Consider the following 71,775-nt stretch of genomic DNA (forward strand, 5'->3'; position numbering starts at 1 on the left):
TGCCATGGAGGTATAAAACAATTTGGTATAGTGCAAGCATTTGAGAACATGAGGAAAATTGGCAATAGATCTAAATAAAATAAATAGAACAAACAGGAAAGTGTGCTGAGAATAACTGATGTATATTTTTGTGTTGAAATATTTCTGTGTTAACAATTGATTATCGCTTTCCTCACAAGCAACATATATCCTATAGCCTCATTATAAGACGCTTCAATTCAGACTGTTTATGAGTTATGGCTAAATCTGCAACTGCATGGATCCAGTTTGGATAAAAGTCATTTCAGAACCACTGCCCCATGCTCCTGGCTGCAAATGAAAGCGGGGCCCATCACAACAAACACAAACCCCAATAATGGGACCAATGACATGCTTCTTTTAACTTCTTCTTCCCAATAACAACCACTCATCAGGCAGAACCGTCCCGTTGGATGTGTGATTGGAAATCAGGGAACCTTAAGTCTCTATTGCGGACACTCCATCCATTCTCAACACGTCAGTGATCTGGACTCTCCAAGAGGAACCTTTTCCATTCAAACGGGCTCAACCTGTTTTTGAAAAATAATAATAGTAATAAATACTGGCAAATGCACGGAAGTCAAAATCAGGCAGCCGCATCAGGACACTGAGGCATCTCCAACCTGCATCCAATTTAGATGGGTGCGGGAGCGCAAGAAGCAGAAGGGCCCATATGCACTCCCCAAAAACAAATTCAGTATTTAGTATGTCAATACAGTGATGTTGGGACAGAGGTTACAGACTAACCTTTGTAAGGCAAACAATCTACTTCTGTGATGGCCTTTCCTGCACTGACACGCATGAAGAAACACCTGGAATCAGATGGTATTCAACCCCCGATTCCATATCACAATGCCATTCACTCACTATTATTATAATGCCCATAGTTAGATATACTGACTCCACAATTATGGTTCATGATATGGGATATGCAGGGGAGGGAATGGTTGAGGTTAATGCATAGCCTGAATCAAAGACCAAAAAGTAAAATGTTGCTATATTCTGCATGTAATAAATATGACTGATGGTGATAGCAGTCTTTTGAATTACATTTACATATAGATTTACATTCCCATCAACATGTAATAATAGCATAGGGCTGCAGGCCCCCACTCAAATATGCACGCACATCTCATTCACGACACTTAGCTAATATTTGTGACTTATTGAGAAAAGGTGAAAACAACCACCATCCACGAGCATCATCACAGTAGACTAGTGGTGCAGAGGTATGAAGACAGCTGGATCTTGTGTTTGTGAATAAGTAATTGCATTTCTAATCAAACTGCCTTCATATAGTAAAGAAATATGAGTAGACACAAGTAAGGGAATTGCAATGTGCTAGTGAATTATTGAATACAAAAATGTGGCAGGTGTTTTTCATTGTGGGTTGTACTGGAATAGCCAGAATGTGAATGTGTTTTTGGAGTCTCCAAGCTTTCATTCATGACAGGCAGACAAGAAACAAGATCAGAAAGCAGAGGGGACTTAAACAAGCAGTAGTGCCTCAACATTCAGCCAGCATTCCCATGCCTCTAGTTCTTTTTTTTTTTTTGGCCGTAGGCTTTATTAGACAGGAGAGGACAGGGTGAAATGTGGGATGAGAGAGAGGGGAGGACATGCAGTAAATCGTCAGAGTCGAACTCACAACACTGCGCCTGGCTGCACTTAGAGCCTGGCATACGTTTGCTGTGCCTTAACCACTCGACCACCGAGCAGCACAGGGCAGTAGTTCTACACAGCTTGTGATAGATATTTGTTATGGAGCTGGCCCTATAGGTATTTGGTTGCCCCATACCAAGCAGATTTTGGTTGTCACCCACCAAATGTCAAAGCCAAAAGCTGCCAACAAATTAATTAGCATTTAGATGTTTTAAATTATTAGAGGGGGTTTTGTGGGTTCTCCCTCAAGACATTTTCAACAAATCATATAATATCCTGCATTCTGGTGCATTTTAGATAAAATATTTTTTACTCATTGTTTTGTTATTATTATACACAAATGTTGACAGTACATGATAGTTTTGATCATGATTTTTTTGAAGTCCCCCAGAGAGAGTTAGTTTCTGTTGATTGGCTCTGCAATCACTCTTGTCAACGTGACAGATGACATCCACCTGAACACTGATTCTGTTAGATCTGAGTGCTGCTTTTGACACTGTCAATCACGAGATCCTCTTACAGAGACTAGAGGACTGGGTGGGCATTACTGGCACTGCCCTAAATTGGTTAAGGTCCTATCTGGAAAACAGGAAGTACTTTGTTGAGATTGGTAACCGTGTCTCAAACCACATGCCCCTGACCAGTGGGGTGCCCCAAGAGTCAATCCTGGCACCCCTTCTGTTCAACCTCTACATTCTGCCGTTAGGTCAGTGGATGCGCAGTGCAAATGTGTCCTATCACAATTATGCAGACGACACTCAGAACTATGTTTCACTGACAGCAGGTGAATATCTGTCACTGCAGCCAACAGATCAGTGTGTGGATAAAAAACAACTTTCTCCAGGTGAACTCAGACAAGACTGAAATCATTGTCTTTGGCCCACACAAACAAAGAGGAAGTGTTAGATAACTACAAATCAAGTTAGAAATTTGTGGGTAATAATGGACTCAGACTTGAATTTTAACAGCCACTTTTAACAACCATGTCAAATCAAAAACATCAGCAGCTTTTTACCATCCAAAAAATATTGCCAAAATCAAAAGTATAGTGTCTGCACCAGATTTAGAGAGACTTATCCATGCATTTGTCTCCAGTAGATTAGACTACTGTAACGGCCTGCTCACTGGCCTCTCCAAACGAGCTGTAAAACAGCTGCAGAACATCCAGAACGCTGCTGCTCGGGTCCTGACTAGAACCAGGAAGTACCATCACATTAGTCCTGTTCTCAGGTCTCTGCACTGGCTCCTGTGGCTCAGAGAAGAGACTTTAAAGCAGCTCTGCTTGTGTACAAGTCTCTCCATGGCCTAGCACCAAAGTACATCTTGGACATGTTAGTGCCATATGAACTGTCTCGGACTCTGAGGACTTCAGGGACCGGCCTCCTGCAGGTGCCCACAGTCAGGACTAAACATGGACCGGCCTCCTGCAGGTGCCCAGAGTCAGGACTAAACATGGACCGGCCTCCTGCTGGTGCCAGAGTCAGGACTAAACATGGACCGGCCTCCTGCTGGTGCCAGAGTCAGGACTAAACATGGACCGGCCTCCTGCTGGTGCCAGAGTCAGGACTAAACATGGGGAATCTGTTGCTGGGAATTTTATGCTGCTAAAATCTGGAACAATCTTCCGGAAGAATTGAGACAGGCCTCTACTCTGACAATGTTCAAATCTAAGCTAAAAACTGTTTTGTTTAGCTGTGCATATAACTGAAATAATTTTATTTGCACTCTTCTCTTTTATGTCTTAAACTGTTTTGTGATTTCTGCCATGTCTTTGTGATTTGAATGCATTTTTTTCCTGTTGTGTGAAGCACTTAGAATTGCCTTATGTACGAATTGCCTTGCCTGCCCTGGAAAGTTTTTGTTTTGGGCTGTCTCTAATGGGGCCTGTCACAATAAAACATTTTTTGATGTGTAATATATTGCTTTAAAGTAAATATCTCGGTAAACTATACTGAAACTATGTCATGGGCGCAGTACCTCAGGAATGATAATCCCAGTAAACCCTTTTTCTGAATGAACAATATCATAATAAATAAATTAAATAAATAAATAGTACAATGACAGTTAGGTTTACAACTAATCACATTATGTTAATTAGTTAACCTTCTACAGCTCAGATAATACACAAGTTAGCATGCACGTGATACATTTTGAGCCCAACTACTAAATATTGTTAATTTCTTAATTTATTGAAGGGTGTTATGGTATGGTATTCTAACAGGCCTATGGAAACCTACATAAAAACATTTACCTACGCTCTTTAAGAACTGGGAGGCTGACAGATCATAATGTCATCACAATCAACACATCTGCAGAACAAAAACTACTCCTCATCCATTTTCATTTGGCTTGAGGTAGCTGTTGGAAAAGTTCACCTGAGTATTTCAACTCCAGATAGAGTGTACACTACAAGGCAGTGTACTGAGCCCGCTGCTATATTACCTGAACGCACAGGCAGATTTAACAAATTTAACTTTAACTTACCATACAAGCAAATTAACCTCTCTGTCACTGGTCGCTGCTCAGGCTGACAAGTAACAATAATCTATGTAGCGTGGTCCAAATCACACGCTACATAAATGGGTGGAGAAACATGTGAGACTCACCACTGCTCTCACCACATTCTATCATCTAAAGCGTCCTGGTCATCCACTTGCACACTAACCTCGTGGTTTAGAAGTCCTCTGACAGGATTGTGATAACTACTCCAATGTGATCTCTTTTATTTACCCTATTCACCTCCACAAAGATACAAGACAAAAACACATTATATAATTCAATCAGCATATAGCTTTGCTTTTGGTCAAGAAAGAATGCACAAAGGTGCAAGACTGGCAAAGCCACAGGTCAGCTCTTTGCAGGCGACCTCACTAACTAAGAATGTGTTTTTTAAATGTATTTTAGCAATGAAATGTAATTAAATAAAAGCAAGCTATACATCTAGTAACATTTGGTGGATCATTTCAGACAAAGCAATACGTCCACAAACATGCAATATTAATCTCAAGGTTTAAAGCCCTTTCAACTGACAACAATCACGCTTTTGGTGTTAAATAATGGCACCATTTTCAGAGGCTATGGTGAACTTTTGTTCATCACTTTTGTTTTGGCTACTAATGCTAACAGAAAAGACGTTGAACTTAATACCCATTTTAATTTTTTTGTGGTTTGGCCCAGTACATAGTTATTAACCATAAACCAGGTGAGATAAAACAGAAAACTTCAATCTGAATTTTAAACCATGGGGATTCTATGAAGGTTATTTTGTGTTTTTATTACGAATGTTTTTTTTTATTTTTATATCAGATACAGACACCCCGTGATGTCACGTGAACGCAACCTATGAAGTCTATGCGCATGGATCTATTAGAATATAGTGCGCCTTTAAATTGTAACTGTTGGACTATTGAGACACACAGCTGTGTTTCTTCTTAGACATGGACTTACAACTTTCTCTCGCTCCCTCTCTGGCAAATACACGTGTCCTTAACCTACTTAGAGGTACTTTGCTTTTATTGAGTAGCCCTGGCCAGTTTTATTGTCTATCTCTAACTATCTGATTTGGCCCGGCAGAGAAACATTAGTGACGAATGGGACGTCTACGTTGAACAGACCCGGAAGTGATTTGCCCTTCTCTCTTGGGCTGCTGCAAAGAGTCGTCGTCCTTTCCACTGATTTATCCTGTTTTTTTTTCCCGGGGAGGTAAGTTTATAGTCACAGTAGATTAAACCATGAAGGACAGTCCATTTGGCTTTATGTGTGATACTTTAATAACCGGAGTTCTCGTTATTTTAGTTCGTTGAGCGCTAAATGTTTCATTGTTTACATCCTCCACCCGGCTGCTGCTCACAAACACGTGGATACAGTAGTGACCCACACTTCCATTGTATTGTTAGCTTTAGCACTATTTACCAGTATTGGTACACTTCTCAAATGTGATACCTTCAGCAGGTAAAGGCTCGTTTGCTTATGTAATCGCACATTTTATATTATAAGCGGAAATCCTATGCTACCGATGTTGAGCTAGTTAGCCTAAGCTAACAAGAGTTGGCTAACAGCCTGCCCTACCACTTTGTCAATAGTTATTAACCACACACAAACGTATACGCTATGGCTCTGTTACGGCTGTACAAAGTGTGGAAAAAGTGTGAAAGGACCCACTTGTTTAGTTACTGTATATGGGCTAGTCGCTGTATCTGACTGTAGAAGTCATTAGCAGGCTTCCTGTCTCTGCACTGCTGATTTTTGACTCCCTCCATCGCAGGCCGGTGAGGCTCTCTGTGCTATAATCCCTGGCGGGAGGTTTGTGACTGTCCACCGTGGCCTTACTGCCGTGTGTGTGGTCTGAGAGCCAATCATCTCCAGCCATCATGGCAGAGACACGCAGGGCTGACCAGAGCAATGGACCAGTGTCCCTTCTATGTCCACTGAAGCCACAGTGTGCTCAAGAAAGGAACGGATCTACATATTTCATATTTATATCAACTAGAGACGTGTAGGAAGCAAATATTGTACAGTATTGATAATGCACAATGTTTTAAATAATGGTTTCAGTTATGTAATCCTCTAGAAATCTCATTAGTGCTGGCTACAAAACGAATTCTACTAAATATATCAGTACAAGTCAACCGTGATCTTTCTTTAACAAGCCCTTATAGCTATGAAAAGTCTGTCCCTTTTGTTTTGTGGATAGAAGTTTTATATACGATAAAAGATACTTTAAATTTCACTGAATTGGAATATAGTTTAGTAGGCTATTTCATTTCTTTTATTCCTTTCATCTTTAGGAAAGCATGAGGAAACGTTCTTATATAATAAATGTCAGTTTTATTTAAATTGCAATAAACCAATTATTACTTTGCTTTCTCAGTTTCTTTGGTTTGACAAAATATTTAACTGTTTATGTATTAGAGCATACGTAACTGTCATTGCGATTGGATCTGATAAATGTTTGTTTTCTCTGATAGGTGTGATTGAAGCTCACCACAGAAGTGTGTGGTGATGTACAGTATCTATCAGTATCATGAGCAGTTGGAGGATGAGCTCTACAGAGAGGAAGAGGATGACTCGGAGCGGTCCGAGGCTGAAAGTGAACTTGAATTTCACCTATATAGCCAACTTCACTATTCTTCTAATGCTGGAGAGGTCAGTGAGCTGGAAGATAAGAGGAAAGAAATGGATGAAATCAGCACCCAAGATGACAATAACGCAACAGGTACAGAAGAACTGGGATATGTGTCAGAAAACCACTCTACAGCGGAGGAAAAAGAAACAATGCCAGGAAAGAAGGAAAAGAAAAAGACCAAAAGCGTGAAGGATAAACCCAAAAGTCAGAGGGCATCATCAACATTTTTCGAAGAAGTAATAGTGATTGACTCCAGCCCGGATGTCATCACAGTCTCTGAGGATGACAGTAGTGATGAGGAAGAAGGAGTTTGTGCATCAAAGGGCCGAAGGTTACCTAAGCTTTGTACCTCCACTCCTGCACAGCAGGTAAGTAACATAAACAACTGTCAACAGAGTTCCACTAATAATTCACCACTGATCCTCAATTTTACTTCCAAGTTACTCAAGTTTTAGGTAATAATTATCATAGATATCAGTGTCTTTGTTAATGACACATTTGGCTTTAGATCACTTTGTTGAGGGTAGCTGCACATGGGGTATGGCGTTGGGAGAGAGAAGTAAAGCTAGAGATGATCCAAAATAATTGTTTTCTGAGCCGATACGATACCCATTTGTCTTGCTGTTGTGGCTTATATCCTGTATTTCATAATCCATAGCAGGGCACACAAATTTAATTTGAACTTTACTATACCATAATATAACTTTTGGATTTGGTCAAAATAATAACAAATGTATTTATCTGGGATATTTCTAGTTTGTGGCATGTGTTAAGCCATATTTTTAGCCTAATTACTTGAATTTAAAAATAAATATGAGATGCATTGAGGACATACTGGCAACGACACATGGCACAAATAGACTGGGGCAGTGCAGAAAAAAATATTGGTAATTTTTCAACATTGTCCCAGTATTGATTTCTGGGGAACCCTGCCAGTAACAATAAAGTGGTCCTTTTCTTTTATTATTGATTATCGATGTACGTGTTCTATTGGAAGGTATCGATGTACGTGTTCTATTGGAAGGTATTTTTTGTGCAAGCAAAACAACTTGTACTTGTGGCGTCATCTGCTTGTCTCCATGGAGATGGGGAGGTTTCATGCCATCCTGTGGAACTGATATTATTACATAAAATATTGACAAGAAGAGTAGTCTGCGCCAACAGCGCAAATTTTTCTAAACATCCAAGAATGCCAACGATGGCTTGAGAGCTGCAGGCTAAATGCTACGCGATGCTAGCGTCACCAGCTACATCTACAGAACACTCTGTTTGCATTTCTGGGGTAACGTTATGTCAACACCGTCTGTTAAGACTCAGTTGTGACCCGATTTGAATTAATCGTCCTTTTAAAATACTCATAATTTGCCAGGAAACACCTAAAAGAGGGAAAAAAATTACATTTTCACCTGTTTTTTACATGTGCCAGACCAAGCCCCTAAGCAATGACGTGTCGCTGACTGTATCTATTCCAAGTACAATGATAACTTCTCAGAAGACGAGAAGGTTTTGTTTCCGCCACAAAAAAAACCTTCATAGTGCACATTAAACAGTTAACAGCTGTTATTAAACTGAAATTCCCTTAAATGTATATATTAAAGCATATTATTAATACAACAATATTTTTCATGTTTAATTGTACTAAAATATGTATTTGATATTAACACAGGTAAAAAAGAGCGTGATTGATGCAGCAGTTCCTGTTAATGTAAGCAGCACCGACTCTGAATCTGAGTCAGAGTCCCAGTGTGTGTTGGACTCGAGCAGCTCATCGGACTCTGACGACCTGGAGAACTGGATGATTCTTGGCCCTGATCAGCAGGAGGGAGACAAGTCCATCTCACTCAACCTGGATGGAGTGGAGTGTGAGACAGGTTTGTCTTAAAACACTTAAAAAAAAAAAATTAACACATAAAGACAAAATTTCACATATGAATACAAAATATTCAACTGGCTGTCCAAACATTTTTGGAGTGGTGTGCTGGATTGGAAAAATGGGCAAAAACGGTTAGGGGTACATGCATAGAACACAATTGTCCTTTTCCCCCAAAAATCCAAAGAATGGAATGCCCTCTGGCAAAAAAGAGAGCAGAATAATCCCTGGTGATAACTGTTAGACAGCTCACCTTCCTTTTGTATTCATCTGGACAATGTTTTCCACTTCCATCAGAAAGTTATTTTCAATCTGCAGAAGATGGTCCGAGAAGCTTCTATACACAGACTTATCTCACCACCCCGTACGCATACACCCACACACTGCTGTCACTTATACATTAAAATGTCGTAGTTAGAGTTTAAATGTAGAAGACATAGCAGACCTTTACTAAATGTGTTGCTGATGCTCTGTGCACGGTTGCATAAGTGATGTGATCTGAACCCTTCAATGCCAAACACATCTATTACTAGGGCCTGGGGGTGCTCTATAATAGTTGTATTGTGTATATGCTTGGATTCAAGAATTCATCTTGTGTCAGACTTAGGTTTACCTGCTGTGCAAACAGAAAGTTGTTTTCTGTGTGTCTGTGCGTATGCAGACAGTGGGGCTGCGTGTTGACACATTTGTACGCTTTTGGCATTCCGGGCATACTATCATTGTCTACCCAGCCCTTTGCTCTCTGATGCATCTTTAAGTGTGTCTATGCTTATTGATATGTGATGCAGGTTTGAGCAAGTACGGACATTTGTGTTTGTAAAATATTTGACTTCTAATCAGCATGCATATGTACATACACATGCATTCTGTCGGTGCAAACGCTAATGCCAAAAACAAACAGAGACAACCGGAGGAGTGAAAAAAGGTAATCAAAAAATGAATAAAAATGTTTCCCGCAAATCTCTTCAGATCTACACATTATCTAAACTTGCAGCCTCAGCAACCTCTGGCGCTCCAGTGCCGTTCCCCCATTTCCCCCCTCCAAAGCGGCCCAACGGTCTCCCATCTCATTCTTTTGATCCTATTTTCTCACTATTGTGCCCTCGCCCTCTTTCCACTCTCTGTGTGTCTCTCTCTCAACGTTTCCGTCTCATTTGAATTTCCCTGGGCTGATGTTTCTGCAAGAGTGCCCACTGCCTCCGCTGAACACAACTGGGCGTGTGGGAGGGGTGCTGGGAAGGGGCTATATGTGAAGGCTTGAGGTATTTTTTATTTTTATTTTTTTTTTTTGGGAGAGGGGAGGAGGAAAGAAAGATTTTAGGTTCCTGTTCTCCTTGCCTTGCCCCGCCCCACGCTCTTTCGTCTGGCCTCTCCCTCTGATCTTTGGAGCTTGACCTCATGTCTGCACATGGGGGGTCATGGGTGTGCCGTGGAAGGAAGTTTTGTCAAAGAAGGACGAATAATGGAAAGGAAACTTGAGGGAGATATGCCTTAATAGTCAGGAGCTATGCACAGGTCCCCCCCCCTCTGATTTTAAAACGGGCTTTGAGTTGTGTTTCTATTCTTGCTATGTGACCCAAATATTGAATAGATTTTTTTTCTTCCCAGAACGGTTATAGAACTTAGAACGTATTTATTTTTATTTTATTTGTCCTAAGGTCAATTGTGAGGGTTTCTTCTAATGGTTTGCATAAGTTATTTTTAAAGCGTCAAGTATAAGGACATTTTCAAACTATCTTTTTATGTATTATTATTTTAATAAAATATATATATATATAATGCTGAGTATTTTTCTTTTTTTACCATTTGGCAATTACAATGCTACACAGCTGCTCTTTACATTGAAATAGTAGGATAAATAAGATCATTATTTTTAGATTCTTCAGACACATTAATAATAATGTGATAATAATCATTTGTACATTACTTTTCAAAACAATGTTAAAAGTGCTTAGTGTGAGGATCTGTAGTACTATACTTGGTACTTTTATTGTAATTCGTTTCACCTACCCTTTCTTTCTGATGGATTGAAGACAAAAGGCCATTTTTGGTCACAGAGATGCGGCTGGTTGAATTTCTATTACACTTCTTTGTGTTCCGGCCCCGTATGAACTATACCGTGCTGTGTATATCATTGTAGCTGTGTGAGGGTTGTGTCTGGTAACTGTGTGTATGTAACAGGTTTGCACAGCAGTGACTAATACTATTTGTACGCCTAAAGCCCATCTCAGCGTCGCCATCAAATCACATTCACTACACTTTGTGTCTCCCTGTCGCTGACTCAAATTGAATCCATTCATCCCTTTTCTCTTTTGCTTGTCCAGAGTCTCTACTACACAATATTACTTGTTCACATACTTTTATAATCTCATCTGTTGTCGATCCATGGCGTATTGCTTTTATCAGGTGCAGTGACACACACAGGGTCACAAGCTGTATCTATCTGTCACCTGGCCCTGGGGCTTCTGCAGTCGGAGGGTTTGTTTGACCCTGGATAAGCACAGGAGAACAGATAGGGCAAAAAGGGAAGAGTGAGGAGCATCTGTATGTCGGACAGCCATGCAAGCAGCAGCCAGATGGAACACGAGAGGAAAAGTAGTGCTTCCCAAAATCCAATTGAGTGCCTCTCCCACCCACAGAGGTGTGCGCGTACATGGGCTGAATGAATCCGGGCGGAGGCGGGGAGTGTTGAAGCTAAACTTGAATCGTAAGTGGTTAAACTTCCCTCACTGGTCACACTTTTTCCTTTCTTTCGCTCCACTCCCTTGCTTTGTGTCCTCCTTGGTCTTGGTCAGTGCACACCAAACGTAGTTTAAAGCTTAGAGAGTGCACTGTGGTTCAGTATCAGGGTGGCCGATCACATCACACTCCGTATATCTGTGTGAGTGTTTGACCAAAGTACGCCTGAAGTAGTGTGAGAGTTTGTGTATACCTAGATAGCTCTTAAGGCTCACAAAGAAGAAAGGTAAGATCATCTTGTTCATTCTTCATTTTACTCTGAGTCGTGCTATTGATAACTACAACAATGTTGTCATCTGTAAAAACTCTGTTCATACTTGATTCATAGAGATTTGTTGAATGAAAGAAATTTATTCAGGAACCAGGTGCCTCTTGTTTAACTTGTGTGAGAATTGTTCATATTCATACAACAAATTGGAAGGAATTGACAGAATATGGATTTAAGGTTGTCCATATATAAATATGATTTCTTCTGTTTGTGCTGTGTGTGTTCATGATCATAAGGGGGATTGTAAAAGGAGAATACAGTGGCTGCTTGTGTAGCTGTAGATTGTGTGTCTGAGTGTTTTTTTGTGTTTGGGGTGTGTGGGTGGGCGGGCGGGCAGGCGCTGCAGAAGGGAAGCATGGATAGGATCAGCTCTTATCTGGGCTGCCCAGTGCCACACGAGGTGTAACGCCACACCCACGCTACCCCACAGTGTGTTTGCACAGGCATACACCCCATCAAATCACACCACCATAGTTTGACTTGTATTATCCAATTTTAACACTATGTAAATGAGACTTGAATCCTGCTGTTCTAATATTTAGTGCATTCAATAGAAGTTTTTGTCTCTGTGTATGTGTAAGGACCAGAGCTTCTATCCCCGCACATTTTTAGCACAAAATTTACAATTTAGTTATAGCAAGATAACTACGTTTTTGCACGATTCCAGTATAGGCTGATATTTGGTTTGGGCTAAAACACCTGCCGAAAGAAAATACGTGAAGTATTATTTGAACACCGGCGCAAAAAGGCCACGGCAAAAAAGTGACCATACTGCTCTTAAAACAGTTTGTCGTGAAACACAAGCAACAGTGCTATTGGAATTTGTTTTATTATTGTACATTTATCGGCCATCTGTTGCTCTGGATTCTTAAAAGTAAAATCTGTATTGGACATTAAAAATGGTATCTTTGAATATTTTCTGTCTAGTATACAAGACTACAATGGCACTGCACTGTTTGAGTATAATTATGCCCGGGCAGTCACGTGAAAGTATACATTTAGACATTTTATGAAAGTATTTGGTTTCGTCTACCATTGTTCACTGATATTGCATACCAAACGCATAAATATGCTTTTGTGTTGCGCATAAAGATGCGGCTATTGTAATCAGAAGATTGAATTTTGAACGTATCCGATGGTGTTGAAGACTGTAAATAAGATGGAGTTTCGTGTTTACTTAATGGATGAGACAGGCCTTGAACAGGATCAGCCACGCCGCCGCTGCTGTCGGCCAGAGCCGCCTGCCTCCAAGGCTGAGAGGGGCCTGAAGGTGGTTATTTCTCAGTGTGTTATGGTGAACACACGTTCATATCCATAGAATCTTTAGTCACTTATCATTATTAAAACTAGAGCATTTGTTGGAAATATCTAACGCGGTTTATACAATTGATTGAAATTGGTTTTGAAAGGCATTCGTTTTCTTTTGTATTGTTCAAGCTGTTATATTACATATATTTAGAACTATCACAGCCTCTAAAAACAGTGTGGCATCCTGTCTGAAAGTGAATTTGGTCAGAATTAATCTATGAAAATGTCTTTATTCAGGGAAACTGTTCTGAAACAACACCCACACACATCTGCGTCTGTGGCAACAGGTGCTCATTTGTATCGATTTGTTGTGATGAGTGGCATTTAAATATAGTCTTTAGTATTCAGTCTATTACTGTGAATAACACGCACAAGTCTCTTTGATGTGTTGAATTGTCTAAATCTTCATAAAGCAAAATATTGATTATGGATGTATCAGTGGAAATGAAAGGGAGTTGATGAAAGTGAATGTGTGATGCCCGGATGCGATGAGTGTGAAGTTTGTCCCAGTGTCAAATCAAATCAAATCAAATCAATTTATTTTTGTAAGGCCCAAAATCACAACAACAGTTGCCTCTGTGTCGGCCTCACCACGTCTGAAGTGAGCCCAAGAGCCCTGTCTTAACCCACTAGAGCCAACTTTCACTATCTTCAGTCCTGTACAGAAGCTACCAAATGACAAAATGCATTTTTTTGCGATTTCAGACCGCTTTTCCGACCTTTTACATTTTAGCGTGTTTAAGACCCACACTGGCCCTTGTTCAGTGCCTCTAGCCTGGAGGTAGGGGTAATAAACTGGAGACTGGTGGGTCCCAAATGTAGTTTATTTTGTGTGTGTGTGTGTGGGGAAGCACACTGTTATCCTTCAACCTTTATTTAACCAATATATCCCATTGAGAGCACGAGTCTTTTCTACAATGGCCTACATCACATTGTGCCCGAAGCTACTGTATCAAGAACCATTGATACATTTATGTATGATTAAATAAAGAGTTTCTATCCTCTGTACATGGCATGTCCTAAAAATGATGATGCCGAACAGACTAAAGAAGCAGTCATGTCCTGGAGGGTTAAATGTCATTTACAATCACCAAAAATCACAATAATGAAGCAATCACTTTACAAGAAAACAAATTATTATGGGTGTGACAGGGGGTCCGATGGGGCTCTCGTGGGAGTGTATTAATTTTGCTTCTTTTATTTGGCCCAAGAACTTCCCCTTATTGTCATAGTATGGTTTTGCTGTGCTGGGAGGGGTTGCTGAGAGGGCTTTATTAACTGGTAGCCTAAGGTGCTGATATTTTGGAGGGATATTGAGTGAATGGGAAGGGGATGGAGGGATTTTTGTATTAATATTAATAATACAATTTTGGTTCAAGGAGCAGAGACTATGATGAAAAGTTTTTTTTTTTTTTTTTTTAAAGCAGGTCTTCGATTGATTAAATATCACCCCAATTAGAGCTGCAAGATTTATCGCTATAGACTTAAAATCGCAATTTAAATTGTTGCAGATTATAAATTGTTGCAGATTATAAATTGCAAACACTGAAATTATTTAAAGAAAATTCCCTCCGCAAACCTGTATAAAACCTGCTAACCCTGTAGTTCAATTATTTTTAAATACATGGGATTTAGCCGTTTATTTTTCAGTCTTCTCTAAATGTTTTATGCTCTTGACGTGTTTAACATGTGCACTGTGAACTGAGTATACAATTATAACAGGAATTGCAAATCTAATTGCTATGGCATTGCTTCTCAAAATAATTGCAATTTCATATATTTCACAAATCTTTTAGCCTAACCCCAATCTCTGCAAAATACACTTTGTGCTATCCTTCCCCCCCCCGTTTTCAAAACATTAATATTGGAATGGCCACAAAAGGGGAACGACTACAGCTCTGAAATACAGTCTAAACTCCTTTTTAAAATACCATGTAAGTGATGATTATTGTGCAACCTCCGACATTTCACCACATGGTCAGTCCTGTCGATGCTAATTCTGTTGTCAGTGACGAGATCATGGAAATTGATTGCTGTCAAAGTGAATGTTAATTAGTTAGTTTTATGACGGCTTGCAACAAAATGGACACCATAAGCCAGCTCTTGCTGTGGTATGCAAAGGGATGCCTAATAATAGTGTGGAGATGTTTTTCACATGGTCCCAGAGGATGGCACAGTGGACTTGGCAGTGTACCCTCAGATCCACAGTGGTGCCTGTTTAACAGCTCCCCTCTGGAGGCCTCCTCCAGTGTGTACAGTGTGTATGTGGTCATTCCCAGGCCTCACCACATGTCTCTTAATTAAGGCACTCGTCAGACAGAGACCAGCTGGGCCTGGTCTGTCTGAGCTGGCACTCATCAGAATTCCCCTCAATCCAGGGCTTCACGTCTCTGACTCGCATCTCTCTTCTTTCCAGGCGACCGATGACTTGTTCCTTTTGCTGATGAATGTGTGAGTTGTGATTTGCCTCCTGGTGCTAATTGTGGCTGGTTGACCTTTTCATCCCACCTGCTTTCAATAAAGTACTAATTAGAAGTCCCATTAGGACTCGCAGGATTAATGGGCTCTTAAATGTAAGGATTCGGGTGTTCGATGGTAAATGTTTGTGCGTGCCAGAGGCTCTGGGAAAACAACGCACCATAGATGGAAAATTCAGCCACAGTTAAGTCAGTTATTTTCATGACTAGAAGAAAAAAATAAAATTCTGTTGCCAGCCAGTGGCTACTGGTTGGTGGTTGCATCTGGTTTTTAGCCATGTAACTTTAAATATCCTTGTCTGATTTGGCTTGTAAATTAGGACAGCAAATGTTGATCAGTAATGAAAGAGTGTAGCAATCGAAGACAATCTAATTTCTTTCACTCTTGTACAAAATCAAGCGTCTATGTATCCGGACCCAACATTTTGGGGGCTGCGTACCTATATTCCCAGGTACCTATGTTCCCCAGTACCTATGTACCCCTTTTCTATGAACGGGCAGCAAATAACCCTAACCCGTGTCTCGGGGAACATAGGACTATCTTCCCTTTTGGGCGCACAGCCGGTTGCTTAGCCGCCATCAATTCAATCTCTCGATTTCTCCTATCCTTTTTTTCCATCAGCTCTTACAGACTAAGACCAAAGCCTGGTTACGTGGCCGTTGCTATGACAGCCTGCTTACTCCAGGAGGATGCTATAGGCATGTGTTGTAATCCAGCTTGTATCTGAGATGTGCTTGGGAGGTGACACCGCTGAAAGTCTTGGCCCATTTGTAGCACTTATTGGTCCTCTCACTTCTGGCCTTCTAACATTGTGTGTCTGTGAATGCAGGTTAATTCTTTTCTCGAGCACTGCTACACCGTACACACATGCCTGTGCATTAGCACACATAGGTGGGCCCTTTATCGGGGGATTATGGTTAAATGGAATAGTGAGATTCTGGCAGAGAGGGGCTGATAAAAATGAAGTCTGCCTTGGGAGAGAAAATTAATTATTGCAGATAAAATCAGAGTAAAATAGATAGTTACTAAGTCATTTGTGAGTTTAGTCATTGATATTTCAGCCCAGGCTTCGGAAAACACACAGTTCATCCCGACCTTTACCGGTAGTTGTTTATTCTGCTAGGATGATTGTTCACCGTGAAGATAAACCTGAATAGAGAAGTCCTACTGCCCTCCATTAGCAGCATGCAAGTTTTACTATCTTCAGCTTGATTTAAACACTGCATCGTGAAATGTTGAGGCATTCATATATTTAACCCCAGATTCAAACCTCCTGACCTAATCTGGTAGATTGTATGACAAAATGAGCTAATCCAAGTTTCACCGGCTCAATATTTAAAAGTGCACAGAAAAGAAAAAAATGCATTTGAATTGATTAACCTCTGCTGACATGTTTTCTTATTCTAATTTATTTATCTTTTATTTCCTTTTTCATTTTGGAGAATTATTTTATTATTATTTTAATGATATCCTCAAATTCATGCATAAAATTAACCCTGACCTTAGCAGACTTTTGTGACCAATAGTGCCGTTGTGCGTGTGTGTTAGTGCATGCATGCGTGCAGGTGAGCGCGCTGCTGTCCTCGAGCGCAGACTGATCAATAGTAATTGGGTTGAGTGTCTCAGGCCTGTTAGCCTCCTTTGTGTCATGGGCCTTTTGTAGGTTGACACAGATCTAGAAGAGAAAAGGGGAGAAAGGACAGAGAAAGGAGGGAAAATGGAGGATGTTTGCACGTCGATGAGCATGACCGACTCTCAACCAAATCTCCGGATATTTATTCTGCTTTACTCACTAATCTAAAAAAAAAAATCGCACTGCTCTTCAGTCCGTTCCCATGCCACATTCTTGGAAACATAAGTAGCAAAAAGATTCTTTAATGATCTCACAAGTGTGATTAAATGCATATCTTGTGTATATTACATTGCACTCTCTTGGTATTTGCATTGTCTTTAAGGGACTCTTTTTATCATCACTATCAAAGCAGAGTGCGTTGAGTGATGGGAGTGTGCTCCAGTGGTATTAGCGGCAAGGCATTAGGCAGAAACTCTAAGGTATATTAAAGCAACGGCCCTGTTGTTCATATAAACACGCCAATTCAATTTAGCCTGCCCCACGGGGAATGGGATTTCAGTAGCTGCCGAGAGATGGGTTAGGAAGGGAGAGGAGAAAGGATGAGGTAAGGCAAAGAGAGGAGGCGGGATCCAGGGGCCTTGTGCAAAAGAAGAGCAGGAGCTGGATATTTTTAATATTGAGAATATTAAGTATATTGTCTATGATAATCAACACAGTGTTAAAAGATCTGATATGAAGGAAAATTAGCTTGAAAAAAAGAATCAACAATAAACACGTAATAATGACCTTGTGTGAATCTCGTCGATCATTTGAGTCCACTGGGAGTTATTTGTACTTCCCAATGGCCAGTGATCGTTAATGCATTTATTTTATTTTAAAGGGGACATATCATGCAAGAATTTGGGGCTTTTAACCATGCAACACTGTCCCAACGTCAAAAACATACCCAGAGTTTTATTCTGCCACATTCATTCATATTCTTGTTCTCTGAGAAAAAAAATGATATTCTGCAGATTGTCTGGCTTACTAAGTCTACAAGTTTTTCTTATACTATACAAAGACACGTAGTCTGAGCCCTGGTGTTCTCTCCCAGTGTTCAGATGGACGTTATGATAGTTAACCAGATCAGAACAAACATGGCTTCTTACAACAAACCTGATTGCATCCCAGGTTAGAAAATGATTACCTAAACAGTCCCAAACTCAGAAGTTTTCGGTGAAGATTTTAACATCATTGGGAGACTTCTGAGCATCCGTACACTGAAATTCCGTTCCAGTACAACAAAACAATTTACGTATTAGCATGACAATCCTCCCTAAATGGCAGCTTTGAGTATTTTTGTTCATTCTTTATTCCCACTCCTGCCAGCAGAGGGTGCGCTAAATTCCAATTGGATCCCTCCGAAACATAACTTGTGCAAATAACGTGTATTTTCCAAGCATAGGCATTAACACGCTGAAATAGTGAGGAGTTTGTATAATGCATTGACTCCTTAGCTTACTAAAATATACCTTGTCTATATCTTTCATCTATCAGTGACAAACTGGCACATTCGACTATGCACTACTATGAATGAAGGGCTAATGAAGACTGAAAACTGTACACCAGTATTGGGAGTGAGCATATGGTGACTGCAGTTATATTCTTCGTAGGGGCTTCATTTGCCCTTTTCAGCCAGCCATAACTTTCACCATCTGTTTACAATCCTCTTTTTCATTATCTTAATCTTCACTTCATTATGCTTCAGCCTCAGACTTTTATTTTTCTCAATTCACTGATTTGAGGAATCTCGATAAAGAAATCTTATGTCCAGAAGTAATATTTTCCTTTTGATAAAGAAAACATATATACTTTTTTCTATTACCTACCGGTAGATCAGGATTTTACATTTTGTTAATTGTAAACTGCAGCATTTTTCTATAATGATGTATACATGCTGATGGAGTGGACAGATAAACAGGGAAGATTCTATATTGGGATAAATGGCTATGCACGATAAAAAAAAATGTAATTTGTGTATCCGGAGTCTCAATTATTCTATTATCTCTTTTTTTTTCGACCCGATGCCTTTATCTGAAAGGACAGTAGCAGCGTGGAAGGGAGAGAGAGGGGGCTCAGACAGTCAGCAAATGCCGATGGCCGGACCACAACGCCATGGTAGCGGCAACTAAACGTGCAGCATTCCCAACCACTGCTCCATCAGTGAAGCACCAAGTCTCAATTTGTCCAGGAATCGCAGAGTACAGGGCCGTGGGCGGTAAAAAGGGTTTGGCGAAACCTGAAATACTCCGACCACTCACCACAAATGGAGTACAATACAAGATCACTCAAACATGCAAGAATCAATCAAAATACAACTAAAGTAACTCAATTATGAGCAAACACTGTTATAACATGGTTTGGTTAAAAAGCCCATAAAAGTCACTGTAGCATCATATTTACCCTTTAATGCTAAATACAATGTAATGTTTTTAACGGTCAAATCAGCCTCACTTCTGACTTTGTCCACTGCTCGGGACAACCGGATGCATTAGAGGCTGTATTTGAAAGGGCTGATAAAAGAGCCACATTAGAAGCGCCTCTACTAATCCTCTATTGTTCTTTGTCTGTCCCTTGTCCCACAGAGGGGCCACTCCTAATTAAAGACTAATAATTGTATTGTTTTATAAAGTCTACAGAGACGCAGATTCTGCTCTTCAATCATTCACTCTAGCCAACTCTCTTAACATTGGGGGACTATCTCAGTGGGTGAAGTCTGTTTGAATGCACACATACACTGTGTGTATGAGTTCTACGTTAAGAAGAGGAATAGACTCAATCTAAATTAAAACTGTAAAGCACTATTATTTAATTACCCCAAAGGCTGTGGATTTGGGGATTGGAACGTTGACTTGCTGTGTGTGTATGTGTGTTCTATTTGCTGCCCTGGATTAGTTCAGTATTCAATTTGCCCTTTCTTGAAACCCTCTTATTGGTTGCCTTTTCTTGGTGCCCCTCCTTCACCTTTAGCACTCCAAACACGCATAGATGGGAGCTTGCTGAAGCGCCGGCAGTTATAAAGGCATTATGGTAAATTCCACTTAATGACAAATTTTTAATTTGGGAGCAGGGCTTGCTGAATGGAGCTTAATTACCGGGGCCAAAGATCCCTTAGAAAAACAGTCCCCTGAATGTGCCCAACCTGCCCGATAAAAAGGCACAGCGAAATGCCCAAGATTATCCAGTGTGCTTTATCTAGCCCCTCTCCCTTTCTCTCTGTATAATAACAAAAATAACAATCATGAAAATTCAATCTGTCCCCCCCAGCCCCCATCTTTCCCTTCTTGTGCCACACTCCCGCCTTCACGCCCTCCGCCCACTGCCTGGCTCACTCCCACAGGAGGGAATTCATCAAAATGAAATTGAGGTTGCAACTCACTGGTTTTATTAAAATATATTTGCCCCTAAAATACATTGTGTTTCTCATACAAAAGGCAGCACTGGATAATATGCCAAGTGTTATAACTGGTATTTTACTTGTTTTACAACATAGGCTTGCCCGCAATGCTAAACACTTGTTGACCACAAACTTGTTACCTCCATCCTCAAAGTGTATCAAATTGATGGAATAGTTGTGCCAGTTCTTAGAGTCTGTAATTTAATAAGAATTATAATGCAAGGGCTTAGAAGTCATTATTATTTGTGAAGGTCATAATCCTTTTCCAAGACATAGTTGAATGAATTTCTGAGTGTTTTATTCTAGATATTAACATACAGAGGAAATTGTGCAATTAAAGTTGTCTGCTGTTTTTTGTACATTCACTAATGAAGGCACTAACTGTTCATGCATGTTTACTGTAATTGAATAAGGTCAAATTGATTTTGTTTAGTGAGAACTGGATATGAGTCAGAACAGTGCTGTTTGATATCACCATCTGATAGATGGTGATGTATTTTGCGTATGATTTAAAAAAAAAAAAAAAAAAAAAAAAAAAAAAAAAAGGTTTTAACCCAAAGCAAACGGATAATAAAGCGGCACAATGCAACCTGTCATGGTTCTGTATAAGTTGCGTACACACGCCGTACAAACAAAACACGCACTCACTTACTTTTTTGGCCCGCTGTGGTCCCTGTTGATGTCTAGCCTGATTGGACCATGCGGTTGCCATGCGGTTACCAGGCCGCGCCCCTGCTGTGTGGTAATTGGTGTTTGTGATGTTGCCATGTGGCAAGGGTGTCATGACTGACAGGTTTGGCCACCTGCCCTGCCCTGGCTGCCAGCTTGAAGTCAAAGAGGCTAAGTAGAAATAGAAGAAGTGGCACTGGCTTGGAGGTACACTAAAGGGTAAGATGGTCCGAGGCGTTTTATAGCCAAACTGACCACCATGCCCTATTTTAGGTATAAAGTGATGAATCTCAAACTTAACAAAGATGTAAATGGAGCCTTGTATGTTGAAATGTATTGTTCTCACTCACTCACCAGATGTTGTTTTCAGAATTGTGGGCTTAAAATTCTTTACCAACTTAAAGGCGCAATGGACGATTTTTCGGCGATTTGAGAACGCAGGCGGAAGTGCGCATGCGCACTTCCGCCTGCATTTTCATAAATCTAATTCAGCACTTTTTTTGATACTCAAATGGGCTACAATTTTATACAGTATCCATTCAATTCACATAAAAAATTGTGGTAAGCTACTGTATGTGCTGTAGCCACAGCTGCCCTGGAGTAGACTGAAGCAAATATGCCAATCTGCACTATAGGCCTCTATGACTTTCTTTCTCCCTACATACACGCCTTGTTTACATTCAATACAGCACAGGTCTACTTGTAGACTGCCCATTACGCCAACTACGGTAGACTGCAGTGTGTCTTTGACCAATGCAGCGCCGGTTCACACTACAAGACTAATGTAGTCGTCTAATTTCCTTAAAACCACTCCAGACAGCTGCGTTGTCTGGGGAAATTGACTCCTTGCGGATTCTTTCTGGAGGCATCTCCCCCCGCAGTGCTCGGAGGCCAGTGTCACTGCACCTACGGATTGCAATGACAATGGAATTCTTGGGACCTGTGCTGGTACAGAACTGAACTGCCCTTTTTTGTATTGCCCTGCTTCTTTGCTGGGTTTTGGTTAACAATCCTTAAAGTACATAATTCAAAATAAACACTTTTACCTGTTTAAGTTTGGAGTAGTTTGATTGCTTGGTGCCTTGTAACCCTATTCAAGCTGTTCAGTACCCAGTACTGAGAACTCCTATATTCCCTGAATCAAATTTTTTCTTGGGAAATGTCTGTGTTTTGTTGTTTTCACTTTGGACATTGATTTGGGCAGTCTAAATAGTTCTGAAACTTGTGAAACTATTGCTCCCCATAAGAGCAGACGCTTTTCAAAAGAAAATATACAAAAGGGACACTGGTTATTCTGAAGCCGTAATCTTTAATAGATCTATATTATTTTATATTTATATTTATTATTAGAATGCATAATTTTGAACCCATTTACTTTTGGTTTCGTTTTCATTCATTTGCAATATTCACTTATCAAAAAAATGTATCGGAGCCCCAAAAATAGTTTAAATTGTTATTGTATTGTGTCAGTGGGGTTCAAGATTACGAAAACTTCTCCTCCTTGTCTTCTGCTCTCAGCCCCTTGGTCCTCAAATGGTTCATGTTCATCCCTCTTCCCATCCTCTTTCAGCTTTTGTGATTTACACCCTTGACCAGACGCTTTGTTTTTTAGCCCACAAAAGGGCACAGAAGAGCTGAGGGGTCTGTGTGCCAACCATTGCGGTGTGTTTAACCTTGCAGAGGGCAAGAAGTGATGTCACAATGGGAACACTTTTCCCCCTGTACACACACGGATGGACACATACACACATAAGGCCTGCACACTCCGCCCACCCTCACTATTGTTATGTATAGTGTTGCTAATCTGAGCCTGTCGCTTCAGTATCAAACATAACCTCTGTTTAGGGGGGGTAAGGCCTCTCTCTTTCTCCTGTTTTGTGTTTGTGTCAGGGTCTATATGCGCGTTAGTGTGTTAATGGGGCTAGTCAACAGCTCGGTACAATGGGCGGGCTGGCTTGAGATGCCTGTTTAAGTGTTGGGACAGGAAAGAGGGATAAGGCTGAGGCGGGCCAGACTAGGGCTTTGATGTCACAGGGATAATGTTTTTTTAAATGCACACGCACATTTAGAGAAGAGGGGAAATATACATTCTACTTGAGTCACTAAGTTTAGGGTCTGTGGGCATTAAAGTATGTGCACTTCTGTAGGTGACCTAATAATGTGATGGGATACATCCACACCGTCATCTCTTTTCCCGCTTTCTGCATGCATGTTGGTCAGCACGGTGACATGGTTAGGACTGTTGTCTCACTGCTTGAGTTTGATTCTCAGTCCAGGAAAGCCCTGGATCATGTGCATGTTCTCATGTTGCTCCTGTGCTCCGGGTTCTCTTCCAACTAAAACATACAGGAAACCAAGGCAAGTTTATTTGTTTTGCACAATTCATACACAAGGTAATTCAAAGTGTTTTACACATCAGGAAAAATGCATTTCAATAAAAAATGCAAATAAAATGCTTTCAGTCATATGCACTGCTAAAATTTTAGCTGCATAAAACTGAAACACAGATTCCCCATGTTTAGTCCTGACTCTGGGCACCAGCAGGAGGCCGGTCCCTGAGGTCCTCAGAGTCCGATATGGTTCATATGGCAGAGATGTACTTTGGTACTAGGCCATGGAGAGACTTGTATTGAAGCAAAGCTGCTTTAAAGTCTATTCTCTGAGCCACAGTGGCCAGAGCAGAGACCTGAGAACAGGACTAATGTGATCGTACTACCTGGTTCTACACAGGTTCTGACAGAGTGAATCCACTCATCCAAACTTAGTGTCATCTGAATAAATAGGACACATTTTGCATATTGAAGGGGTCCCAGGATTGACCCTTGAGGCAGACCACAGGTCAAAGCCATGTTGTCTGAGACACAGTTACCAATTTCAACAAAGTAGGACTTTAACCAATTTAGGGCAGTGCCAGTGATACTCCAATCTAACAGAATTAAGGTTTCCTTGACAAGCAGCCTCAGTGCTGTGATGAGGTCTAAAGCCTGACTGAAAAAAAAACAAATGAGTTGTTTATTAAGAGGAAGTCAGTGAGCTTTCGAGGACCAAAAATGGCAGATTAGATGGGCCTGTAATTACTCTGCGGCATCAACACTGCCCTTCTTTAGGAGAGGCTTTATGACCGCAGATTTCAAATGAATGTTCCAGATTGAAGTGACATTAACTATATGAGTTCAGCACAGATTTTAAAAATCTAGTGGGTAACACATCGAGGCAGCATGCAGATTATCTCCTGGACACTTTGGTCAGTTACCGTTGCAAGTGAGTCAGTTCTAAGTGGGTGGTTTTAGGGTTATTACTTGCATTGTGGAATTTATAGTATTTTAATGCCTTGAACTTTGTAATTAAAGAATAATGCAAAGTCATTACACTTAGTCATTACACCCTCTGGAGGGTTCCACAGTAATCTTCTGCAAATAGGTTACTATAACAATAACTCTTCAATGTTTGTTCCATTTAAAAACTCTAGACCTTCAAAGCCCTTTTGGGACTAATTGTGCTCTTGTGTTGAACCAAATCTATGAAAAACTCTGTCTGACCTTTTGAATATTTCTCTGAACTGAGTTCTAGAGAATTTCTGCCTATTTTTGGTATTGTACAGTTGTATAATGCTTAGCAGTGCCCATGTGTGTCGTTACTGCGCCTTCATTGCAGGCGCCATGGTAACAGAACATGTTGGTTGGCAGGTGCCAAGTTGATGGAGGGGTGTGCCTCCTCGTCCTCTGGTTATCAGACATAACCCACTGTCCGTCCCATGAGATGGATGGTCCCTTAATATTCACTGGTTCTGCCTTTGAGTGTGTGTGTGTGTGTCACCCCAAGAGAGCCGGGTGTTCATGGTTCATTAGCCACACATGCACTTCCGTTCTGTTCGCACTGGAAGAAGGAACAGATTCACTCACACACACACACACACACACACACACACACACACACACACTGCATTTCGGTGCATTAGTTATGTTGTGCTGGCTCTGATGAACTGGCAGACTGCCTCCTCCCTCTCCTCCTCATACTGTAGTAATCAGGATACCTACGAGACAGACAGGTAGCATCTGTCGCCTTCTCTTGATCAGTCTTCCCCCTTTTTTCACAACTGTGCCGACTTTATCCATCAAAGAAGAGATGCAGGACTATATAGCCTGACATGTATTCTTCAATCAGTGTTAACAACTCCTTATTTTTTTTTTTTTTTACCATTTTAGTTCTTTTCAAAATGAGACTAAAGCATAATTATTTTTGGAAGCACACCCATAAGCTTGCTTCCTCAAGGCGTGGATCAGTAGAACTAACAGTTGCCCTCAACATGGCGGAGGCCTCTCATGAGTCTGTTGCCATCTGCTTATTGGGCTTCTGTCTTTTTCACATCCGCAGGGCTGTGATGGAGCAGCTCTAATGGTATGGGTTTTGTGCAGGGCCTCCAGGTTAATTAGCATACCCCACCCTTGACTCTTCTTCCTCTCCTGGACCCCTCCACCCATGTGTTTGATTCCTGGGCCGTGACAAAGAGCTTCACCCTTTATTCGTCTGCGTTGGTGAGATGGGGGGCCCTTAGATTAAGGGAAAGCTTCCTGTTCTTTATGTGTGGAGTCTCACTTGGGAGCCGCTTTGGGAATGACTTTAGTTGACTCTAGTCACTTATGCCAACGAACCTGGTGTTCCTTGTTGATATTAACTTACATCAAAACAGATGAAGCTGCAAACAATTTCCATATTCAGGGGTTAGGGTAACTGAAACTCCTTGTTTGATGTGATGAATGATGGAATGATGATGTTGATGTACTTAAAATGACTTAAAATGACAGTGTTGTGTGTGAGATGTATGTGTATCATCACGTAGCTCAGTTGGTACGTGCCTCATGAACGGGTCTAAAGTTCGGCTACCTGGCTTCTGTTTGAATGTGAAGCGCTTTGTTAATTTTAAAAGTAAAAGGCAATTTATAAACGGGAACATGGATTAAAATATTTCATTGATTTTAAGAAAGTTAAAAAGGTTAGGCACAGTAATATACTTTTACCATCAAACCATGGCTAGATTCACATCTATGCTGGACCATGAGTCCCACCCTCTGCAGGACACTCTGTCCGCTCTGGAGAACAGCTTCAGTGAGAGACTGATCCACCCTCGCTGTGTGAAGGAGACTTTCACAGGTCTTTCCTTCTGCTGCTGTCAGACTCTACAACAAACACTCCTAGCCCTGAACCATGTGCAATACCATCATATTCATATGCAATACTGAATTAACCATGTGCAATACCTGTAAATAAGAGTGTTCTATTTTGTTTTTATTCAGTTTACTTACCTGCTAATAGTATTACCTAGTCTTGTGCTAGCTATTTTTACTTTATTTTATTTTATTCTATTATCATTATTTTATTATTATCTGATTTTTCTTTTTCTTTTTATCTTTATCTTTTTCTTTATCTATTTTATTTTATTTCCCCCCCTCCATTCCCTTTTAAGATGGGAGAGGAGTTTTGTTAAGAGTTTTTTGTTTTGTTCATAAGAGTTCTATTAAGAGTGTGTTTTTGAAACTTCCTATAATCTGAAATTTCCCCTTGTGTGGACATTAAAGGATTATCTTATCTTAAACATAACTTGCAATAATAACAATAATTAATACAAATACAATGGTGCTCCTAGTGTTAATCTTTTTGATGAGACTTGAAATTGTTTTGGGTGTCACAATGTCAATATTTTATCTTACAATAATCACAAAGCAAATGTTAAACATAAATCATAATTATTAACCTCACAGAAAAATTGTGAAATCCTTAATATTTCTTCCTGTCAGAATGAAATAAATCATTCTGAATGGGAAAACTAATTTTAATGTGACATGGTTTTACTTTAAAAAAGAAATATAAGCACGGAAGAAGTGGGCTTTACAGAATTCTAGAAAGGTGAAAGACCGAGTTTGTGAGCAAGAGTGGGAGGTGAAAAGGAGAGTGTGATATTTGATTATGGCTCAAGGCTGTGTATTTGTCCAAAGGCTAAAGACTGTCAAGCAGCTAATCGCAGAGGTCGATGTAAGGCTGTCTGTATGTACTGTGTGGGTCATTGCCACATCACATAAATTATGCTGAGTACACATGTCTGTGTGTTTGAGTGTGTGCATTTGTGTATATGTTCGACTTTGTGGATGTCAGTTACAGTTGTGTGGGTCTGAAGAGGGAGGACTCCCCCAGGGCACTCTTTGTGCCCGTCTCATACAGATGTGCTGTGCTCTGTGGCAGTTTCCCTGTGTTCCTTTTACAGGAAAAAAAACGTACTCCTCGGGGTGCAGAATTCTTCAGTACTTTTAGCGTTGAATTATACAGGTCCTTTGTAGAAAACACAAAACTATTTGATTAGTTTTCTTCTCTTAAGATGTTAATATGTTCCTGTTAGAACCTTCTCAGAAATGACAGTATTAACTGTTCCCCTTGACTGTTCAATTCCCTGTAACAAAATGTGACTATTATATTTCTGTTTTCCAGATACTGAAGACTTTGATGGGACATGGCTGATATCAGACAAAGACATACAGGTTTTACTACCCAAATAAATAAATAAATAAACAAACACATTTTAGAAATATAATAAGCAGTAAATGTGTGTGTTTTTAGGCCCAGATTAACAATCGAGGTAAGGGAGCTCGGGCTGTTTTTCAGAGGATGACAAACCGATATTATACAGACAAAAACGTCCACTGTAAAAACTGCAACAAAACCGGTCATTTGTCGAAGAACTGCCCTGAACCTAAGGTATGTGCACTTTAAAACCAACATAGACTTCAATAAGGATAGGACATTGAGCTGCATATGTTCTGCGTTGCAGAAGCTTTCGCCCTGCTTCCTTTGTGGCACGGTGGGCCATGTGCTCAGTACATGTCCCTATAAGCACTGCAACAACTGTGGACTTCCTGGGCATTTGTTCAACTCCTGCAGTGAGAGGGTTTACTGGCACAAGCAATGCCGTCGGTGCGGCATGACTGGACACTTCCATGATGTGAGTTGAAATTCATAAACTTAACTTAAACTCTGGTTTGTTTTTTAATTTCATCTAATGACCATCAATGACAGTTATCCTTTTTCAACGTTCATTCTATTGACAGTCTACTGTGGAATGGAGAGCCTAGTGTTTGTCTGTGCCTCCCTGCACCTCTACTGCTGGCTCACCGTCAGTCATGCACTGTGCTGTGTGTAATGGATGAGTAACCAGGTGAACAGCAGAGGGAGAGGGGAGACCAGGCCACATTCACCTTCTCAATCCCTTTGCTTTTTGTACTTATTTGCATATTGTTTTAATGACAAAGTTGTGTGTTTGTTTTTTGGGCATTGTAATTACCTCCTTCTTGGAATGCATAAATTTCCCATTCCTCTTACAAATGATTAGTGTGTGTGTGTTGCAGAGACAGAGTCAGGTCTCTGTCCCCTGGGCCTCTCTGTGTCTCTCATTAAAGACAGACGGTTGACGGAGCGCGAGTATGTCGCTCGCCTCGCCTGTCGCCCTCAACAACAACACACAAGCTTGCTGGTCTGGGGGGAACCAGCTAACAGGAGGAAGTAGCTATGGAGGGGGTAGTTGATGGAGGAAAAAAACTTGCTGAGAAGTAAGGGAAGATCCTCCGTTTCAAAACAGAAGATATGACCCTGGAAACACTCACCATTTTAATGTGAATTAGCTTCTGATAATTGTGCAAAGCCTGGACAAATCCATAGCATACAATAAAATAAAATGCCTGTGTAGTTTACAGTCGGGTCAAAATCCTCTCTCAGTAGGTGTGTAAGCAGATAGATCTTGTTGCCTGCGGCGACTGCAGCATTTTCAATTTCCCAGTGGGAAGTGACGGCAGTTGGGGAAGGATGTCGAAACGCTTAAAGAACAGCGTAGCGAAGCTCCAGAGATAATATTGCTTTAGATACACCAGGACTGTCTGCCTTTTTACTGACTGGTTTACTGCAGGGAAATTCAAACATTAATTTTGGTTATAAAGTAATGAAAAACAAGCTTTATCTATGTTTTTTGCCACTGTGTGACCAGCGCTGCCCTTGGCCTCTGTAACAGAATGCATGTTTGAGTAGTTGGTCAGCTGTTAAATTAACACAACAGAGTAACCATCATTTTCTTCTTTTAGGACTGTCCTGAAGTCTGGAGACAGTACCATATAACGGTGAGTAATATATTCTTCTTTGTAGAAAAGTGTTCCAAAAGATACTTCACAATAAAACAGTTTGTAACCCCCACAGAGAACGTACGTTTCAAACATTCAAGTCCATTTACTACCATCTTGTATAAATAAAAACAATAAAGGCTGTTGTCCTCACACTATACAAACTGATACTGATGAAAATGTACAGCACTAGTCACATTTGGATGAATCTGAGTGTAGACGTTGTGCACAAAGTCCCAATTAAAAGCTGAGAATTGGTAAAAGAATAAGGTGAAGGGTGGAAGGCGCTAAGCCTGCTTCTTCAAGCCAGTGACATTTTTAAAATCTTTTTTTCATGCAGAACGTGTCTCATCAGAGTCAAATATTCTAAACCCTGCAAACCAAGGAACTTAAGTAGGACTTAAGTGTCACATGTGCAAAAATATTACAGTATATAGTATAATATTTAATAGAATATCAGATCTTTAGCATTTTTTTTTTACTTAAGTTCATCATATTCTTAAATAAGTGTTTTTTTAGAAGTGAAATTTAACAATTAAATCTAAAATTCAGTTTTTAACCTTAGGCTTGATGAAAGTGTGACATGATCACTGCAAATCGATAAGTTGGTTATGACTGGTATTGACCTTGTCTTGTAGCTGATGACTGAACCATGGAAGCAAACGCACCACATGAGATTAAGAAAGTGCCAGGAGAGATATAGCCTTTTTTCTTTTCCCTTCATTTTCAACCTTAGTGCACATGTGGCATCTGTGTGGGAGAATATGACAGTGTGTCAAAGAGTAGAAAACTGTAACACCACATGGGCCATGTCAACAGAGGTGCTTAAGCTTATTTGTGTATTCCTCTGAAATCTGGTACAAGTTGTCCACGCTCCTTACTGCGTGCATGCGTGTGTCTGAGCAGAGGGGGTGATATAGACCTCAGCCTAAGAGAAAAGAGCAGCTTGTTTGTCAATTAAAAGATGTGATAAAGCATGAAATGGGCTGCCAACGCCACACGGGACAAGGCGGTGAGAGAAGGGAAGAAGAGTGTGTGTGTGTGTATGCATATATCTTGGTGCACACTTTTGTGTGTCTGTGCTGGGGGAGGTCTGTCACTCTTCTCTATGGAGATTAATTAGCAGGGGCTGTCTAATGAAAAGGCAGCATCGTTAGCACTCGGATAGCACAGCGGGAGAGGGCGCACAAGGAAAGACGGGGCGTGGGACTCGAGTTCCAGAACTGACATTTAGGACAGAGGATGGAGGAACTTCAACTCTTGCCCACAGGAGAGGGCTAATGTGAAAATCTTTAAACAATTATCATTTACTTACAGTAGATACAGTTAAACAACAAGCACTATTTTTGAAGCAGAACTTGTGGTTGGAGAACCAATTGTACACTTGTATTCCACTATAAAGGTCTTTGTCATTATGTCACAGCAGGGATTTACCTTACACTTATGAAGTGGTGCTTGCCTCTCTGGACCTTGTGCCACTTTGTTTATTTCTGTTCTGGGTTGTTGAGTTACTATGTGTGTGATGGCGTGCTTTAACGGGTGGAAGATTGTGACCTAGGTCTAATTGAAGTATTTAAGCCATTTAAGCACTGTGAACAGAAGGTCGTTACAAATCCAAACTGGCATGGGGGTTAGGGACACACAAACACCACGTACACAGGGTCCTTCTGTTTAAGATGGGCTCATTTTATTCATGATGCTGCTTATGACCCTGAACTCCCCAATGTGAGCGGCTGTGTGTGTGTTCGCTTTGGGAGATGTGACTCTGTCACCTTCCGCTGGGCTCAGCCAGGTGTGAAAAGGCATTCTGTCAGACCGCCCTGCTACCGGCTCCATTTCTGTGTGTGTGTGTGCGTATTTGTGTGTGTGTGTGTTTGCGTGCGTATTTTTGCGTGCGTATTTTAGCGCGCATGCGCACGCCTGGCCCGTTTGGGTGAGAGTGTATGTGCCTCCTGCACCTGGCCTCAACTAACAAACTCCTCCAAACCACACAGTAGAGTCCACAAAGCCCTGGGGCTTCACTCACTCACTCACTTACACATTTTAGCAAATGTATATAGGGGAAAATGGAGTTAAGGGCATGTGTTTTGTAGACACTTTCATAGATGTAATATTTGCACATTTGTAGTATATTTTCAGTTTGATTATGCCAGCACAGACACCCGATGAGTTTTAATCTTCTCTCATCTGTACTGCTCAAGGTGGCTTGATTCTTGATTCACAACAATTTGACACATTTTACATGGAATATTTCAAACAAATAATTTAAAAAGAAATTCTGCGAGTTGTTTATGATCGCAGTGTTTTTATCTCTCTCTCTCTCTCTATATATATATATATATATATATATATATATATATATATATATATATATATATATATATATATATATATATATATATATATATATATATATATATAATCTCAACTACACCTGCTTGCTCTGAAAGGATTCAGGCCTAAACCTTTGCCAAGTGCAGCGCTGAAGTGTGAGTATGGGATGAAGCCCGGCGAGGGGCTGACATGGATGGAGAGGCATCAGTAAAGGCCACAGTGCAGGTTGAGTGACCTCCTGTCTGTACATTGCTGCATGTAAAGATCATTCATAAATGCATGATTTGTAGGCAGTGCCTTGAGCTGCAGTCACTTCTCCCTGTGTGGTGTGTGCTTGGTGTGTGTTTGGTGTGTGGGTGGTGGTGGTCTGGCAGTGTTTGGGGCAGACTGCCACTGACTGACGGCTGACAGAACTGCAAGCTCTAGTCCCACTGGTGTTAAATATCTTGTATCTGTTTTTTAAGTATGGCTTTGCTTTTACCGTAATCAACTTGGCTTTAACGTGATTTTAATTAGGCATGTCAGTTTGTATGTCTGCATCTAATTAATAAAGTTCAGATTTAGATGACACTACTGGGATTCTCATTGTTGTTAATTTGAATAAAATGTTATATTTGACTTGAATGTTTATTGAAATAACAGCAGTCTCCTCCCAGTAAAGACCGCTACAATTGTTTTGAAATTCTAAATTTGAATGAGAAATAATAAATTGAAATGTCCGGTATATAATCTATAATAACTTGTGCAAAAAGTGCTGATTTGAATTTAAAACAAATCCCAAATGGATATTTCCGTTTTTTGCAGTGAAATGTGCAGTTATTCACATTTTGTGCGATACTTGACCCTCAACCACTACATTTACAGGAATGATTATTATTAATTATTGATAAATTGCTAAAATATCAATATCATCACTGGGACAATCCCAAAAATATAGAGATTGAATTTTTCCTCCTACCACACAGGCCTTCGCAGACTAAAATGTGAAAAATAAATTGGTCACTTTAAACTGTGTAGAAGGGGGCAAATGGCACAGAAATATATGTATACATTTACTGAACCAAAGCCCATCTATAGTTTTACCGCTTTAGTAGACCGAAAATGCCAAAACGGATAAGAAACAAATGGAGTTTTTTCATTGTGTCCACAGTGTACTTTTTGGTTGTGGCTTACTTGTGAGGAGGTAATAGATTTATGAGACCTTTTAAAGTAGTTTAGGAGTGAGGTCTGACTGATAGGCTTTTCTGTCCACAGCAACAGTGATACCTGTTTGTGTTTGTGTATTGATCGTTGGACTGACCAGGCTCTATGCGCCTCATGCTAGTATCAGTGTGTGTATTGATCTCTTCCCCTGGGCCAGGTAAGAGCGCACGTGTCTGTGGGCGTCGTGTCTTTTGGTCGGGGAGGAAAAAAAAAACACTTACCCGTGACCTTTTTGTTCGTCACGGGAATAAAATCCTTCTCTGAACTCCTTCGGGTTCCTCTTTCTCACCTCACTGCCCATTTCTCGGGTTTTACTTAACACCCTTTCACCTTTTTGTACCACTTTTCCTTGGCCCTCACTGTCTTTCTCCAAGGGGCATGTCTAATTCACATATACTTTTGTTTTGTCAAGGTTAGCAAGTCTTGTCTCTTTTATTTCCTGAAATGTCAGTATTTCTGGACCCTTTATGAAGCAAAACTGTGCTGCCGAAGTCCAGCTGTAATCCATAAAGTGAAAAGAATAAAATATTAAATGTGGTCGTCGTAAAAGTGTCCAGAGCCCAGTGGAGCTTGCACCGGCATGTAGCTTTGTTTTAGACTGCCATCATTATATTTCCTTTCCTCTATTATTTAGTCATAATAATTTTAACAGAAAAATGTATGTATTACAATTTAAGTACATTTGTAGCGGAATATTTTTCCAATCTTTTGGTCTGTATCAAAAACGCATGGTCCAATAGGTCATAGTCCATCTGTCAGTGTTTGGTCAAGTCAATTTGGACCATGAGCTGAGCCGTAGTCCAAAGGCCGTAGTATGGATTTGCACTATACAAAACTCATTTTGGTTGTCTAATTGTTAGAACGCTGTGATTTCTAGAACGGCTGAGACAGATAACGCCGTCAGTGTGTGTATTGGCAATGTCGGTGGCAAAAATCAATTACATTTTTAAGAAATGGTCTATCAGTGTCACATCGAGTACAACATTGTGAGTGTTCAAGGGTTTGGCGTTTGGATTTGGGGCATTTCTGGTACACTTTCCTCTGAGCTCAGTGTGACTTGTTTAGGATTAAGCAGATGACGCATATTTCAGATTGTATGAACGTTGCAAACTTGTAGATTTTATAATGCATTACATGTATTTTTGTCTTTCTATATTGTCAGTGTGTGCATGTGTGCATGTGTGTGTCCTGGTGTAACTCATACAAATCACAAGTTAACCACTGTGGCAGAGTAAATCTTTTACACCTCATCGTCTCACTTCACAGTGCACAGCGGGATCAGATTAACAGCCCAGACTATGGGCTTGCAGCAGCCTCTAGTGGTTGAACAGAATACTACATACATTTTCCTTCATGGATTTGGGGGCCGTCTCCTATTCTTTTGTCCAAGGTGAAGTATGGGAATATTAGGTGACTGGGTGCGGTCTCTCCTCTTTACTAGTTTTGTTCAGTTCTAGTGAATACCTGAAGTTGGTGTTCTTTCAGCTGTGTTCTGCTGCCTCCTCATTGTACTGGGCTGTCCTCTCTGCACACGCTCTGGTACATCTGGTAGTTTCCATCAGAGAAAGCACTTGGTTAGTGCTAGATTTAGCCGGGTCCGTAGGAACGGAAGTGACCCGTTTGCCACGGTAACGAGTTAACTTTTGTTGCTGAACGGGCCTTATTATTATGTTAAGTTATATTTTTGAGGGGTTTATGTCTTATTTTATAGCACAAGATGAGATGAGGCTAGTAGGCGATACATTTGTTTTCAAAGTCTTTGCTTACAACTTGTCAATTTTCCTAACCTTACCCTTTTAACCCAACTCTTTCCTAATATCAACCATTACCCTAAACTTCATAACTTTGCATGATTATAGCAGAGTGACCCTCCGGTCCTGACACTCCAGCAATAGGTTTATTGCAAAATTAAAAAACGGGAAATGGTGATCGATGCAACACAAAACAATAAAACAAATAAGTCATAACAATAAGCAGAAAAAAATAATACAAATAAACTATAGGCTTAATATGTACACAAATTTACAGTTGTACAGATAAACATATGTAGTGCAGAAAGTGAACAGTGCAGTGAGTGATTAAATTATGGTTGAAGTGACAGTGTTTAAGAAGTGTTCATGAGGGAAAGAAACTTGTAAAGAAACTTGTTCTTGTGGCGATGTCATTCACTGCAGTGAAGTAAAACGCGTATGTTTTAATGGTCTCATTTCTCATATAATATTATTACTCATGTTAGACATGTTTCACAAGTGACAAAATGTTTTTCAAACTTTCAAACTGACAAATATTGGAAACATGGACCTTGCACTGGTAATTTTGTGAAATTAAAAGTTGTGCTTTGACCTGCATCAGAGTGTGGCCCAGGTTTTTGCCACGGTTTGAGACGGGTTTGTTGTTCTATAGCGTAATGCAAAACCATAGGACTGTACACTCCTGCCAGCCCGCGCCTCCACACACACAGGTGCCGTGTTATCAGAGGGCTTGCAGACTTCTCACCTCTTTGTGCCTTTCCGCTCAGCTGGGTGGTGTCGATGGGGTGTTCGTGTAACTTGAAAGCCTGGCACATTTGTGAGGTTGGTGCGGTTGTAAAATTAGGATTTTTTTTTTTTCTGGGGCAAAAGACTTCATCTGTCCATCTCACAGTATTAAGTGTAAACCCCCATTCCACACCGTCCATATGTCATCTGTCTAATTAGATTTCCAAAACATGCCAAATGAATTCAGCCGTGCGCCTGAACTTCTAACTTGGACCTCGACTTGAATAGATTGTAAAGCTTGTATCCCCTGTTCCGCCTGTCACGGTTTGACCAGATTACTCCTAGTAGTTCCCCCAAAAGATTTTTCTCCCCTCTAGGGGTGGCACCCAGAGGCATTTGCTCCCTCATCCCATTATCACACTTGTGTGTGGAGTTTGCATGTTCTCCTGGTGTCTGGATTGATTTCCTCCAGGAAGTCCAGTTCTCCTCATCTAAAATGTGCATTAGGCATGACCGTTTTCTCTACACATTGTGTCAAATAAGGGTTGGGCGATACTGACAAAACTGATTTTTTTTTTATCATCCAAAATATGTCACAGATGTTGAGGTTGGTTGAGGTATTACTTAAAGCGAGAGTGGAGTTTAACCACACAGTGCAGAGATCTTCACAAAAAAGTATAGTCCATCTTTTTTTGCAGCCTTTTATTTTAATCTAGATTATTTATTCATTTTTTTAAATATAATTCAAATGTTTATTATAGTAAACAAAACGGAACCAGAACAAACAAAAACCAACAAAACAAAAACCGTAAGGCTTGTATTACAACATAACAAGTAACTGTCCCACTGCTGAGTCCCATTCCATCTATTCAGTCTCCAACATTGTTTCACACGCCACATTGTCCATCATCATTTCTTTCCACTCTTTTAGTGTAGAAGTATTTGCATTTTACATTTTCAAATTTACCCAGCTGCAAGTCAAAACAATTTCATATGTTTTTCACTAGCCTAGTATTTAGTGTCAAAGATAAGACTGTAGAAAATAAGAAAATGTGTATTTTAATAAGGGCGGATAATGGAGAAACAAAGAAGCTGTTTTTAAAACCAATCTGCTCTCCCCGGCTCACAGTAACCTTAAACAATCATTGGCTTGTTATAGCTCTTCTAATAAGTTGTTTATTTTCTAAATTGCACTCTTCAAAATCCCACATGATGGTAAGAGGATTAATCTCATTGTCTTTGTTTTCATTTAGGGCACTCTGAGAGAAGATGTTCACCTTTTATAGGCATTCAATCTTGCTAATTCACAACAGTCTAATTAGCTTGGCAATAATATGTACACACTGGCATGTTGCACAGGCGCGGGAGGCCTGTTTGATCTGGCATGAGCCCAGCAGTGTTGCGTTGTGTTTCTGATGATAAAGCATGCAGAGTTGCTTTCCTGTGGGTCCAGTAACATATGCAAACCTCTCCCCACTGCTGCAATAACAGATGCAAAACAGTGCCGCTGGCCCCTGCATTTGAACACACACACACACACACACACACACGGTACAAGCCTGTTTGCTCCTCGGATTGGGTTTGATAACTGTATGCGTGTTCCTTCAGATTGTAGCTGGTAACAGTCCGAGCTTTGTGTTGGCCTAAGGATTATCACAGCTTTGCCACCAGCAGCCGAGGCCGAGAGCAGAGGCGAGCGTGGCTTAGAGAAACAGTGGATGTGTAGGGACAAGTGTGGGAAAACTGCCTTCCTGTCTGTGTGTCTGTGTGTCTGTGCGTATGTGTGTATGAGAGGAAACTGACCCCCACACACTCTTGCACACGCACGAGAACTTCCTCAGCCTACCTCGTCGTGCATCAGCTGACAGAGGGGCAGGCTCAAGTTTAAACTCCTGTGTTCACTCGGATACATGCATACTTTGGCCTCATCTTCTTATGCTTCTTGATGTAGTTGTTGCACTTTGGAAAGGGAAAAAAAAAACAAGATTACTCTCATGTTGGTTTGTCTTTTACCAGATGTCATGGTCAGTCAGTGATTGGAAAAGATCAGTGAATATGTGTCTATTCACATGACATAGAATTGCCAAAAAGCTATAAATCCTCTCCAATCATCTTTAAACCCAACTTTCAAAAATTCCAAATGACTTTCTGTGTTTGACATTTTACATCTTCTCGTGCTAAAGGATGCTCTATACTTATATGTATCTATACTTGTATGAATCCCCATCGAATGTGTTGGAGCAAATCCCCATCATCAGTTTGTAATGTCCTCTTTTTCTGCAGACTATGCATATTATAGAGGTTTTAATGTTGATTCCCCAAAGAGAAAAAGAGGACAAATTAGACACTTAATAGATATGATGCTAGCCATTTAGATTCTCCTGATAGGACGACAGAATCAAATTAGACTGTGAATGAATAAGGTGAAGGGTTATGCAGTTAATTAATATCATATAAGGCCCATTCTTTAAATCCTAATGCAAATGCGTGTGGATTGCAGGGTTCAAACAGTCAGTCACAGGTTGGGCACAGAATAGGAGGAGATTTCATTACTGCTCTTTTTACACTTTGATTGGTTGTGTCTGTAGGCTGGATCACAGTATGTGCAGATAACACAAGCCCAAGGTCAGGAGGAGGCAGACCTACAGCCAATTTACATGAGGGATGAATGGGAAGAGGAACTGCTCGGTGAAGGTCTGGGTGGAGGGGGAGTTGAGATGGGGACGGTGATCTCCTTGGGGTGCGCGGCGTGCTGGTGTGCTGCTGCGTGTGTGTGTGCACATGTGTGTGCGTACACGCAGCCACGCTCACAAGAGGTCTGTGATCTCCTGGCCTTTGTGATGGAGATGGGGCCCCGGCCGCCTGACCCGATAATGACGCAACGCCCTAATAGCATTCATCCTTTCTCCTGCAAAACTACTCAAGCGGAAAAGAAAGGGAGGAAAGGGGGGAAAACAAGTGTGAGGGGTCCGCGTGGCTTGGAGAAGGGGACACCGAGGAAAAACAGGGGAGGTTAGCTATGTTTAAGAAATGACGAGGACACAAATGATCCGTAATCTTGGAATCAGGACTGGGGCACCTTTAGCTTTGGGAATAGCATTAGGTGTGCATGTGTGAGCGAGAGACGGAAGTAAATATGCCATGGCCTGCCCTCTCTTTCTTTATCAGTGTATATTTGCTGGGAGCACTGGAGCGTGGAAGGCTTTCAGAACACTGGCCCAAAGGGGACAGGACCCCGTGTCCAATACACACACACACAGACACACACACACAGTACTTATCATACTGGGTCATTACAGACCTCAGACTATAGGCCCGGTAATCACTGGTTTGATATGGCCACTGTATTCAGCGTACAATACATAGCATCCCATTTCATTAGACACCAGGAGAATGACATGTGAGAGGAGTGAGACGGGGGAGAAATTAGGCCGTAATAATGGGTTCTATTAGCTTTCTGCTGACACCTTTTTTCCTTTCTCTTTAGATTAAGATGGGGCCTCCGGCAATGCACAAGGGAAAGAGTCGGGGCCGGACTCCTGCTTACTGCTACAACTGCTCCAAGAAGGGCCATTTTGGACATGTAAGTAGCTCGAGTGTTTTGGCTTGATCTAAAGCTTTGTTTGTTAGATCCGTCTCTCTCCTTTTTGTGTGGAATCTCTCAATGTACTCTTGAATTGGTTAATCAAAATTGTCGATTGTAGTAGGCTTAAATCTCTTTTATTTTACGTTTATTTCCCTCAGTTGTACATGGAAGTACATACACGTGTTTGTGTGAATGTGTGTTTTAGGAGTGTCACAGGCAGAGGATGTTTAATGGAACCTATCCTTGCACGCCTTTTATAAATCACTATGACAACACAGCTGAGATCAAAGTCAGACAGAACAGAATGGAAAAGAAGGTTAAAGGTAAGTGATTAAAAAAAAAACGCAACACATTGTTTACTGTCAGTTCTGTTCTTAATATAAATCTGTTTTTGTTAGATCTGAAGAACAATGGCTTAATTCCCAAGGTCCCTCAATCCCCTTCAACCCCAGGACCCCGACTGAAGAAACAAAAAAGCTTCCACCAACAGAAGGAAACGGCGAGCTTAAGCTATAAAACGAACCTCCCCGTCTCCAGCCATATCTTTTTCAGTGACGCTTCAGTTTCAAAAACAAGCAAGCAGCAAAAGCAAAGGCCGGTCTCGACGGAAAAGCCATGGAAACCCAAGAGACCAGTCCCTCAGTCTAGAGACGCTCTGCCGAAAGCTAAAGTAGTTTTAGATGAAGCGGATGATTTTCCAAGGGGTGGAGGAGAAGGCGAGGAGATGGAGAGAAAGAAAAAGGGCAAAAAGATGAAGAAAAATGGCCAGGCACTTTGCTGGACTGAGGCGCGGAAACGGGGGTTTCTCTCCGAGCCGGCCAAAAAGATTTACAATCAGAAAAAGAAGAAAAAAGAAAAGAATGCCAACAAAAATATGTCCGAGAAGATGTACCCAACTGATGAAAACTTATTTATTATTAAACAAAGGAAACGTAAAAGATGAGTTTAGATTGGGTTTTAGTGTTAAATTATGAGGAAAAGCGTTAACTCTGGATTTTATGATTCACATTGTTCTATCTGGTCTTGTCAGTAAAACATCTAACGTTTCTGCAAACAGAACTCGCTGATTTAAATGTCAAATTAGGAATGAAAAACATTAGGCAATGTGGGGAAAAGTGAACATTTTTAGCATTATAAATACCAGTATCACTTCTGTTAATTGACGTTCAATAAAACGTATTTCCAGTTTGTTTCAGTTTGGTTCTTCGTAAAACTAGTGCTTATTATTATGATGATGATGATGATGATGATGATGATGATGATGATGATGAATATAATAATCATTTGGCATGTTTTTGAAAATGTGTTTTCACGCTCAACACTCAAAGCTTATTACAATAAAGCACACAGCTTGCTCCACACCAGGGTCGTACATCAGGTGGTCTATTCTAGATATTTAATTTTGAATTTGTTGTGTCACCGTTTAGTCAATATGGCCTATTTTACAGAATTAGCTTGAATAGTGTCTCAGACTATTGTCATAAAATGCAAATGACCATCAATTATAAAATATATTAAAGAATGATATCAATGGCATAAGTAAACTAAACGTAACTCTGCTAATGTTTTAGTGGAGCTGGAGATTTACTGAACGCAGCCAACCCAGAATGTTTAAAAAAAAATGTTTATAATTAAAAATAATATTTTAAATCAACATTTGCTTGATTGTCAGTGCAGCCAATTGAAAAGGTTCATTTACCGCCACTTACTGTAGTTGTACGTGTTCCACGTGTGTGTTCTGTGCTTTATACCTGACGAAAACACGTATGTGACGTCACACCCGTGATGCCCGGTCATGTGACGATATAAATATGCTTTATTGGGACATGGGCATAATAAAGCGTTTCAATCTGAACGTTTATTATATAACCATTCTGAGGACAAAGCACTGGAAGTCAAGGCACTGGAAGAAGAACTTTTAGGACTACGACAAAGTCTAAGGAATAAAGTCAATTATCAGTATCAATTCAATATTGTAAAGAACTCTGCTGGGGGTAAATGCGTGCCCTGCAACATATGCTTTATTATATCATCAAAGTGGAACTTTCCGTCTGTGCCGTGGGTACGTGAAGGCAACACGAGAACACGTGACAAACGTAGCGCGTCATATACGTCCAGTCAATGCAGCGCTGAGTGCTGCAAAGTGCCGGAGAAGTGAGCAGAGGAAGTGTGGACGTTCCCTTCTGTCTGAACATATGAAGCACATGAGCTGTTGTTCTTCGTGTTGATCTCGCTGGACCTCGCTCTGAACCAGAGTCCGAACCAGAGTCCGAACCAGAGTCCGAACCAGAGTCCGAACCGACATGGAAAACCGCGACCCCGCCACTGGGGACAGTAAACTGGACTCTGCTGTGAGGCAATGGCTCCTGCACGACAAGGTGAGCTTTGACAGCCACGATCAGGACTTATTTCAAACTGTCAATCTGTCTCTGACGTGGCCTGTACTTTTCATAGATCACTGGTATTTAACATATATGTTGTGCTAGAATAGATGGAGGTTATATTTATGTATTGTGCACTGACCCGCTGATGTAGAAGCCGCTTATTGAGACACATGGTCATTGCACACATGGTCATTGCACACATGGTCATTGCACACATGGTCATTGCACACATGGTCATTGCACACATGGTCATTGCACACATGGTCATTCATCAGCCTAAAGAGACAGGCAACGCCACCAATCAGGTCACATTGGGACAGGAAATCACATGTATTAGTATAATCAAATTGGGTTTGCCGTTCAATGGATGCTCAGAGGCCGTCATAAGGAACCACTTAATATAATTATCATTATAATAAGGCTTTTACACATGTAATATTTAAAAAACATACATAAGTACACATATTTTTGACACAATACAATCAGCATTTTGTTGTGTTTGTAGAACCCCAAGACAGCAGCGATGATCCAGGAGATGGTGAATCTGGGAAATGTGGAGGCTCTCAAGAAATGTTTCTCCTCTCGGATGGAGTTTGGCACTGCAGGGCTGAGGGCAGCGATGGGCCCTGGGATATCGTGTATGAATGACCTCACCATCATCCAGACCACACAGGTGGGTAAATACATCTGCTGGCGTTTTGAGTCACATGCCATGTCACGCTGTTGCAGATTCTGCTGTGACACTGGCGATGCGCTTCATGCTGGAATCATGCGTGCCACGGGATGAGCAGTTCACGCTTGTCATCACGTTCTTTCTCACGGTTTCGCAGGGTTTCTGTCAGTATCTGGAGGTGAGCATTGAGAACCTTAAAGAGCGAGGTGTAGTGATTGGTTTTGACGCTCGGGCGCATCCTCCCAGTGGCGGCAGCAGCCAACGCTTTGCCAGTCTCGCCGCAGCTGTATTCATCAGTCGAGGGGTGCCCGTCCACCTGTTCTCTGACATCACACCCACGCCATTTGTGGTAAGTAGTGGTCAAATAAAATGGCGAAACAAACTTATAATTATTGCCATTTGTTGCAACCGTTTATTGAAGACCTGGGCATTTGTCGCCGTCCCAGCAAGATTTTAAATTAATATTTTTTAACTGTTGTAGCTATGTAACTTGTGTCTTAATACCGTTTACATGAAATTAATGAAATGATTGATCCAATAGCCCATATTTTACAGAAAATGCTTGTAATTGTAAGAGTTTATTACACCAGTGATTGCAGTCCTTACTTGCCTCAATTCGAATGTGGTAAAATAATGACCCGCCCCAGTTTGTTTTGCCGTCATTCCAAAAATGTTTATTGTGGTAATTTGAATGTTTATTGCACTGAAACTACTCGCACAATAAACACTTTTCTCTACATGTTAGATAATAGTTTATACTTATGATTTGCTAGACATACTTTGTGCGAGCAATATACTTCTGACACTTTTGTTTATACAATATTTAGAAAAATGATAACAATGTCGTGTATCTTTTTTGTTACAGCCATTCACTGTCTCACATTTGGGTCTGTGTGCTGGGATTATGGTCACCGCCTCTCACAACCCTAAACAAGACAATGGATACAAGGTAACAGCCTTTGACAGATTTATTCTTCACCTTTTACTGTGTTCTTTACCCTCTGTGTGATTTCTCATGCTTTTAGGTTTACTGGGAAAATGGTGCCCAAATTATATCTCCTCATGACAAAGGCATAGCCAAGGCTATTGAGGAAAACCTTGAGCCTTGGCCTGAATCATGGAACATAGACAAAGCATCGAAAAGCCCTTTACTAAAGGATCCCTACAAGAATATCTATATGGATTATTTCAAAGCTGTCCAGAAACATTGTCACCACAGGTGCAACTTTCACCATTGAGCACAAAGTGACACGTTGAAACTTACATTTGCATTTTGTTTGCAGTGCAATTAACAAGAGTTCTGAGGTGAAAATCGTGCACACGTCTGTGCATGGTGTCGGCCACATATTTGTCCAAGAAGCATTTAAAGCCTTTGAACTTCATCCTCCATATGCTGTAGAGGAACAAAAAAATCCAGATCCGGAATTTCCCACGGTGAAATATCCCAACCCCGAGGAGGGAGAGGGAGTCCTTGTACGTCCTCACACACCTCGATGACACATGTGACGTGTCCAAATCTGCAGCTTGTGTTGCTCATCGTGTGTCTTTTCTAGACTCTGTCGTTTGCTCTGGCAGAGAAGGAGGGCGCTGTTGTGGTTTTGGCCAATGATCCGGACGCTGACCGCCTGGCAATGGCTGAGAAGCAGGAGAGGTGTAAACCATGTATACATTATGACAAAACTGATTTAGAAATGCATTAGGAATGTTTTATTAGAAGCGCATTGCTGTGTGGATATACACAAGGGGTTTTAATAAATGAGAACATAATACATAAAACTAACTACACTACAGGAGGGATTAGAAACTAAACTTTGACCAACAACCTGACATTTAAAATATTTTTGTTTTGATATTTGAACATTTCTTTTAACGTTTCTTTTTTCGGTCAGTGGATCGTGGCGAGTGTTCACTGGGAATGAATTGGGTGCGTTGCTCGGTTGGTGGATGTTCTATTGCTGGAAACTGCAGAATACTAATGACGGTTCCGTGAAAAACCTCTACATGCTGGCGAGCACGGTCTCGTCTAAAATATTGCGGGCCATCGCGGTGAAAGAGGGATTCCATTTTGAGGTTTGTATTAAATGTAGTTTTTCACTAAATGTAATTGGATTAATAGCTACACGGTTTTCTTTTTGAATATAGGAAACTCTGACTGGCTTCAAGTGGATGGGCAACAGAGCCAGAGATCTTTTAGTCCAGGACAAGACGGTTTTGTTTGCATTTGAAGAGGCCATAGGTATGTGTGCCAACAAGCCACCGAATAAGGGGTCATTCACGTGATGCAGTGTCACTTTCTACACAGACAAATCAATACCCGCTCCACCCATCACATGGAGGCACAGGGGGGCACAGCGGGGCACAGCGGGGCACAGCGGGGCACAGCGGGGCACAGCGGGGCACAGCGGGGCACAGCGGGGCACAGCGGGGCACATATGCATTGAGACGTTTGGCACTCGACATGAACATCCAACACTGTTAATCCTCTGTCCAGTTTATTCAATTGTAGATCCAGTTTCAATCATCAGTAATCAGTTTGAATCTTTTAATCAAGACGTCGTCGACACTGAATACATTTTTGAAAGCCATATTTGTTATTCATAAGAAAATGTAAAACCAAATTGAAAATTATTGTTATTATTAGTTATATCTTCAAGGCGCGCCCTCTGTGCTGCTTTCTTAATATTAAATAGTAAATTACTCGCTGATGGTGATAAATTGACCACTGACAGACGACATAGGCCTATTATATTAAGTGTTTTTAACCTGGACAGCAAGGATGTTTTTTTAAATTAGTTAAGGGTCTCTGTTCACCAGGTATTACTCACAGTGGCTTAGAAGAAAGGCATTGTGGGCGATATATCAGTACTCTACTTGCTACACGTTCAAATACTGGGGCAGAGCCGTATTGGTGAAACGCTTTGTTAATACGGCTGATCTATATTGACTCGACAGTAATTCAGGATATGACATCACATTGTTCAGATAGTTTCCATATAACGGGATTTGCTTTATTTGGCTTTAATTAGCACCAGCATCATTCTTCTTCTGAGCGCAGCAGCCGTAGGAGTAAATCTGTCTGTATTTTTATTTCACAGGTTATATGTGCAGCCCGTTCGTGTTGGACAAGGATGGAGTGAGTGCCGCGGCCATAGCAGGAGAAATGATTTGTTACCTGGCAACCAAAAACACAACTCTCTCTCAGCAGCTCACAGCCATCTTTAACGAGTAAGTATCGATATATAAACGACGGCTGACAAAGTGCACTGACATGTGAGTGATCGTTTCTGTTCCTCTCAGCTACGGCTATCACATAAGTAAGAACTCCTACTTCATCTGCCACGACCAAGACGTGATCCGCAGTCTGTTCGAACGCCTGAGAAACTACGAGGGACACAAGGACTCTTACCCGGCCGAGTGTGGTCGTTTCTCAATCACGGCTGTGCGAGACCTGACGACTGGCTACGACAGCAACCAGCCGGATCACAAAGCTGTAAGTGGGTTCTCAAAAACAAAACGGAACTCGCTCTGTAGCTGCTCCTTGTAATAGTAATGAGTTATTGTTATAATGCTTAGGATTTGTATAAGGTCTTTCAAGATACTTCAGTCAGTTGGATGATATCTAGATTATATTTGCACTGTTAAATGTATCGTCCATCAACCTTATTTATTTTAAAATATTTTGGCTATTTGCCCACAGTTTGACCGTTTGTGTAAAGTTTATCATTATAGCAACAGCAATTATGACATACCGTATTTTCCGGAGTATAAGTCGCACCAGCCAAAAAATGCATAAGAGGAGAAAAAACATATATAAGCTGCAATGGAGTATGACATGCGGTTGCAAGTGTGAAAATAACATAATATCCCATATAAGTCGCTCCGGTGTATAAGAATATAAGTATAAGTTGCACCCCGGCCAAAACTATGAACACAGGTGCGACTGATAGTCCGGAAAGTACGGTAGGTAGAGGTAATTCCATCACTGTTATCAAGCTACCACATTGTAAACAAGAAAAAATACAATAATGATTTGACAATAATACAATATAACACCTGCATTTTGTTGAATGGTGGTTTACACAATCAGAAAAGTGTATCAGGTCAGCGTAAATCGTAGCACGTCGCACATTGATGACATCACAGAGGGATTCTGTTTTTAGAACTCCCAACACTGCTTCTTGTCATTTTATTTTTCAAAATGTCTTCACAAACTGCAACTTTACGGAAGTAAAACTATTATGAATGTCACCACAGATAGAATATCATGAAACTAAGTCATTATTGGAAAAACATGAGAGCCCAAAAGACTTTAATGGTCCTTTTTTTTATCTGAACATTTTGTCTGGCTTTAGGGTTGTAGTGAAACAGGGTTGGGGATGAGTTTTTGGAAAAGTCAAAGGATATAATTTGGGTTAAATGATGTAGTGTTTATCGCCCATTTGTTGCCGTGGATTCTAGACTCTGTGTCGGCCAGTGTTTTATTTTGAAGCATTATTTCTGGTTTTCAGGTTCTGCCTACCTCCCGTTCAAGTCAGATGATAACGTTTACATTTTCAAACGGTGGAGTTGCCACTATGAGGACCAGTGGCACTGAGCCTAAAATTAAATACTACACTGAACTTTGCACTGCTCCAGGAAACAGGTAAGTCATTATAAAGGGAAAATGTTTTGGCTACCCATCACGAGGACCTGTGTATAATAAATATTTGTTTCTTTCCTCAATAAGTGATGTGACAAGTCTGACCAAGGAGCTGGATGAATTGGTTGATGCCATCGTTGAACATTTCTTCCAGCCACAGAAGAATAAACTGCAACCCAAGCCAGAGTAGCTTTGTAGCTAACTGAATTTGGTTTGTTTACTTGAAAAAACTCTGCGATTCAGTCTTAATGAGCAGATGGGATTATTCATGTTTGTCATGATTAATTTTAATTGCATTATTATTAATAATAATTATTATTATTATGGACCATTATGTCAGGTCTGTTTAACAGAAGATTATAAAATGAACTGTTAGGCATTGACTTCACATTACTGTGTTCAAGTCATTCCTCATTAATCATTCCTTGGTAAGTATTTAAGTATAAAAAAACCTAATGCAGTCTATGTAAAACCCCTTTTTATAAAATACGAGTTTAATTTAATCTCTTTCTGCTTTGTGTGTGTGTGTGTGTGTGTGTGTGTGTGTGTGTGTGTGTGTGTGTGTGTGTGTGTGTGTGTGTGTGTGTGTGTGTGTGTGTGTGTGTGTGTGTGTGTGTGTGTGTGTGTGTGTGTGTGTGTGTGTGTGTGTGTGTGTGTGTGTGTGTGTGTGTGTGTGTGTGTGTGTGTGTGTGTGTGTGTGTGTGTGTGTGTGTGTGTGTGTGTGTGTGTGTGTGTGTGTGTGTGTGTGTGTGTGTGTGTGTGTGTGTGTGTGTGTGTGTGTGTGTGTGTGTGTGTGTGTGTGTGTGTGTGTGTGTGTGTGTGTGTGTGTGTGTGTGTGTGTGTGTGTGTGTGTGTGTGTGTGTGTGTGTGTGTGTGTGTGTGTGTGTGTGTGTGTGTGTGTGTGTGTGTGTGTGTGTGTGTGTGTGTGTGTGTGTGTGTGTGTGTGTGTGTGTGTGTGTGTGTGTGTGTGTGTGTGTGTGTGTGTGTGTGTGTGTGTGTGTGTGTGTGTGTGTGTGTGTGTGTGTGTGTGTGTGTGTGTGTGTGTGTGTGTGTGTGTGTGTGTGTGTGTACACACAATCAGAAATGTGTGTGTACACACAATCAGAAATGTGTGTGTACACACAATCAGAAATGTGTGTGTACACACAATCAGAAATGTGTGTGTACACACAATCAGAAATGTGTGTGTACACACAATCAGAAATGTGTGTGTGTGTGTGTGTACACACAATCAGAAATGTGTGTGTGTGTGTACACACAATCAGAAATGTGTGTGTGTGTACACACAATCAGAAATGTGTGTGTGTGTACACACAATCAGAAATGTGTGTGTGTGTACACACAATCAGAAATGTGTGTGTGTGTGTGTGTGTGTACACACAATCAGAAATGTGTGTGTGTGTGTGTGTACACACAATCAGAAAAGTGTAATCAGGTCAGCGTAAATCGTAGCACGTCGCACATTGATGACATCACAGAGATGACATCACAGAGGGATTCTGTTTTTATATATGTGTGTGTGTGTGTGTGTGTTTATATGTGTGTGTGTGTGTCACAGAGGGATTCTGTTTTTATATGTGTGTGTGTGATTGAAAGCCTTATGCTGTCGATCACATGTCCAAATATGAAAAACCAAAAAGGAGTTTTGTTCATAGTTATCTACCGACCCCCTGGTCCCTATTCAGAGTTTCTAACAGAGTTTTCTGACTTTATATCAAACTTAGTGCTAGCCTGGGATAAAATAGTTATAGCTGGAGCCTTTAATATCCACGTGAACATGAGTGATGACGCTCTCAGTAATGCCTTCAGCGCCTTGTTAGACAGCATTGGTTTCACTCAGAATGTAAATAAACCGACTCACACTCACAAGAACACTCTGGATCTTGTCCTAACGTATGGAACAGAGATTAGTGACCTCATTGTCCTCCCTCAAACCCCTATATTGTCAGATCATTTCCTAATTACCTTTCAGTTTATTCTTAAAGATCATCCAGTCCCACAAAATAAAGTTATAATGAAAAGGACAATATCTGAAAAATCTATCTCAAAATTCAAAGAAATAATAGAGCCAATACTCAGTGACATGTCATGTGATCCTGCTGAGAATAGTTTTAGTCCCAGTTTAAGTGATCAATGTGTCGACTTGACCATGAATTCTCTGAAGTCTGCTCTTGACGTTGTAGCGCCGTTAAAACAGAAGGTCATTAGGCCAAAGCGCGCCTCCCCATGGTACAACCAAGAACTGCGTTCACATAAACAAAGAGTTAGAAAGTTAGAGGGATTATTTCGTCGCTCTCACACAGAAGAATCCCTAAAAGCATGGAAAAGTTGCCTGCTGTCCTATAAGCAGGCTCTGCGTAAGGCCCAAACCAGATATTATTCAAATCTAATAGAAGTCAACAAAAGTAACACTAAATTCCTTTTCAGCACTGTAGCTAGGCTAACAAACTGTCATAGTGCAGTAGAGCCCTCAATCCCAGCTACACTTAGCTCTGATGATTTCCTCCTATTTTTTAACAATAAAATAAAAACAATCAGAGATAAATTAGATGAAATTACCCCCGCTATTAGCCCTGAACTAGCCCAAGCTGTAAATCTAACGTCCCATATAAATCCACCTGTAAACCTAGAAAGGTTCACAGCTGTTGATCAAGCAGAGATAACTTCAGCCATTATGTCCTCTAAAAGCTCAACTTGTGTCCTAGACCCCATTCCAAGCAGACTCCTCAAATACATTCTCCCCCTAATTATAGACCCTATTCTTAATATAATAAATACTTCCCTCGAAAGTGGCTATGTTCCACAGTCCTTCAAACATGCAGTCATTAAACCTCTTCTGAAAAAGCCTAATCTAGATCCCGACCTATTGGTAAACTACAGACCTATTTCAAATCTTCCCTTCGTCTCTAAAATCCTTGAAAAAGTTGTAGTAAAACAGCTTTGTCGCCACCTGCAGGACAATAACTTATTTGAAGTTTTCCAGTCAGGGTTCAGAGCCCACCACAGCACTGAAACTGCACTAGTTAAAGTCACAAATGATTTGTTATTAGCCGCTGACGATGGACTGGTCTCAATCCTGGTTCTGTTGGACCCCAGCGCAGCGTTTGACACCATTGACCACAACATTCTACTGCAGAGGTTAGAATGTGATGTAGGTGTTGGAGGAACAGCCCTCAGCTGGTTTAAATCCTATCTATCTGATAGGTACCAATTTGTTAATGTAAACCAGAGCTCCTCACCATGCTCTAAAGTAATTTACGGTGTGCCACAGGGTTCGGTACTCGGTCCAATTCTGTTTACTCTTTATATGCTACCATTAGGCAACATTATCAGAAAGCATGGCATTAACTTCCACTGCTATGCAGATGACACTCAGCTGTATTTATCAATGAAACCTGATCAGAGCGATCAAGTAGACAGACTTAGTACTTGTGTGAAGGAGATAAAAACCTGGATGACACTAAACTACCTGCTTCTTAACCCTGAAACGCGAGACGCTCTATCTGAGCAGATAGTCACACTGGACAATGTCAGTGTAGCCTCCAGTTCTACTGTAAGAAATCTTGGAGTCTTATTTGACCAGGAGCTCTCATTTAAAGCTCATATAAATCAAGCTTGTAAAACAGCCTATTTCCATTTGCGCTACATAGCCAAAATCAGAAGAATCCTGCCTAAAAGTGATGCCGAAAAACTTATCCATGTATTTGTAACGACTAGATTAGACTACTGTAACTCCCTGCTTGCAGCGTGTCCTAAAAGCTCCATAAAAAGCTTTCAACTGGTTCAAAATGCAGCAGCAAGATTACTAACAGGAACAAAAAGAAGAGAGCACATTACGCCAGTGCTGAAGTCTCTTCACTGGCTCCCCGTCCAGTTTAGAATCAAAATTTAAAATTCTACTCTTGACCTACAAAGCCATAAATGACATGGCCCCATCCTACCTCAAAGATGCTATAGAACCATATCATCCAAACAGAGCTCTTCGCTCTCAGAATGCTGGCCTTCTGGTGGTGCCAAGAGTCTCTAAAAGTACTGTAGGAGGTAGAGCGTTTAGCTACCAAGCTCCTGTGTTATGGAATCAGCTCCCGACCCATGTTAAATATGCTGACACAGTCTCTTCATTTAAGTCCAGGCTTAAAACGTTCCTCTTCGAAATCGCTTATGGTCAGACTAGTTAGGAACAGAAACATAAACCCACAGCTTTAGCTATGCTGCCCTAGGAGTAACTATGCTGGGGGAAGTATGACAGCTTGAGCACTATCCTCTTCTTCTGACTTATTCTATCAAACAATATTTATTTTTTAATTCCACTTGCAAACTGTTCACCGCCTTCTTTTTCTTTCTCTCACTCCTGAGGACCTGTGGACCCAGATGCCCCTCCCCTGGTGAAGTGGTCCCTGCCCTGTGTGGACGGTCCCTCATCTGCCTGAAGAGTGGCTCCAGCTCGCCTCAGACGGTCCCTCATCTGCCTGAAGAGTGGGTCCAGTTCGCCTCAGTCGGTCCCTCATCTGCCTGAAGAGTGGGTCCAGCTCGCCTCAGTCGGTCCCTCTTCTGCCTGAAGAGTGGGTCCAGTTCGCTTCAGTCGGTCCCTCATCTGCCTGAAGAGTGGGTCTAGTTTGCCTCAGTCGGTCCCTCATCTGCCTGAAGAGTGGGTCCAGCTCCAGTCTCCCTCGTGTCCGTCTGTCCGTCTGTGAGAGTCGGATCTCTCCTTCACTGGAACTCCTCCAGGTTTCAACGCTTTTTTCCCAAAGAGGTTTTTTTTGTAGTTTTTCCTGGCAGAGAAGGAGAGTCTAAGGACAGAGGACCCTGGGACATCGTCCCTCGCCACCACAGACATTGTCTGACTCCATCGCCACCACAGACATTGTTGATTCATTTCACCCTGTGGCCCTCAGAGGCAACTGTTGTTGTGATTTTGGGCCTTACAAAAATAAATTGATTTGATTTGATTTATATGTTTGTGTATGCATTTATATGTGTGTGTGTATGTGTTTCATGGTGTTTATATATGTGTGTGTATGTGTTTATATGTGTGTGTGTGTGTGTGTGTGTGTATGCATTTATATGTGTGTGTATTCGTGTATATGTGTGTGTATGTGTTTATATGTGTGTGTATGCGTTTATATGTGTGTGTATGTGTATATATGTGTGTGTATGTGTTTATATGTGTGCGTGTATGCGTTTATATGTGTGTGTGTGTGTGTGTGTGTGTGTGTGTGTATGCGTGTATATGTGTGTGTATGTGTTCATATGTATGTGTATATGTATGTACCCTGGGCCGCCTGCAGCCCATGCGAGCGGCACGCGCCTGTCATGCCTCATCTGAATGCGGGGCAGCGGGGGAGGCAGAGGGGGAGGCAGGAGTGAGGCAGGAGTGAGGCAGAGGCTGTCTTCTAAATTTAACTTGTACGAGAGGCCGCTGGGGCTGACGCTTGTCAAACTCTGCTTTCTGTGTTTGAGCGTCTGTGCGTGTCCTGCTGGGCTCATTATTATTCCTGGTCAACTTCATCCTGCAGAAACAGGTGAGCCTGAGGTCAGCCATACTTTCATTTAACCAACTTAACGTGTTTAAACGTACACATGTGCGTCTGGGCATAGAGTAGACTGTAGTTATCCGATCCAACAGATGATGTTTATTTTAAATGTGTTTGAGTGCTACTTTCACATGTGTAATGTAAAACTTGAGCCTTGTTATTATGGCATATCCTCTATCGGTGTAGAGTAAACAAAGCTGCTCTTGTCCTTGAGACCACAAAGGTCAGGCCAGCCTCCTTGGCCACGTGTGTCATGTGTAAACAGCAGGTGGTTATACTGCAGGATCCTTCAAATGGCCTTTTGACTGGTGAAGTACAGCTGTACTAAAGTATCTCTTACTCTGATGTTTTCCAGGTCAATCAGATGCACACTGGCCCTGGACACCCAAAACATGGAGGGAGTTTTCTTTGAGGTGGAGCCTAGAGCCATTAAACCCTCTGAGTCACGTCTCGCTTCAAGTCACCATTCATGTCCCTCATTTTTAGACCTCAGCTCTGAGAGGTCTGACCAAAAGAGATCATTATGGGGCCAAATGACAGATGTGGAGCAGGAAGAGGTACAATACAGACTGCAGCTGATTGGCTCGGTGCCTGTTCACCACCTGACCACTATGTCCATGCTGCCTTGGATTGTATCTGAGATCATGAGGTCCAAGAGGGGCAGGGCCACCTCATCTGGAAGTGATGTCCTGCTCTGTGTATCTGCTTCATGGGTGCGCTGTGTGTCTGTGTCTGTGGAGGGAGAGGAATGGCACCCACTAAGGCACACAGTCCTGTTTGAATGCCGTCCACACCAAGTGACCAAACTGCTTCACAACAGCCAGGAGCCCAACAGTTTTGGAGTTTTGGTCAAAGGGTCTTCTACCTGTGCCTGCTATGTCTTCCAATGCAGTGAAAGTACTGAGGTATGTACACACAATATTATAATTATAATGAGGTAGCGACGGATTACAAAACTTATTTTCATAAGATGACTACGTCAAAACATTTATACAAAGCTGAAATACAAAACTTATGCATATCTTCACACTCATTATTATTTTTGTAAGCAGGACCTTTAGTTCCCATGATGTGTAATGTCAACAGTGTTTGTGGTTGTGTTGGACATTTGATCATTGCGTTCCCATGCACTGCATACCAAACACCGAGGCAGCCAAATGTCACTGATGAAGACGGCAAAACATAAGGCAAAATGAGGTTAACAACATTCTTTGTACATGTTATTATCAATACTGAAAAAGTTGTGAAATCTGATATTAGATATACAATACAAAGTATGAATAAAGTAAAGAATACTGCTGAAATTACAGGGTTATTCAGACACTATTTCTGTCACATTATAGGCTGAAATCAGAGCCACGCTGTTAATGGTTTAACTACACATTGTTCATTATAAAAGGATTAAACATTCTAAAGTGGTACAGTGCAAGTTGCCCACTAGGTGTCACAATTCCATATATTTTGATCAGCTTGATGATCTAAACAAGTTTATTTTGTGTTAGAAATTGTTTGCATAATTTATTTATTGATTGAAATTACCATTGAAAATTGCTAAATTGCTATTTGATGATTTGCACCAGAGTGTGCCTCTTATAAGGACAGCACACTTATTCAGTCTGAGGACAACTATAAAGAGCTGATAACACTCAAGTACAACACTTCATGCATACGCCTTTAATGCATAAGCCTGGTGCCTTATTTTGAAAATATTTTTTAAATTAGTCCCTTGGCCTAAAACATGCCCCACAACCCTTGGGGCATGTTTTATATACTTGTTACTGGCTGTGTTGTGCCATAGTGAGCGGATCTTACACATAACGGTCCACGGTCGACCACCCGAGACCCCCGCCTAAAGTTTCAGTTCCCCGGGACAGGAACTGTTTTCACACTTAATTCCAGCCCATTGGAGGACGTCACAAGTAAAGCTACACAGAGTTGACTCGAATAAAAACAAGCGCATTCTTTCAAAATAAAACCAAGTCCCTGCGTCCGCCTCGTACGTGCTTTTACTCTGAAACGCGTCCGTGGCTGTGTCCGTGTCTGTGACCGCGCTTTTCTCCCTGGAAACTCGCCTCGCCTCAAACGAGCTCCACTTCTGGGAGAGCAAAGCCACAACTGTGACATGAAGTAACCGCACTTTTCAGGACACACTCAGGACAGTTCCAGGACCGTCTCGAGGACAGTTTCTGGATTCAGCGGCGAGTCCGAACACGTCCATGATCCCAACGTTGTTTTCGGAAAGTTTATGGCGAATGGGATGAAAGCGCGACTCCAGATATTTAACCTGTTCAACTCCAAACAGGAGCAAAAAGATGTGAGTCTCATTCCGTGCATTTAATTCATTTTACCAGGCTAAGTTGGCTTATTACGTCTGATGCTGAGTATTAATTTCTTGCACGATGATGGCATTGAGCTGCGCCATGTTTCTGGTTCCAAGTTGCCAGAAACATTCATGCCTTTAAAGACTCCTGACCTTTATTGAAGTCAGTCTAAATAAATGTAGTCTTCAAACTAACAAACTGCGACTTCCACAGCTTCATCATCATCACCACCATCATCATCATCCACGCTCAGTGACCACGTGACTAGCAGCAGGTTATAGGCTTGCATCTGGAGTCTGTGCACTGCCACTTACATAAGACAGTGTGTGACTTATTCCTGTCAAAAGGGGATCAAACTAACCCTTATTTGCTGTTTGTTGTGATTGTTCCTGATCCTCTGGTGTTTTAAAGTCTCTCCACAACATGAAAGATGGACATAACATGGGCCGAATGGATTTCAGAAGAGTAAAAACCTTTCTGACACATGTATCTGTCAGTGTAGCTGTGTTGTGTTTCTTAAGCTACTGAACTATTGACTCTTGGGGAAGTAAACCTGTCTGTTGAGCTGCCGGAAAACCAGTGACTCTTTCAAGGTATTGTCCCTGTGTCGGGTCATAGAATTTGCCTGCTGCTTTACCAAATACTCGTATCTCCATGTACCACGAGTAGTGGCGCTTGAGCACTGTATGTAGGGCTGCAACTTGATTACTGATCGAACAATCATGAGCCATGGCCGTACATTGGTTCCAAAACATGCCATGAGTGTGAGAAAAGCAGGTTTTTTATGCCGGATATTGAGTCATAATTCCATGGAAACGACGCAGGGAAATGTGTAGGTTTTGTGCATTTCTTTAGGCCGTAAATGTGCTCCTCAAACGGCTTCACTCCAGCTTCATCTGGGTCAAATTTAGTCACAATCTGTTCATCGCGTGACTTTTGACTAATATATTAATCAAAAGAATAATCGCTAGGCTAATCGATTAGCAAAATGATCGTTAGTTGCAGCCCAAAGTCTATGATTGAATGGGCAGATATGTGGATAAATGCACTAAATTCATCTTTTTTGTCCCTAACTTAAACCAGCGTGTGAAAGTCACGTTTCGTCACCTCATTTTCCATCTTTTACTCTGGCCTTTCCACCTTTTTAATATGTGATGATGTCAGTCTTAAGTTCATCCTGCTTTGATTTGAGAGAGAGATAAATCGTCACATGATGTTTTGAGAGGATAACGCAAAGGTCATCTATTTGTCTTCCTGACCTGGATCAGTCTTTGCCCTCTGTCGAAGAGTTGACCCGTGTTGTCTTTGATATCGCTTATTTGATTGTTCGTCCTGCTCCTGGTTGAGCTGTTCTGCTTTTTCTGCCAGATCAGTTTGTGCAAGTCATGTATTCCTCTCCGTTTTTATGGTTTGTGAGCTGAACTTTGAGCTTTTCAGGGCTTTTGAGCGCTGTCTCCACGGCCCACCAGGCACATGACTGGGAAATGCAGAAGGGACATTCCCCACTCGTCATTATTTCTCATTCATTCCACGTTATTTTTGCTCGTTCGTTGTCGGAAAGACCCTTAAAAGTTCTGACAATGTCCAGTAATATAGCCTTTATATCCACACACCGTCTAACACTTAAATGTTCACTTTTTACATGATAAAACAGCACAAAAGTGTCAAGAAAGCATTTATTTTGGTTGGAGATTGAATTTTAAAATAGCAGTCAGTATAGACGGTTGAGAGAAAGTTATTGGCTCCCCCTTTTTATGCTGATTGATGATGAATTTGATTATGTAGATCTAATTTACAAAGTGGTTGTGATTCGACATGTTTATTTAGCTCATTGGATGTTGAAACTGTCCGTGTTCCTAATGCGAAAACCTTCCCTGCAATTTGTTTCCAATTATTCTTCACAAATTACCTCTTGTGTAAGACATTATAACTATTTACCACAAGTACTATCCCACCAAATGATTAACATCCATGTAAAGGCTTGACTCGTGTTTTTGTACACCCTGTTTTGGTTTACGTCCTGATTGAAACCAGTTTAGCCAAAAATATGATGTTGTTGATAAATCTCGACAGTGTATTAAACCATCTGTGACTGATTTAGTGTTTGCGGCACTACATTGCAGCTTCTGTTTTACAGTGCTTGTGTCACTTCCTTCTTTTCTAGGTCAGCACTACAGAAGTCCTATTTATTTCAGTCTTGGGAAGAGTTACTGAGCATTTTCAGTGTTGTTGTTTCTCCGTAAAAGGACAAGAGTGTGGGTCGCCGCCTGGGGCCCGGTCTGGCTGCTTCCTGTGGGAGACCGACATCATGTAAACGGTCACTCACTCACTGCCAGCCTTGTCCTCTTTCCCACTTCACCACACTTATGTTTCACTGTTTGAATTTTTATATATATATATATATATATATATATATATATATATATATATATATATATATATATATATATATATATATATATATATATATATATATATATATATATATATATATATATATATATATATATATATATATATATATATATATATATATATATATATATATATATATATATATATATTTCTCCCCAGACACTTCCTCCATTAGAGGAAGTGTCTGGGGAGAAATATATATATATATATATATATATATATATATATATATATATATATATATATATTTCTCCCCAGACACTTCCTCCATTAGAGGAAGTGTCTGGGGAGAAGGAGGTCTGGGAGTCCCTGCTCATACTGCTGCCCCCGCGATCCGGCCCCGGATAAAGCGGCAGAAGATGGATGGATGGATATATATAAAATAGCAGTCAGTGTAGACGATAAAATTATAAAATAAAATTAATTATATTAATATATATAATATATTAATTAAATTATATATGAGACGTGAACGTGCATTTGAGTTTCAACACTTTAGACCCGCGCTTGGAATGAGATGGGAATTTGTAACCATTGGTTTTACTGGCAAACCTTTTAAGTCGACAGCATTGGTTTTTTGGGGAGCTTTATCTTTTGATTTGCAGTTCCTCTGTAGCCTAGGATATGGGGCATGTCTGTTGTGTCAGGCTGTAAGTCTTGAGTCATTTAGTTGATTAATCAAGTCAATGGTGATTCAGTCAATCAAACTTTTTATTGGTCGACTAATTATTTAATTTAGATTTTAAGGATTTATGTAAACACATTAGCAGAGGCTATGGAGGCTTGGAGTGAAGACTGAAGCTTTGGTGAATTATCATCTGCTTGTTTACATATAAATGCACCAGTTTCTAATACTTTTCTGTATAAATAGTTGTTTTTGCTTGAACTCCTGAGCAGTGGTGGTCTTTTGAGTGCAGTTTGCGTCAGATACATGGTCAGATCTGAGAAATACGTCTGGACAGAAACGAATACAAACTTTATCACTGATGAGTAGAAAACCCTGAACCTCAATTAAATTGATTACAATTCAATGCAGTGCTGTAATTCCAGTTGCCTCTGAGGGCAAAATTTTGTAGGCCTAACAGTAAGTGAGAGGAGAGCATTGAAGTTGAGGGTTTGAAACCAATGATACACAAGTATGAGAGCAGCAGCTCAGGTATGTGGAGTAGAGTGTGCCAGACAAGTCATTGTTTTTATGAATAACCCAATTCAAGCTTAGACAAGCTACAGCGAGACGGGCATGAAACTGTGTGCGTGTGCGTGTTTGCGTATGTGTGTGTGTGTGCGGGAGTCTGTAGCAGCTTAGGCATGAGCTCACACATCTGACTCAACCTCGGCTTCTGCTCGCCTCGACAACTTCCTCCTTTTTGTTTTCTTTGTTCTGCCTGTCTCAAAGCCCACCACCACTTAGAGGACTGCAGTTTTCAAACCGATGCTGTTACTCATGTCTGTTAATGGTTAAACACTATAGTTTTGTTTTTTGCCCTTCTGTTTTGCTTTGGTGGGTTGTATTAATGTGAGGATTTTACTAAAGTGATCACTGATCAGACAAATTTGCACTAAGCATGTGCTTGATTTGAAGTTGAACCCTTATTTTTAATATATATATATATATATATATATATAATATATAAATATATAATTGCAAGATGGGACCATAGATGTGTTTTTGCGACCCTGTTTTACTTTTTTGTGCTTTTTTGGAGTTTATACTATTGGGTGTTTTGCTCATTTGAGCCTCTGCCTTTAACTGGCGGTAGCAAAGAGCCAGGCTGTTTTAGTTCCCATTTACACCCCTTGGTGCTCGTCTGTCCTCCCTCAACCCCATCTTCATTTGTTGGCCTAAATATATAAGTCTATGTATCTCAGGCATTTCAGTTCCCTAAACAATAGGAAGTCTGTTTATGTACTGTATGTTGTATATATTGTGTGTCTTTTCGTCTTGGCCAATATAAACAATACAAAACATGCGATACAAGTTAAAGGTCATGACTCAATGAAGTACACCAGGAATACTATGTTAAAATAATATTTGACCTTACATATGTTACTTTGCTGAGTTTATTTGTTATTTACTGAAAACGACCTACATTGCCACGAGCAAAACTACACGTCCTCACAGCTGATAAACTCACAGGCTGCTACATTCTTTGTACTCACAAGGCGTGTTTTTGTGCAGTGTTGCAGTATTCAGTTTCTGTTTGCCACATGAGTATCTATCCTTTCACATTTTGTTCATCTTTTTAATCTGGTCAAACATTGAAACAAATTAGATGATGTTTTTGACTGCAGCCTTTATCAGTGTTTTATCCATCTTTGCAGATGCTCAAGGATGTTGTCAGAAGTGTGTCAGGTTAAGTAAATGGCATCTTTTAATAATGAATATGTTTTTTGTAGGTTCCTGAGATCATCAGTACGTTGAGACAGGTTGGGAAGAGCTCCTCGCGTAACGATGACGCTTCCGCCTCTACATCTTCTGGAGGACATGATCTGTGTGAAAAATCCCTCAACATCTCTTCAGTCTCGAATGGAAACAGCACCACGGGGCCCTATTCTCCTTCAGTTTTTGCCAAAAAGTTTGAGGTGCTTTTCTGTGGGCGTGTAAGTGTAGCTCATAAGAAGGCCCCTCCTGCCCTAATCGATGAGTGCATAGAGAAGTTCAGCCAGCTGCATGGCTCTGCACAGAGGGAAGATGGACTGAAGAGGACACTGTCGCTCCAATCCAATGGACTGGGGACCAGCACAAATGCTGCGCAGAGTCCGACTACTACCAAGAAGCCGGCCCTGTTCAAACGGGACCATAGCTTCTCCTCTTTACAAGCCCTGGATGAAAATGGACTTTCCCCAGAGATGTCCAATAACAACTCTACAGTATGTGCAGGAATACAGCCCACCAGTCTGCTGGAGAACCGGACCATGCTCTTTACGGTAGCATTTCATTTAACATACAGGACCACGAGATGATAGCAAATGTATCAAATACAGTTACCATCCAAATTTAAGACCTAGAACAAAAATCTAATATGTAGTTTATTTGTGTATTGTTTTTTTTTTTTGTTTTTTTTGCACGTATATTCTCCAGTTAAATTCTGATTTAGCTTTACAAGGGAAACATTTCAACTTAAGATCAAATTTATAGAGTTAATCTTTTGATATGTGCTTCTTTTGAGTCTTCAGAGTATGTTCTACTCAGCAGTGTTAAATGCTGACGATGCATTAAAATTGGCTTAACTGCCCTCTCAAACTGACCCCTTTGTAACCTTGGTGCTTTGCTGTGACAAGGGGCTTTCCTGTCAGGCGCTGGTCAACCATTCCCAGCGGAAATCCCAGTGCCTGTTTGGTGATAACACGATGATCTCATCACTGCTTAAATCACTGCCCTTTTCTTAAAGAAATGTTGTACTGAATTGTAATATTATACGTGGGTTTTTGTTTTTAAGCAAGCATGGCACAATTGGAGTTAAGTCCTTTTCACTTAGTTGTACAAAATACATTTAGATGTTTAGGTAAGGAAACACTATTGCTAAGTAATTTTGAAGCATACATTTCTCTTAACAAATGGAGACCTTTGATTGTAACAACACTGTCCTTGTGTTTAGGTGGGAAGGTCTCAAATATATTTGGTCAGTCCAGACACTAAGAAAGTGGCTATGGAGAAGAGCTTCAGAGAAATCTCTTTCTGCTCACAGGTTTGAAACCCTCATTTATGCTTTGGTTAAAATGTAGTCATTATCTTTTATTGTATTGTTTGTTTGTTTATTTCTCTGTAGGGTATTCGGCACGTCGATCACTTTGGCTTCATTTGTAGAGAGACGGTAGAAGGAGGAAACTTCCACTTTGTTTGTTACGTTTTCCAGTGTGCTGATCAGTTACTGGTGAGAAACACATAAGACTGTTGCCTAAACTATATAACCTTTCATCGTTATCTTATATTTTATTTTTTATTATATGTTATCATATACATCATATATTATTTTATTCTTAATCTTAAAGACACACACATAACCTGAATTCCTACATATTTTGTTGCATAGTGTCTTCACTTTCAGTGTTGTATTACCAGGAAGTGTCTTCTTTGCTGTAAATGGCGTGACTCACATTGTGTTCATCTGTACTGGCTGCACATGTCACTATTGCATTATCATGTTCATCATTCTAGCAGCCAAAGGCACTGGCTTTCTTGATTGACACCTGTGGCTTGTATCTTTATATTGCCACGAGCCAAACGTCTCACTTTACCACATAGTTACTAAAGATGGTATTAGTCATGAACATAATTGAGATGCACATTTGCTTTGGCAGGTGGATGAAATCATGTTGACTTTGAAGCAGGCCTTCTCTGTAGCAGCCATGCAGCAGAATGCAAAGAACCAAAGTCAACAGTGTGACAGCTGCCCGATGCAACAGCTCCATAAACTGTGTGAGAGGATAGAAGGTAAAGGAATTCTCTATTCACTCTATTATCGAATGAGGAATAATGTTTGGTTTGCTTCATTGACCTACATTTGATTTCTTGGTGACGCGTTAACCATTACAAATATTAACTTTTGCTAAAATAAAGCCATTTGATTTGATTTTTTCCCTCAGGTTTGCATCCGTCCAAAACCAAGCTGGAGCTACAACGACATTTAGCAACACTGAACAACAATGACCAAGCGTCGGTCTTTGAAAACACTATGGTGTGTTACCGTTCAATACCCCATCGTTTTCATACCTTTTCTTTTATTTGTTATGATTGATTTGTGTATTCTAAAGAGCGTATATTGTGTGGAATCACTAGTTTCAGTCCAAAAATATTGTACGGTGAAGATGTTGACGTTTTTAACTGATAATTTGTTTGCAACTCAAGTGACACCTGCTGGCAATGTACTGTAACTGCACTTCAACACTTGCGATTGACGCTGTTGTATTTCGCTGCAGCGGGCCCGTCCAAAGGGGGACCAAGAGGAAAATGAACTGATAATGACATGCTTGAGGAGTATGTACGAGGAAAAACAGAAGCGCCACCAGCACTCCTCCGCCGGCGACTCTAAACTGGTACGATGCCCCTTTTCGATTCAAACGCCACAACGTCCCGCGTCTGCTGTGTGTGTGTAAGCGCCGTCGTCTCTGATGCGTAGGTTTGTGCGGAGGCCCCGGTGACTGCGGACGCGCTACAGCCGAGCACGGGTCGACAGAGGCTCGAGCAGTTTAAGAGCAGAGCCAAACGATCCCTGACCGAGTCACTGGAAGGCATCTGGAAGGTACGGGAGAGCGCCGGTACTACACGACTGTTTACTGCTACTTCTGTGGGTTACACCGTGTGCTCTGTTTGTTGATAGGGGAGCAACAAGTCTCGCACTCAGAAAGAAAGCGATGCGATGCGTGCCAGCAGCAGCAGCAGTCCAGACCAACGCCGTTCACCTGACCCTCTCCAACGGCCACACAGCCCACTAAAGTATACACACTGCCCACTAAAGTATACACATTGCCCGCTAAAGTATACACACTGCAATGGGTTCATCTTTTCTTTTGTACTTTCCGTTCCCTTTGTAGAGCAAGGTATTTAGTGAATGGTGTTGTGCAAAGTTCAATTAAGACTCGCTGTATTGGTTTTCAAGTCTAAATGAAGCATTGTTTGGAAAATCAAGACAAAATAATTGGTCTTAAAGGTGCGCTATATCAGGGGGTTCCAAACGTTTCAGGCCGGGACCCCCCAAAATTACTGTTAAACTGACATGAGACATAAGTCATATTTTTAAACCATTTAAAATTAGGTTTAATTGTGTACATTTGACTAATTTATTGTTTTTATCTGACCCAATGACACAAAAACAGCCTTTTGGTTTTTAATTAAGACTCATCAATACACAATGCAAACAAGACTGGATCAGAGAAAAACAAATAGGGTCAATTTGAAAATGTGTCCGTTTCCAAAGTTAGTTATTCTGAGAGGTCCAGTCATTTGTGACGGCCTTTTCCCGGCCGCCAGACGTATGTTCCAAAAGTATCCATCTATGTTGTCCATGGCAGGGGTTTTGAGGCCCAAGTACATAGTTTTGAAATCGAGTGGGATGGTAGTGTCAAAAACGGTCTGCAGTGCCTTGTCTATTTCCGTCCAATATTTATGTTCAAACATATTCTTTTCAATTAAAAAAGAAAACATTTCATGAAATCATCTCGCGACCCCTCTTTGGGAACCACCACTTCATAATGTATCAATTGGAAGATCGACCACTTGCTTTTCTCCATATTATTCCCTTGCCAGGATTGTTCCACAGGACGGCATTGGACATATAATATTTTTTTGCCAATTGACATTCACTTACAAATGTTTTTATTGGCAAACACTAAACTTGGTAGATATTGTAATAATGTACATATTTTTTCTATTCATTTCTCTTTCGTTTCAAACACACGCTGCTTCTTATATCGCTGCTTTTTTGCAGAGGCCACAACTCCACTGGCGACCTGAAGCTGCTCGACGGCTCCTCATGCCCGTCCCCCGCGTCGCCCGCCGACCCCGAGTGCTCCCGGGGCTTTCGCCGTCGCGCCAGCACCTACAGCCACCCGCCCACCACGTCCTCCGAGGAATACGCGCCCGTGCTCACCGTCACCCGGGCCCCGCAGGACCCCTCCGCCGCCACCAAACCCAAACTCGTGCGCCACTACTCGGTCAGCACGGACAGTCCACATCAGAGCAAGTAAGAACTTTAGAAATGTAGATTTTTTTATCGTCTCGCGTGTGGATGTACTTGATTTCATTTTGGTGATGGGTAATTTCACTCCAATCGGTTCATTGATCGAGACTAAACCACTCCGGCAAAGTCTGATGCAGAAACTAACAACTAAAATACACACTTCTAACTGAATGTAAAGGGTCACTGCTTACTAACAAAATAAATCTCTTTTATTTTCCAGTTCACTTTTTTTTTTTACACCTTAAATGTGTTTCTCGCTGACCTTTGTTCTGACTTTAGACTTGTTTCGACAAACTCCACCCTTCCTCCTGTTTCCCCCTATTCTTCAAGCTCCTCTTTGCCCCCACATCACCCCTCCTCTCCTCTAACGGGTGCACGGCTCAGTAAGAAAAGGTGAGCGCCCTCTGCTGACCAAACTCTGCACAATGGTGTGAATCTGCAGACTGATTCTCATGGCCAACTGAACCATTACTTTGTAGAAATAATCAAACACAACGCTACATGGTTAGGTTTTTTTTTTGACCTGCGCAAACATTTTAAGACATTGCAGCCTCTTTTCTATAATTATCAGTCATTCAAAATTGGGTGGTTGTGGATAAACACATTATGACATTGTCAATCTACTGCTTCCTTTTCCTTTTTAATAAGAACTATTGCTATGGGGATTTCTGGTATTAATATTTACGTCTAACGTTCTACTTGTGTGATATTTTCATAGTAAATGATTATTTTTGACGTTATATTCTTTCACACTTGGGGTAAGGTTAGTGTTAGGTGTTAGAACAGTTCATTTGGTTAAGTTTAGTGCTGTGGAATGTTTAACGTGTTATTATTTGTCTTATATTTTCTATGACATACACATACACCTCTCAGTTTCATAAGAGTCTGCAGCTTCGCCCTGCTCGCTTTGCATACCACAGTTTCTCATGTCCTTCTGTTTCCTGTGCATTTTGTGATTTCTTGTATTGTAAATGTTGTGCCATTCATCCATTTCTTTTGTGCTGCTTTTGATCTTTTACCTCCGTCTCCACCTCAGTCCTCTTGGTGGCTTCCGTGCTCGTCTCCATTCCTCTTCCTCTGTCCCTAATTTTCTGAAATTTCAATTCTTGGCTCCCGTTCAAGAATACGAGAATCCCGAAACAAAAAGCAGGTACACACTTGCATATTGAAAACAATGTATGATGTGGTAAATATGTGACGCCAAAACTTTGAGAATTGTTTAAGTAAAACAATTGACGAATTAGTCTTGAGATTGAATTCACTTGCATTATTTTACTGCCTGTCTCTTCGGAGAGTCCAAACTTTTCACTTTGGAATCGAATGTCTGTACAGTTTGTATGTTCCATTGTATTTTAATCAAAACATTATTAGAATCGTTTAAAATTGTCAATACCCAATAATAAACTTGAGGCTTTTTAATTGACATGACTTTAAAGAACTACATTTGAATTTATTTTCCTTAAATTGCAGTCGTTGTTTAATGTCTTGTCTATGGTCATAAACCTTATCATTAAAAAGCCATATTTACCTGTTTGCTCGTGATTGGTCAGATATTTTCGCCATATTGCCCAGCCCAAAACACAAATTACAATAATGTGCTTTAACAAATCAAACCGAACTACCGCTGAAATTCAGATTTGTTCCTTTGCATTTTCAGTGATGTAGCAGCTTTGTCCACACCAGTAAAAATGCATGAGATGGGTGAGAGTCCTCTGTGTGGGCGTCGTCACTCGTGGAGACAGCAGATCTTTCTGAGAGTTGCCACACCACAGAAAGGAACCGAGGCCAATGGTGAGAATGACACTCCTTAAACTTCTTTTCTCTACCACTTGAGGGCAGCAAACTTTAAATGTTGATCAATTGTGTCGCCATCAGAAGATCTAATTCAGTGCACCACTAAGGTACAAGGCATATGAATTATACATAATCAACACATGCACATTATAACTCAAATGTATGCTAAAATTGCTGTCTTGAATTTTGTGATTGAGTTTATTCTTGATGTTTTACCTGGGAAAATGAAAGGTTGAGAAAAGGGTGAGGGAGCGAACACTGAAACATTAGTTAATACACAGTGATATTAAATAATTAATTCATAAACCATGTTAATACCTCCTTACAAATTGTCTTTAGTTTACATTTAAACGCAGAAAGAGAACGTAAACTCCAGTTTGAGCAAGTTCTGAGCCATGTTTCATTATCATTAGCAGTGGCAAATCAATATGACGTGAGGCCGAAGAGGAAAAAAGAAACTCTCAGCTTGATAAAACAATCGAGTGTTTTCTGGAGGAGATGTATTCAGAATATATTCAATTTTAACACAGCACGTTCAAACTAAAATAACACCAAGGACCAAATGATGTGTCATGTAAACATCTTGTATGAAAGTTTTGTGTGCGTGGATGATTGGTGGTGGTCGGCCGATGGTGCAGGTAGGCTGCCTCACTTCTATCAGAGAGTCTGTCCCAGAGCAGCTGTGGCTAGTGCAGAGTGAATGAATAATGCCAACAGCTTTGAGAGGCTTCGACAAGCCGGCATTATTAGTTGTAGTGGATTTGTCAAACAGGTTGAATTTGGGGCTTGGATGACACTTTATCCAATCCAAATCTCAAACTGCTGTTTAAACAGGATTAACTGGAGTTATGTTTGTCACTGCAAATAAAGCTGTGTGGCGTGTTTTAGTCAGGAGTTGGATCAAATTTCCAGTTCCCATTACATACAATAAAATATTAATTGGCTTTACTGTGTGTGCCTCCTTGCCATGGTCATGGGGTCACGGGTGCGTTGAGCGCTTTGTGCTGGGGGAGGCTCAAGGTCATGTTGACTGTCCACACACAGACAGCGCCAAAGGAAAGCGCCAGTCTTGTTGACCCGCTTGTATTTGCAAGTGAGCGTGTAGTTTATCAGAACTGACTTGGCCCTGACCGTGTTCCGAAGGGTTTGCTCAGGAAGTGTTTTGTACCACCTCAAGTTACATTGTCATTTTGCAAGTTTCAACACAGAGACATTCACCTTTTACGAGACACACAGGCGTCACTATCTGTTGACATTGTAAAATGGCTAAATTAATTTGAAATAAATGATATCTGCTTTTAAACATTTCCTGGGTACGATGGGCATCAGATTTTCACACCTGAACCACTCCAGATAGTAACCGGTGCGTGATGTGGGAAGCTGTTACTGTCAACATAAAGTAGGCGAAGTTGTTATGGGCCTATTCTAAACAACACTGGTTATTTTGTGGTTTGGGATCCACCCTGTACTTTGGGGTGGAGTCGCAAAAACACTTTTTCTGTGTATTTCTAACCACGCGGTAAATGTATTCGTTTAGAAGTGTGTTTTGTGTGGGCAAATTACCGGCAAAGGGAGGAAAAGCATTTGACATGAATGAGCCACTGATGCCTTTTATTTGCCAATATTTAATCAAATATATTTTGAATGTCATATGTTTAGTTCAAGAGCAGTTATAATAAATATTTATGATAAGGCACTTTATGTTTTTTTGTATTTTTATTTCAAGTCACTCATAAGTCATTTCATCTTGTGTAAACTTTTACCTGATCTCTTTTTCAATTTCATCTGTGCCCTGCAGACCGAGGAGGGGATTTGGGCCTGGACGGGGGTCATGCGTGCTCTGGCCCCGCGGCACTGGCTGGAGGGGATCTGTCCATGAGAGCAGTGCCAGAGGAGAAGAGCCGCAGGAGCAGAGAGCAGCTGAGGGAGCTGTGGAGGAAGGCCATCCTGCAGCAGATCCTACTGCAGAGGATGGAGCACGAGAACCAGAAGCTCCAGGGTCAGTGTGGCTCAAACTCGCACACGTTCAAATGACTATCCATGTCTGTCCTTTTTTTTTTTAATAAAGACACTTTGCTTTCTATTTATATTCTGTCTGCTTGATCTCAAAAGTAACTGTAAGTGGCAAAAAAAGCAATTTAATTCCTGCTACTTTACATTCTCTTTTCATTCTGTTATTCTATTTACTGGATGTGCTCAAAACACACGGCCTCTCTCCTGACCTACTTGGCACGTACCAGCACACACCTCCGGCTCCTGCAGTGTAAGCCGGGTGTGGGTGCTGCCCGGTGGTCGAGCGGTAAAGGCACAGCACACGTATGCCCGACTTCGACAATTTACTAGATGTCCTCCCTTCTCTCTCATCCCCCATGTCACGCTGATTAATAAAGCCTACGAGCCAAAGATCTTACAAAAAGAAAAAAGAAAGAAGGCAGGGTGTGGCGAAAATGTGGGTCAAATTGTGTATTGTGTTTTCCGCGCACGCCTTCAAGTCGCTTATCATTTATCAAGGTGGAGCGCCTGTCCTCTCCTGACTTTGTATTTGCTTTTGCCTCATGCGTGCGGCAGTGGCGAGAATGTTACGTCCATAGGTTTTGTGTATCTTTGCCAGCTGGAGGGTGTGGTATGTTATCCGGCCGTGTGTTATCAAGGGTGGAGTGCTGCACTGACAGTGGTGCTCGGACAGAGGGTTGTGGCTGAGCAGCCGATAAGCCGCACAGTCCAGCCAGAGCCTCCTCAGCAGCAGCTATTCTGGGCGTAGTTTTAACTTTCATTTCCCATGTCACCTTTTTGTTTACTTGCACAACTTCATGAACTTTTACAGCTTTTTTATTCACACGGGGGCTTTCTTCTTTTATATAATATACAGTATAGTTATTGTTGAAATGGACTGAAACACCAACAATTCCAAGAAATATTGTATTATTATAGACTGAAAGCTGCATTTAATTTGTCGTTCACATTGTTCTCCCCGTGGATTTGCTCATGTGGTTATTGCTACTTTGACACACACACACACATCATCCTTTTGTTTCCTGGAGGTTTCAAAATTAGCTTGTTGTCTTTGTCTCATGGTGATGAGGTCACTCCCCTGCAGCTGGTCACTGGGCGGACAACACGCGGATTGGGTGTGGACCTCTATTAGGGAATGAAAGCAAGAAATGGTTGAGGGATGAAGAATAAAGTGGAAGGTTTGTCAGAAAAGAGTTCAGATGAATAGTTTTGGAGAGAGGAAGGGTGTTGGACTGGGTGTGTCTGTACCTTTGATCACTGGTGTCAACAAGCAATGAAATTACGTTTTTGCATTTCTGTCATTTCAGTATTAATGTGCACATGAAAGGTTTTCACGTTTTTCTAGTTATTACTTACGGTAGTTTGTGGGTTGATTCCTGTGGTAAATATTTCTCATACACAAATCTAGGCTCAACTCTTGTTTTTGCTCCCATTTTTCATGTGCTGAACTCAAAGATATGAAGCTTATTTTATAAACACAAGATAACTTTTTTTGTTTTTATCAAATATTGTCAAAATCTGTCTTACTAAGCATATTAACGTTAATAATTAATCAATATAAGATAAGATATTCCTTTATTGTCCCACATGGGGAAATTTCATTGGTGCAACGCAGGTAGATACAGAGGTAGATCCAGAAGAACAGATCACTTATAGGAAGTCTGAAAAACACTTTCAGTAGAAGATCTCCTATAAATAAATAAAAACTCCCATAGACAAATAAATAAATACATAAATACCATTGCATGTGATCACGACAGTAATTGCACATGAATATGTGTCACGACAGCACATAGATTGCTCATGAATTTCACAGTAATTGCACAGTAATTGCACATGAATTCCAACAGCAATTGCACATATGACAGAATTGCACATCAGTATTAGGTTAGGTCAGTATTGCGAGTGTTCAGTACTAACAGTTTTTGTTATAGTTATAAAGTCTGACAGCAGTAGGAAGGAAAGACCTACGGAACCTTTCCTTCACACATCGAGGGTGGATCAGTCTCTCACTGAAGCTGCTCTCCAGAGTGGACAGAGTGTCCTGCAGGGGGTGAGACTCATGGTCCAGCATAGATGTGAATCTAGCCAGGACCCTCCTGTCCCCCACCTCCTGCACCGAGTCCAGAGCACAGCCCAGGACGGAGCTGGACTTCTTGATGACTCTGTCCAGCCTCTTCCTCTTCCTCTCTGTGATGCTGCTGCTCCAGCAGGTCACACCGTACAGGAGGGCCGATGCCACCACAGAGTTGTAGAAGGTCTTCAGGAGTGGCCCTGTCACTCCAAAAGACCTGAGTCTCCTCAGGAGGTAGAGCCGACTCTGGCTCTTCCTGTACAGTGCGTCTGTGTTATGAGTCCAGTCCAGTTTGTGGTTCAGATGAACACCCAGGTACTTGTATGAGTCCACTCTCTCAATGTCCCGTCCCTGGATGTTCACTGGTGAGGGGGCAGTGGGGTGGCGTCTGCGGAAATCCACCACCATCTCCTTGGTCTTCCCCGCGTTGATGAGGAGGTGGTTCCGCTGACACCAGTCCACAAAGTCCTGCGCCAGTCCTCTGTACTCCGCGTCATCGTCGTCCGTGATGAGTCCGATGATGGCAGAGTCGTCAGAGAACTTCTGCAGGACACAGCTGTCCGTGTCATGTCTGAAGTCTGCAGTGTAAAGGGTGAAGAGAAAGGGCGCGAGGACAGTGCCCTGGGGTGCCCCCACACTGCAGGTCCGAGTGCCAGACACACAGTCCCGTGCTCTCACAAACTGGGGTCGGTCTGTGAGGTAGTCCAGGATCCACTCTGCCAGGTCATACTCCACACCAGCCGTCTCCAGTTTGTCCCTCAGGAGCAGCGGCTGGATGGTGTTGAAGGCGCTGGAAAGATCGAAGAACAGAATCCTCACAGAGCTGCCAGGCTTTTCCAGGTGAGAGAGAGAGCGGTGCAGCAGGGAGATAACGCCGTCCTCCACTCCGATGCCAGACCGATATGCAAACTGCAGCGGGTCCATGGCTGAGCTCACGGTGGAGCGGAGGTGGTCCAGGACCAGCCGCTCCAGTGTCTTCATCAGGTGAGACGTGAGAGCCACTGGCCTGGAGCTGTTGAGGTCTTTGGGGCGCGGTGTCTTAGGCACAGGTACCAGACAGGAGGTCTTCCAGACCTGTGGTACCACCCTCAGCTTCAGGCTCATGTTGAAGACATGCTCCATAACTCCACACAGTTCATCTGCGCAGGACTTAAGGAGCCTGGGGCTGATGCCATCAGGTCCTGCTGCCTTCCTCACTTTAATCCTCTTCAGCTCACTCCTCACCTGTGCTGCTGTGACAGTCAGTGGTTGGCAGGGGGACCGTGTGCTGGGGGGATGGGTGAGTCCAGGCGAAGTGGGGAGCTGATGGTCCGGGGCAGATAAGCGAAGAGGAACAGATACAGGGCATTGTCCAGCTGTGGAAGAGGGAGCATGCAGCTGTGCAGGGGGAGGGGCGGGTGACCGATCAAACCTCAAGAAGTGAGCATTTAAATCATTCACCCACTGTAGATCCCCCTCTGTCTGGGCAGGGGGGGTTTTGAAGCCCGAGATGGTTTTCAGGCTCCTCCACACTCCCTGAATGTTCTTTTGCTGCAGCTGCTCCTCCATCCTCCTCCTGTAGCCGGCCTCAGCCTGCCTGATCTTCCTCCTCAGCTCCTTCTGCACAGTCCTCAGCTCCTCCTTGTTCCCTGACCTGAAGGCTCTCTTCTTCTCCTTCAGCAGAGCCTTCAGTTCACGGTTAATCCATGGCTTGTTGTTTGGAAAACACCGCACCGTCCGGGAGGGAACAATGTTCTCAAAACAGAAGTTGATGTAGTCCGTGATGCACTCTGTGATGGTGTTGATGTCCTCCCCATGTGGGTCATAAAGCTCAGTCCAGACAGTGGTGCTGAAGCAGACCCTCAGAGCCTCCTCGCTCTCAGCAGACCACATCCTCACCTCACGGGACACCACAGGCTGCCTGCGCACGACACAGGTCTCAGATGTACAAGGTTGTGGTCCGAGCTGCCCAGGGGAGGGAGGGGGGAAGAGGAATAAGCCTCCTTGGTGTTGGCAAAAAACAAGTCCAATGTTCTATTCTCTCTGGTGGGGCAGGTAACATACTGGGTGTATGTTGGTAGAACAGAAGAGGGAGAAGCGTGGTTAAAGTCACCAGAGATGACACCTCACAGGTATGGCCAAACACCTCACAGGTATGGCTGGATATTGGCAGGAACTGGAACATTGACCTAAACGCAGATGAAGAGCATCCCAAATATACTCTGGTGTTGTGCCATTCATCCACAACCATCAGCTCATGTTGCAGCACGATGATGCACGGCTCCATTGACCTGAAGCAGGGTCTGGAAGATGAAAACATCCCAGTTCTAGCATGGCCTGCACTCACCTGACATGTCACACACTGAG

At 41.4% G+C, this 71,775-nt stretch overlaps 3 protein-coding genes across 6 annotated transcripts in view; all 3 read left to right on the plus strand.

Annotated features, from left to right (window-relative positions):
* Positions 1–5,271: 5,271 nt before the first annotated feature.
* On the plus strand, positions 5,272–39,977 carry zcchc7 (zinc finger, CCHC domain containing 7). Its single transcript, XM_072462461.1, has 10 exons — positions 5,272–5,386; positions 6,648–7,173; positions 8,472–8,676; positions 27,627–27,676; positions 27,756–27,893; positions 27,967–28,137; positions 29,267–29,302; positions 38,804–38,899; positions 39,108–39,225; positions 39,301–39,977. The coding sequence occupies exons 2-10, from the start codon at positions 6,682–6,684 to the stop codon at positions 39,843–39,845; spliced, it is 1,851 nt and encodes a 616-aa protein (XP_072318562.1). The 5' UTR covers positions 5,272–5,386; positions 6,648–6,681; the 3' UTR covers positions 39,846–39,977.
* A 1,176-nt stretch (positions 39,978–41,153) lies between these two features.
* pgm2 (phosphoglucomutase 2) lies at positions 41,154–46,789 on the plus strand. The gene is made up of 13 exons (XM_072463117.1): positions 41,154–41,280; positions 41,792–41,959; positions 42,117–42,308; positions 42,825–42,908; positions 42,985–43,178; positions 43,243–43,432; positions 43,513–43,610; positions 43,849–44,029; positions 44,102–44,195; positions 45,055–45,184; positions 45,257–45,449; positions 46,468–46,601; positions 46,686–46,789. The coding sequence occupies exons 1-13, from the start codon at positions 41,206–41,208 to the stop codon at positions 46,786–46,788; spliced, it is 1,836 nt and encodes a 611-aa protein (XP_072319218.1). The 5' UTR covers positions 41,154–41,205; the 3' UTR covers position 46,789.
* Positions 46,790–52,033: 5,244 nt separating this feature from the next.
* Positions 52,034–71,775, plus strand: part of tbc1d1 (TBC1 (tre-2/USP6, BUB2, cdc16) domain family, member 1) — a 25,777-nt gene continuing 6,035 nt past the window's right edge. Inside the window, exons 1-15 of one of the 4 annotated variants that reach the window (XM_072463143.1) lie at positions 52,034–52,120; positions 52,488–53,037; positions 59,266–59,796; positions 60,468–60,557; positions 60,639–60,743; positions 61,171–61,303; positions 61,456–61,547; positions 61,789–61,905; positions 61,989–62,111; positions 62,190–62,305; positions 63,297–63,551; positions 63,828–63,941; positions 64,585–64,698; positions 65,206–65,339; positions 67,141–67,341. In XM_072463143.1, the coding sequence (XP_072319244.1) occupies positions 52,525–53,037; positions 59,266–59,796; positions 60,468–60,557; positions 60,639–60,743; positions 61,171–61,303; positions 61,456–61,547; positions 61,789–61,905; positions 61,989–62,111; positions 62,190–62,305; positions 63,297–63,551; positions 63,828–63,941; positions 64,585–64,698; positions 65,206–65,339; positions 67,141–67,341 (2,638 nt within the window). In that variant the 5' untranslated portion in view covers positions 52,034–52,120; positions 52,488–52,524. Of the gene's footprint in view, positions 52,121–52,485; positions 53,038–54,238; positions 54,447–59,265; positions 59,797–60,467; positions 60,558–60,638; positions 60,744–61,170; positions 61,304–61,455; positions 61,548–61,788; positions 61,906–61,988; positions 62,112–62,189; positions 62,306–63,296; positions 63,552–63,827; positions 63,942–64,584; positions 64,699–65,205; positions 65,340–67,140; positions 67,342–71,775 lie in introns of those variants that run through there. The other 3 variants (XM_072463146.1, XM_072463144.1, XM_072463145.1) reach the window with 3 other exon arrangements.

This window comes from Eucyclogobius newberryi, unplaced genomic scaffold (assembly GCF_026437365.1).
Source record: "Eucyclogobius newberryi isolate DKJ021-1_F unplaced genomic scaffold, fEucNew1.0.hap1 SCAF_4, whole genome shotgun sequence".
Lineage (NCBI taxonomy): Eukaryota > Metazoa > Chordata > Actinopteri > Gobiiformes > Gobiidae > Eucyclogobius > Eucyclogobius newberryi.

What these genes read in the sequence shown, in the direction of transcription:
- zcchc7 (XM_072462461.1), top strand. Translation starts at nt 6,682, where the DNA reads ATGTACAGTATCTATCAGTATCATGAGCAGTTGGAGGATGAGCTCTAC. An exon ending in AGAACTGCCCTGAACCTAAG is followed by an intron (nt 27,894 to 27,966) that starts GTATGTGCACTT and finishes TCTGCGTTGCAG; the next exon opens with AAGCTTTCGCCCTGCTTCCT. An exon ending in AGAAGGGCCATTTTGGACAT is followed by an intron (nt 38,900 to 39,107) that starts GTAAGTAGCTCG and finishes TGTGTGTTTTAG; the next exon opens with GAGTGTCACAGGCAGAGGAT.
- pgm2 (XM_072463117.1), top strand. Translation starts at nt 41,206, where the DNA reads ATGGAAAACCGCGACCCCGCCACTGGGGACAGTAAACTGGACTCTGCT. An exon ending in AATGGCTCCTGCACGACAAG is followed by an intron (nt 41,281 to 41,791) that starts GTGAGCTTTGAC and finishes TTGTGTTTGTAG; the next exon opens with AACCCCAAGACAGCAGCGAT. An exon ending in TGCACTGCTCCAGGAAACAG is followed by an intron (nt 46,602 to 46,685) that starts GTAAGTCATTAT and finishes TTCCTCAATAAG; the next exon opens with TGATGTGACAAGTCTGACCA.